Below are 72,089 nucleotides of genomic sequence, written 5' to 3' on the forward strand. Positions count from 1 at the left end.
AGCAGACTGTACACACTTCCTCCGATGAATATGCATTGGACTCGGTGCACTCTCCGTCGTCCGATCGAACGTCCGCCTGTGCGTGCTCGGTTGCGCTCCGCGTTACGACACCGTCATAGCCGCCGCGTCAGCGGTTCCAATTTCGCCGTCAAGCTCGGATTCACCTTCATCATCATCGAGGATAATCACCGTCGTCATCAAAGCACTATTTTAGCGTTGGTCGATGCCTTTCGTCTTGTAAGTGTAGAGCTGCTTGCAAACGCTCGCCATTGCCCGTTCCCTCCTCCATCTAGCTCCATCTAACGTCTTCTACTGCCGCGTCAATGCTTTCCAACCACGGAGTCACCCTCATCTTCATCATCTATGATGATCATCGTCAACAATGTGCTTTTTCAGCGATGCTTTTGGTCTTTGAAAAAAACGTCTTGGGTGTGAGCTCCTCGCGACCGGCCGCCATTTTTCCTTTGTCTTCCATTCTCATCTCCTGCTCGACGCTCTAGCTCCGCCTCTACTGACGCCCACCCGATCTTGTCAAAAGAGAGTCATCGCTGCCCTCTAGGGGCCAAAAATAGTCCTTAGGCACAACAGACAGACTTGAAACTTTGACCAGACATGCGGGAGGGTTTCCTCTACCCGTTTCAAAAAAAAAAAAAAAAATCATTGGATGACGTCTTTTGACGTCATTGGCAGTGAAGCGTAGGTTTTTACTTGACGTCTTTAAACGTCAGTGGCAGTGAAAGAGTTAAGGTGAAAATGTCAAAATCTTCAAAATGAGCATAAGCACAATGAAATTAATGCTGGAATCATCTTCAGGATGCTAGAATACACTAAATACAGCAAAAATTTTGAGTCTACAACGTTTAGTTTAGGTGTGAGAGCCAAAATGAACTTTTTATTGCTTTAAACGCGTTTTCAGCCTGATTGTGCACTTTAGGTGAAAATGTCAAAATCTTAAAAATGAGCATAAGCACAATGAAATTAATGCTGGAATCATCTTCAGGATGCTAGAATACACTAAATACAGCAAAAATTTTGAGTCTACAAGGTTTAGTTTAGGTGTGAGAGCCAAAATGAACTTTTTATTGCTTTAAACGCGTTTTCAGCCCCTGATTGTACACTTAAGGTGAAAATGTCAAAATCTTCAAAATGAGCATAAGCACAATGAAATTAATGCTGGAATCATCTTCAGGATGCTAGAATACACTAAATACAGCAAAAATGTTGAGTCTACAACGTTTTGTTTAGGTGTGAGAGCCAAAATGAACTTTTTATGGCTTTAAATGCGTTTTCAGCCTGATTGTGCACTTTAGGTGAAAATGTCAAAATCTTCAAAATGAGCATAAGCACAATGAAATTAATGCTGGAATCATCTTCAGGATGCTAGAATACACTAAATACAGCAAAAATTTTGAGTCTACAAGGTTTAGTTTAGTTGTGAGAGCCAAAATGAACTTTTTATTGCTTTAAACGCGTTTTCAGCCCCTGATTGTACACTTAAGGTGAAAATGTCAAAATCTTCAAAATGAGCATAAGCACAATGAAATTAATGCTGGAATCATCTTCAGGATGCTAGAATACACTAAATACAGCAAAAATGTTGAGTCTACAACGTTTTGTTTAGGTGTGAGAGCCAAAATGAACTTTTTATGGCTTTAAATGCGTTTTCAGCCTGATTGTGCACTTTAGGTGAAAATGTCAAAATCTTAAAAATGAGCATAAGCACAATGAAATTAATGCTGGAATCATCTTCAGGATGCTAGAATACACTAAATACAGCAAAAATTTTGAGTCTACAACGTTTAGTTTAGGTGTGAGAGCCAAAATGAACTTTTTATTGCTTTAAACGCGTTTTCAGCCCCTGATTGTACACTTAAGGTGAAAATGTCAAAATCTTCAAAATGAGCATAAGCACAATGAAATTAATGCTGGAATCATCTTCAGGATGCTAGAATACACTAAATACAGCAAAAATTTTGAGTCTACAACCTTTAGTTTAGGTGTGAGAGCCAAAATGAACTTTTTATTGCTTTAAACGCGTTTTCAGCCTGATTGTGCACTTTAGGTGAAAATGTCAAAATCTTAAAAATGAGCATAAGCACAATGAAATTAATGCTGGAATCATCTTCAGGATGCTAGAATACACTAAATACAGCAAAAATTTTGAGTCTACAACGTTTAGTTTAGGTGTGAGAGCCAAAATGAACTTTTTATTGCTTTAAACGCGTTTTCAGCCCCTGATTGTACACTTAAGGTGAAAATGTCAAAATCTTCAAAATGAGCATGAGCACAATGAAATTAATGCTGGAATCATCTTCAGGATGCTAGAATACACTAAATACAGCAAAAATGTTGAGTCTACAACGTTTTGTTTAGGTGTGAGAGCCAAAATGAACTTTTTATGGCTTTAAATGCGTTTTCAGCCTGATTGTGCACTTTAGGTGAAAATGTCAAAATCTTCAAAATGAGCATAAGCACAATGAAATTAATGCTGGAATCATCTTCAGGATGCTAGAATACACTAAATACAGCAAAAATTTTGAGTCTACAATGTTTAGTTTAGGTGTGAGAGCCAAAATGAACTTTTTATTGCTTTAAACGCGTTTTCAGCCCCTGATTGTACACTTAAGGTGAAAATGTCAAAATCTTAAAAATGAGCATAAGCACAATGAAATTAATGCTGGAATCATCTTCAGGATGCTAGAATACACTAAATACAGCAAAAATGTTGAGTCTACAACGTTTTGTTTAGGTGTGAGAGCCAAAATGAACTTTTTATGGCTTTAAATGCGTTTTCAGCCTGATTGTGCACTTTAGGTGAAAATGTCAAAATCTTCAAAATGAGCATAAGCACAATGAAATTAATGCTGGAATCATCTTCAGGATGCTAGAATACACTAAATACAGCAAACATTTTGAGTCTACAACGTTTAGTTTAGGTGTGAGAGCCAAAATGAACTTTTTATTGCTTTAAACGCGTTTTCAGCCTGATTGTGCACTTTAGGTGAAAATGTCAAAATCTTAAAAAAGAGCATAAGCACAATGAAATTAATGCTGGAATCATCTTCAGGATGCTAGAATACACTAAATACAGCAAAAATTTTGAGTCTACAACGTTTAGTTTAGTTGTGAGAGCCAAAATGAACTTTTTATTGCTTTAAACGCGTTTTCAGCCCCTGATTGTACACTTAAGGTGAAAATGTCAAAATCTTCAAAATGAGCATAAGCACAATGAAATTAATGCTGGAATCATCTTCAGGATGCTAGAATACACTAAATACAGCAAAAATTTTGAGTCTACAACGTTTAGTTTAGGTGTGAGAGCCAAAATGAACTTTTTATTGCTTTAAACGCGTTTTCAGCCCCTGATTGTACACTTAAGGTGAAAATGTCAAAATCTTCAAAATGAGCATAAGCACAATGAAATTAATGCTGGAATCATCTTCAGGATGCTAGAATACACTAAATACAGCAAAAATTTTGAGTCTACAACGTTTAGTTTAGGTGTGAGAGCCAAAATGAACTTTTTATTGCTTTAAACGCATTTTCAGCCCCTGATTGTACACTTAAGTTGAAAATGTCAAAATCTTCAAAATGAGCATAAGCACAATGAAATTAATGCTGGAATCATCTTCAGGATGCTAGAATACACTAAATACAGCAAAAATGTTGAGTCTACAACGTTTTGTTTAGGTGTGAGAGCCAAAATGAACTTTTTATGGCATTAAATGCGTTTTCAGCCTGATTGTGCACTTTAGGTGAAAATGTCAAAATCTTCAAAATGAGCATAAGCACAATGAAATTAATGCTGGAATCATCTTCAGGATGCTAGAATACACTAAATACAGCAAAAATTTTGAGTCTACAACGTTTAGTTTAGGTGTGAGAGCCAAAATGAACTTTTTATTGCTTTAAACGCGTTTTCAGCCTGATTGTGCACTTTAGGTGAAAATGTCAAAATCTTAAAAATGAGCATAAGCACAATGAAATTAATGCTGGAATCATCTTCAGGATGCTAGAATACACTAAATACAGCAAAAATTTTGAGTCTACAACGTTTAGTTTAGGTGTGAGAGCCAAAATGAACTTTTTATTGCTTTAAACGCGTTTTCAGCCTGATTGTGCACTTTAGGTGAAAATGTCAAAATCTTAAAAATGAGCATAAGCACAATGAAATTAATGCTGGAATCATCTTCAGGATGCTAGAATACACTAAATACAGCAAAAATTTTGAGTCTACAAGGTTTAGTTTAGGTGTGAGAGCCAAAATGAACTTTTTATTGCTTTAAACGCGTTTTCAGCCCCTGATTGTACACTTAAGGTGAAAATGTCAAAATCTTCAAAATGAGCATAAGCACAATGAAATTAATGCTGGAATCATCTTCAGGATGCTAGAATACACTAAATACAGCAAAAATGTTGAGTCTACAACGTTTTGTTTAGGTGTGAGAGCCAAAATGAACTTTTTATGGCTTTAAATGCGTTTTCAGCCTGATTGTGCACTTTAGGTGAAAATGTCAAAATCTTCAAAATGAGCATAAGCACAATGAAATTAATGCTGGAATCATCTTCAGGATGCTAGAATACACTAAATACAGCAAAAATTTTGAGTCTACAAGGTTTAGTTTAGTTGTGAGAGCCAAAATGAACTTTTTATTGCTTTAAACGCGTTTTCAGCCCCTGATTGTACACTTAAGGTAAAAATGTCAAAATCTTCAAAATGAGCATAAGCACAATGAAATTAATGCTGGAATCATCTTCAGGATGCTAGAATACACTAAATACAGCAAAAATGTTGAGTCTACAACGTTTTGTTTAGGTGTGAGAGCCAAAATGAACTTTTTATGGCTTTAAATGCGTTTTCAGCCTGATTGTGCACTTTAGGTGAAAATGTCAAAATCTTAAAAATGAGCATAAGCACAATGAAATTAATGCTGGAATCATCTTCAGGATGCTAGAATACACTAAATACAGCAAAAATTTTGAGTCTACAACGTTTAGTTTAGGTGTGAGAGCCAAAATGAACTTTTTTATTGCTTTAAACGCGTTTTCAGCCCCTGATTGTACACTTAAGGTGAAAATGTCAAAATCTTCAAAATGAGCATAAGCACAATGAAATTAATGCTGGAATCATCTTCAGGATGCTAGAATACACTAAATACAGCAAAAATTTTGAGTCTACAAGGTTTAGTTTAGGTGTGAGAGCCAAAATGAACTTTTTATTGCTTTAAACGCGTTTTCAGCCCCTGATTGTACACTTAAGGTGAAAATGTCAAAATCTTCAAAATGAGCATAAGCACAATGAAATTAATGCTGGAATCATCTTCAGGATGCTAGAATACACTAAATACAGCAAAAATGTTGAGTCTACAACGTTTTGTTTAGGTGTGAGAGCCAAAATGAACTTTTTATGGCTTTAAATGCGTTTTCAGCCTGATTGTGCACTTTAGGTGAAAATGTCAAAATCTTCAAAATGAGCATAAGCACAATGAAATTAATGCTGGAATCATCTTCAGGATGCTAGAATACACTAAATACAGCAAAAATTTTGAGTCTACAAGGTTTAGTTTAGTTGTGAGAGCCAAAATGAACTTTTTATTGCTTTAAACGCGTTTTCAGCCCCTGATTGTACACTTAAGGTAAAAATGTCAAAATCTTCAAAATGAGCATAAGCACAATGAAATTAATGCTGGAATCATCTTCAGGATGCTAGAATACACTAAATACAGCAAAAATGTTGAGTCTACAACGTTTTGTTTAGGTGTGAGAGCCAAAATGAACTTTTTATGGCTTTAAATGCGTTTTCAGCCTGATTGTGCACTTTAGGTGAAAATGTCAAAATCTTAAAAATGAGCATAAGCACAATGAAATTAATGCTGGAATCATCTTCAGGATGCTAGAATACACTAAATACAGCAAAAATTTTGAGTCTACAACGTTTAGTTTAGGTGTGAGAGCCAAAATGAACTTTTTTATTGCTTTAAACGCGTTTTCAGCCCCTGATTGTACACTTAAGGTGAAAATGTCAAAATCTTCAAAATGAGCATAAGCACAATGAAATTAATGCTGGAATCATCTTCAGGATGCTAGAATACACTAAATACAGCAAAAATTTTGAGTCTACAACGTTTAGTTTAGGTGTGAGAGCCAAAATGAACTTTTTATTGCTTTAAACGCGTTTTCAGCCTGATTGTGCACTTTAGGTGAAAATGTCAAAATCTTAAAAATGAGCATAAGCACAATGAAATTAATGCTGGAATCATCTTCAGGATGCTAGAATACACTAAATACAGCAAAAATTTTGAGTCTACAACGTTTAGTTTAGGTGTGAGAGCCAAAATGAACTTTTTATTGCTTTAAACGCGTTTTCAGCCCCTGATTGTACACTTAAGGTGAAAATGTCAAAATCTTAAAAATGAGCATAAGCACAATGAAATTAATGCTGGAATCATCTTCAGGATGCTAGAATACACTAAATACAGCAAAAATTTTGAGTCTACAACGTTTTGTTTAGGTGTGAGAGCCAAAATGAACTTTTTATGGCTTTAAATGCGTTTTCAGCCTGATTGTGCACTTTAGGTGAAAATGTCAAAATCTTCAAAATGAGCATAAGCACAATGAAATTAATGCTGGAATCATCTTCAGGATGCTAGAATACACTAAATACAGCAAAAATTTTGAGTCTACAACGTTTAGTTTAGGTGTGAGAGCCAAAATGAACTTTTTATTGCTTTAAACGCGTTTTCAGCCTGATTGTGCACTTTAGGTGAAAATGTCAAAATCTTAAAAATGAGCATAAGCACAATGAAATTAATGCTGGAATCATCTTCAGGATGCTAGAATACACTAAATACAGCAAAAATTTTGAGTCTACAACGTTTAGTTTAGGTGTGAGAGCCAAAATGAACTTTTTATTGCTTTAAACGCGTTTTCAGCCCCTGATTGTACACTTAAGGTGAAAATGTCAAAATCTTCAAAATGAGCATAAGCACAATGAAATTAATGCTGGAATCATCTTCAGGATGCTAGAATACACTAAATACAGCAACAATTTTGAGTCTACAACGTTTAGTTTAGGTGTGAGAGCCAAAATGAACTTTTTATTGCTTTAAACGCGTTTTCAGCCCCTGATTGTACACTTAAGGTGAAAATGTCAAAATCTTCAAAATGAGCATAAGCACAATGAAATTAATGCTGGAATCATCTTCAGGATGTTAGAATACACTAAATACAGCAAAAATTTTGAGTCTACAACGTTTAGTTTAGGTGTGAGAGCCAAAATGAACTTTTTATTGCTTTAAACGCGTTTTCAGCCCCTGATTGTACACTTAAGGTGAAAATGTCAAAATCTTCAAAATGAGCATAAGCACAATGAAATTAATGCTGGAATCATCTTCAGGATGCTAGAATACACTAAATACAGCAAAAATTTTGAGTCTACAACGTTTAGTTTAGGTGTGAGAGCCAAAATGAACTTTTTATTGCTTTAAACGCGTTTTCAGCCTGATTGTGCACTTTAGGTGAAAATGTCAAAATCTTAAAAATGAGCATAAGCACAATGAAATTAATGCTGGAATCATCTTCAGGATGCTAGAATACACTAAATACAGCAAAAATTTTGAGTCTACAACGTTTAGTTTAGGTGTGAGAGCCAAAATGAACTTTTTATTGCTTTAAACGCGTTTTCAGCCTGATTGTGCACTTTAGGTGAAAATGTCAAAATCTTAAAAATGAGCATAAGCACAATGAAATTAATGCTGGAATCATCTTCAGGATGCTAGAATACACTAAATACAGCAAAAATTTTGAGTCTACAACGTTTAGTTTAGGTGTGAGAGCCAAAATGAACTTTTTATTGCTTTAAACGCGTTTTCAGCCCCTGATTGTACACTTAAGGTGAAAATGTCAAAATCTTAAAAATGAGCATAAGCACAATGAAATTAATGCTGGAATCATCTTCAGGATGCTAGAATACACTAAATACAGCAAAAATTTTGAGTCTACAACGTTTTGTTTAGGTGTGAGAGCCAAAATGAACTTTTTATGGCTTTAAATGCGTTTTCAGCCTGATTGTGCACTTTAGGTGAAAATGTCAAAATCTTCAAAATGAGCATAAGCACAATGAAATTAATGCTGGAATCATCTTCAGGATGCTAGAATACACTAAATACAGCAAAAATTTTGAGTCTACAACGTTTAGTTTAGGTGTGAGAGCCAAAATGAACTTTTTATTGCTTTAAACGCGTTTTCAGCCCCTGATTGTACACTTAAGGTGAAAATGTCAAAATCTTAAAAATGAGCATAAGCACAATGAAATTAATGCTGGAATCATCTTCAGGATGCTAGAATACACTAAATACAGCAAAAATTTTGAGTCTACAACGTTTTGTTTAGGTGTGAGAGCCAAAATGAACTTTTTATGGCTTTAAATGCGTTTTCAGCCTGATTGTGCACTTTAGGTGAAAATGTCAAAATCTTCAAAATGAGCATAAGCACAATGAAATTAATGCTGGAATCATCTTCAGGATGCTAGAATACACTAAATACAGCAACAATTTTGAGTCTACAACGTTTAGTTTAGGTGTGAGAGCCAAAATGAACTTTTTATTGCTTTAAACGCGTTTTCAGCCTGATTGTGCACTTTAGGTGAAAATGTCAAAATCTTAAAAATGAGCATAAGCACAATGAAATTAATGCTGGAATCATCTTCAGGATGCTAGAATACACTAAATACAGCAAAAATTTTGAGTCTACAACGTTTAGTTTAGGTGTGAGAGCCAAAATGAACTTTTTATTGCTTTAAACGCGTTTTCAGCCCCTGATTGTCCACTTAAGGTGAAAATGTCAAAATCTTCAAAATGAGCATAAGCACAATGAAATTAATGCTGGAATCATCTTCAGGATGCTAGAATACACTAAATACAGCAACAATTTTGAGTCTACAACGTTTAGTTTAGGTGTGAGAGCCAAAATGAACTTTTTATTGCTTTAAACGCGTTTTCAGCCTGATTGTGCACTTTAGGTGAAAATGTCAAAATCTTAAAAATGAGCATAAGCACAATGAAATTAATGCTGGAATCATCTTCAGGATGCTAGAATACACTAAATACAGCAAAAATTTTGAGTCTACAACGTTTAGTTTAGGTGTGAGAGCCAAAATGAACTTTTTATTGCTTTAAACGCGTTTTCAGCCCCTGATTGTACACTTAACTCTTTCACTGCCAGACGTTTTCAGAAACGGGTTGTCCCCACTGCCAGCCGATTTAAGCATTTTGAGTGATCTTTCAAGGTCCACAGAAAATGTTGTGTTTGGACTATGGAAACACACATACTACCAAATGAAAGATTGGACTCTCAGCTTTCATCAGAAAAAAAAAGTTTGTTTCTACCTTATTCCGTTCTTCAGTAATCAACAATAGAAAATGGTTACTTTCACCGAAATTCTCTCTTTTGAAACAAAAAACGGAGAAAAAGAGCTTTTTGTGAAACGATGTTATTTCATGCACTCTAGTGAATTCTACACTTCTTTTTGTCCATGAATGATGCCACAAACACCTAAATAGTGCTTTACTTCTGTAAAACGCTTTCACCAACAATGAAAAAGTGTTTTTTGATTGCAAAATGCGTTTATTTCCATTCAACAGTGTAACAATTTGACAAAACAATTTCGCAAACTATTTACTAATGTGTGCAACTGTGGTACTATTTACAATTATGTGGATGTTTCAAATACAGTTTTTCTTTTTGTAACGCTCTCCTGCGTACAAGGAGACGCCAGGACTCGCACACAGTTTACTTTCACTTTCACATTGGTCCGTTTTGCGTGCAAACGTTACACTTTCTTGACGGCCTTTTTTTCTGGGGAATAAAAAGCAAGTAGCAGACTGTACACACTTCCTCCGATGAATATGCATTGGACTCGGTGCACTCTCCGTCGTCCGATCGAACGTCCGCCTGTGCGTGCTCGGTTGCGCTCCGCGTTACGACACCGTCATAGCCGCCGCGTCAGCGGTTCCAATTTCGCCGTCAAGCTCGGATTCACCTTCATCATCATCGAGGATAATCACCGTCGTCATCAAAGCACTATTTTAGCGTTGGTCGATGCCTTTCGTCTTGTAAGTGTAGAGCTGCTTGCAAACGCTCGCCATTGCCCGTTCCCTCCTCCATCTAGCTCCATCTAACGTCTTCTACTGCCGCGTCAATGCTTTCCAACCACGGAGTCACCCTCATCTTCATCATCTATGATGATCATCGTCAACAATGTGCTTTTTCAGCGATGCTTTTGGTCTTTGAAAAAAACGTCTTGGGTGTGAGCTCCTCGCGACCGGCCGCCATTTTTCCTTTGTCTTCCATTCTCATCTCCTGCTCGACGCTCTAGCTCCGCCTCTACTGACGCCCACCCGATCTTGTCAAAAGAGAGTCATCGCTGCCCTCTAGGGGCCAAAAATAGTCCTTAGGCACAACAGACAGACTTGAAACTTTGACCAGACATGCGGGAGGGTTTCCTCTACCCGTTTCAAAAAAAAAAAAAAAAATCATTGGATGACGTCTTTTGACGTCATTGGCAGTGAAGCGTAGGTTTTTACTTGACGTCTTTAAACGTCAGTGGCAGTGAAAGAGTTAAGGTGAAAATGTCAAAATCTTCAAAATGAGCATAAGCACAATGAAATTAATGCTGGAATCATCTTCAGGATGCTAGAATACACTAAATACAGCAAAAATTTTGAGTCTACAACGTTTAGTTTAGGTGTGAGAGCCAAAATGAACTTTTTATTGCTTTAAACGCGTTTTCAGCCTGATTGTGCACTTTAGGTGAAAATGTCAAAATCTTAAAAATGAGCATAAGCACAATGAAATTAATGCTGGAATCATCTTCAGGATGCTAGAATACACTAAATACAGCAAAAATTTTGAGTCTACAAGGTTTAGTTTAGGTGTGAGAGCCAAAATGAACTTTTTATTGCTTTAAACGCGTTTTCAGCCCCTGATTGTACACTTAAGGTGAAAATGTCAAAATCTTCAAAATGAGCATAAGCACAATGAAATTAATGCTGGAATCATCTTCAGGATGCTAGAATACACTAAATACAGCAAAAATGTTGAGTCTACAACGTTTTGTTTAGGTGTGAGAGCCAAAATGAACTTTTTATGGCTTTAAATGCGTTTTCAGCCTGATTGTGCACTTTAGGTGAAAATGTCAAAATCTTCAAAATGAGCATAAGCACAATGAAATTAATGCTGGAATCATCTTCAGGATGCTAGAATACACTAAATACAGCAAAAATTTTGAGTCTACAAGGTTTAGTTTAGTTGTGAGAGCCAAAATGAACTTTTTATTGCTTTAAACGCGTTTTCAGCCCCTGATTGTACACTTAAGGTGAAAATGTCAAAATCTTCAAAATGAGCATAAGCACAATGAAATTAATGCTGGAATCATCTTCAGGATGCTAGAATACACTAAATACAGCAAAAATGTTGAGTCTACAACGTTTTGTTTAGGTGTGAGAGCCAAAATGAACTTTTTATGGCTTTAAATGCGTTTTCAGCCTGATTGTGCACTTTAGGTGAAAATGTCAAAATCTTAAAAATGAGCATAAGCACAATGAAATTAATGCTGGAATCATCTTCAGGATGCTAGAATACACTAAATACAGCAAAAATTTTGAGTCTACAACGTTTAGTTTAGGTGTGAGAGCCAAAATGAACTTTTTATTGCTTTAAACGCGTTTTCAGCCCCTGATTGTACACTTAAGGTGAAAATGTCAAAATCTTCAAAATGAGCATAAGCACAATGAAATTAATGCTGGAATCATCTTCAGGATGCTAGAATACACTAAATACAGCAAAAATTTTGAGTCTACAACCTTTAGTTTAGGTGTGAGAGCCAAAATGAACTTTTTATTGCTTTAAACGCGTTTTCAGCCTGATTGTGCACTTTAGGTGAAAATGTCAAAATCTTAAAAATGAGCATAAGCACAATGAAATTAATGCTGGAATCATCTTCAGGATGCTAGAATACACTAAATACAGCAAAAATTTTGAGTCTACAACGTTTAGTTTAGGTGTGAGAGCCAAAATGAACTTTTTATTGCTTTAAACGCGTTTTCAGCCCCTGATTGTACACTTAAGGTGAAAATGTCAAAATCTTCAAAATGAGCATGAGCACAATGAAATTAATGCTGGAATCATCTTCAGGATGCTAGAATACACTAAATACAGCAAAAATGTTGAGTCTACAACGTTTTGTTTAGGTGTGAGAGCCAAAATGAACTTTTTATGGCTTTAAATGCGTTTTCAGCCTGATTGTGCACTTTAGGTGAAAATGTCAAAATCTTCAAAATGAGCATAAGCACAATGAAATTAATGCTGGAATCATCTTCAGGATGCTAGAATACACTAAATACAGCAAAAATTTTGAGTCTACAATGTTTAGTTTAGGTGTGAGAGCCAAAATGAACTTTTTATTGCTTTAAACGCGTTTTCAGCCCCTGATTGTACACTTAAGGTGAAAATGTCAAAATCTTAAAAATGAGCATAAGCACAATGAAATTAATGCTGGAATCATCTTCAGGATGCTAGAATACACTAAATACAGCAAAAATGTTGAGTCTACAACGTTTTGTTTAGGTGTGAGAGCCAAAATGAACTTTTTATGGCTTTAAATGCGTTTTCAGCCTGATTGTGCACTTTAGGTGAAAATGTCAAAATCTTCAAAATGAGCATAAGCACAATGAAATTAATGCTGGAATCATCTTCAGGATGCTAGAATACACTAAATACAGCAAACATTTTGAGTCTACAACGTTTAGTTTAGGTGTGAGAGCCAAAATGAACTTTTTATTGCTTTAAACGCGTTTTCAGCCTGATTGTGCACTTTAGGTGAAAATGTCAAAATCTTAAAAAAGAGCATAAGCACAATGAAATTAATGCTGGAATCATCTTCAGGATGCTAGAATACACTAAATACAGCAAAAATTTTGAGTCTACAACGTTTAGTTTAGTTGTGAGAGCCAAAATGAACTTTTTATTGCTTTAAACGCGTTTTCAGCCCCTGATTGTACACTTAAGGTGAAAATGTCAAAATCTTCAAAATGAGCATAAGCACAATGAAATTAATGCTGGAATCATCTTCAGGATGCTAGAATACACTAAATACAGCAAAAATTTTGAGTCTACAACGTTTAGTTTAGGTGTGAGAGCCAAAATGAACTTTTTATTGCTTTAAACGCGTTTTCAGCCCCTGATTGTACACTTAAGGTGAAAATGTCAAAATCTTCAAAATGAGCATAAGCACAATGAAATTAATGCTGGAATCATCTTCAGGATGCTAGAATACACTAAATACAGCAAAAATTTTGAGTCTACAACGTTTAGTTTAGGTGTGAGAGCCAAAATGAACTTTTTATTGCTTTAAACGCATTTTCAGCCCCTGATTGTACACTTAAGTTGAAAATGTCAAAATCTTCAAAATGAGCATAAGCACAATGAAATTAATGCTGGAATCATCTTCAGGATGCTAGAATACACTAAATACAGCAAAAATGTTGAGTCTACAACGTTTTGTTTAGGTGTGAGAGCCAAAATGAACTTTTTATGGCATTAAATGCGTTTTCAGCCTGATTGTGCACTTTAGGTGAAAATGTCAAAATCTTCAAAATGAGCATAAGCACAATGAAATTAATGCTGGAATCATCTTCAGGATGCTAGAATACACTAAATACAGCAAAAATTTTGAGTCTACAACGTTTAGTTTAGGTGTGAGAGCCAAAATGAACTTTTTATTGCTTTAAACGCGTTTTCAGCCTGATTGTGCACTTTAGGTGAAAATGTCAAAATCTTAAAAATGAGCATAAGCACAATGAAATTAATGCTGGAATCATCTTCAGGATGCTAGAATACACTAAATACAGCAAAAATTTTGAGTCTACAACGTTTAGTTTAGGTGTGAGAGCCAAAATGAACTTTTTATTGCTTTAAACGCGTTTTCAGCCTGATTGTGCACTTTAGGTGAAAATGTCAAAATCTTAAAAATGAGCATAAGCACAATGAAATTAATGCTGGAATCATCTTCAGGATGCTAGAATACACTAAATACAGCAAAAATTTTGAGTCTACAAGGTTTAGTTTAGGTGTGAGAGCCAAAATGAACTTTTTATTGCTTTAAACGCGTTTTCAGCCCCTGATTGTACACTTAAGGTGAAAATGTCAAAATCTTCAAAATGAGCATAAGCACAATGAAATTAATGCTGGAATCATCTTCAGGATGCTAGAATACACTAAATACAGCAAAAATGTTGAGTCTACAACGTTTTGTTTAGGTGTGAGAGCCAAAATGAACTTTTTATGGCTTTAAATGCGTTTTCAGCCTGATTGTGCACTTTAGGTGAAAATGTCAAAATCTTCAAAATGAGCATAAGCACAATGAAATTAATGCTGGAATCATCTTCAGGATGCTAGAATACACTAAATACAGCAAAAATTTTGAGTCTACAAGGTTTAGTTTAGTTGTGAGAGCCAAAATGAACTTTTTATTGCTTTAAACGCGTTTTCAGCCCCTGATTGTACACTTAAGGTAAAAATGTCAAAATCTTCAAAATGAGCATAAGCACAATGAAATTAATGCTGGAATCATCTTCAGGATGCTAGAATACACTAAATACAGCAAAAATGTTGAGTCTACAACGTTTTGTTTAGGTGTGAGAGCCAAAATGAACTTTTTATGGCTTTAAATGCGTTTTCAGCCTGATTGTGCACTTTAGGTGAAAATGTCAAAATCTTAAAAATGAGCATAAGCACAATGAAATTAATGCTGGAATCATCTTCAGGATGCTAGAATACACTAAATACAGCAAAAATTTTGAGTCTACAACGTTTAGTTTAGGTGTGAGAGCCAAAATGAACTTTTTTATTGCTTTAAACGCGTTTTCAGCCCCTGATTGTACACTTAAGGTGAAAATGTCAAAATCTTCAAAATGAGCATAAGCACAATGAAATTAATGCTGGAATCATCTTCAGGATGCTAGAATACACTAAATACAGCAAAAATTTTGAGTCTACAACGTTTAGTTTAGGTGTGAGAGCCAAAATGAACTTTTTATTGCTTTAAACGCGTTTTCAGCCTGATTGTGCACTTTAGGTGAAAATGTCAAAATCTTCAAAATGAGCATAAGCACAATGAAATTAATGCTGGAATCATCTTCAGGATGCTAGAATACACTAAATACAGCAAAAATTTTGAGTCTACAACGTTTAGTTTAGGTGTGAGAGCCAAAATGAACTTTTTATTGCTTTAAACGCGTTTTCAGCCTGATTGTGCACTTTAGGTGAAAATGTCAAAATCTTAAAAATGAGCATAAGCACAATGAAATTAATGCTGGAATCATCTTCAGGATGCTAGAATACACTAAATACAGCAAAAATTTTGAGTCTACAACGTTTAGTTTAGGTGTGAGAGCCAAAATGAACTTTTTATTGCTTTAAACGCGTTTTCAGCCCCTGATTGTACACTTAAGGTGAAAATGTCAAAATCTTCAAAATGAGCATAAGCACAATGAAATTAATGCTGGAATCATCTTCAGGATGCTAGAATACACTAAATACAGCAACAATTTTGAGTCTACAACGTTTAGTTTAGGTGTGAGAGCCAAAATGAACTTTTTATTGCTTTAAACGCGTTTTCAGCCCCTGATTGTACACTTAAGGTGAAAATGTCAAAATCTTCAAAATGAGCATAAGCACAATGAAATTAATGCTGGAATCATCTTCAGGATGTTAGAATACACTAAATACAGCAAAAATTTTGAGTCTACAACGTTTAGTTTAGGTGTGAGAGCCAAAATGAACTTTTTATTGCTTTAAACGCGTTTTCAGCCCCTGATTGTACACTTAAGGTGAAAATGTCAAAATCTTCAAAATGAGCATAAGCACAATGAAATTAATGCTGGAATCATCTTCAGGATGCTAGAATACACTAAATACAGCAAAAATTTTGAGTCTACAACGTTTTATTTAGGTGTGAGAGCCAAAATGAACTTTTTATGGCATTAAATGCGTTTTCAGCCTGATTGTGCACTTTAGGTGAAAATGTCAAAATCTTCAAAATGAGCATAAGCACAATGAAATTAATGCTGGAATCATCTTCAGGATGCTAGAATACACTAAATACAGCAAAAATTTTGAGTCTACAACGTTTAGTTTAGGTGTGAGAGCCAAAATGAACTTTTTATTGCTTTAAACGCGTTTTCAGCCTGATTGTGCACTTTAGGTGAAAATGTCAAAATCTTAAAAATGAGCATAAGCACAATGAAATTAATGCTGGAATCATCTTCAGGATGCTAGAATACACTAAATACAGCAAAAATTTTGAGTCTACAACGTTTAGTTTAGGTGTGAGAGCCAAAATGAACTTTTTATTGCTTTAAACGCGTTTTCAGCCTGATTGTGCACTTTAGGTGAAAATGTCAAAATCTTAAAAATGAGCATAAGCACAATGAAATTAATGCTGGAATCATCTTCAGGATGCTAGAATACACTAAATACAGCAAAAATTTTGAGTCTACAAGGTTTAGTTTAGGTGTGAGAGCCAAAATGAACTTTTTATTGCTTTAAACGCGTTTTCAGCCCCTGATTGTACACTTAAGGTGAAAATGTCAAAATCTTCAAAATGAGCATAAGCACAATGAAATTAATGCTGGAATCATCTTCAGGATGCTAGAATACACTAAATACAGCAAAAATGTTGAGTCTACAACGTTTTGTTTAGGTGTGAGAGCCAAAATGAACTTTTTATGGCTTTAAATGCGTTTTCAGCCTGATTGTGCACTTTAGGTGAAAATGTCAAAATCTTCAAAATGAGCATAAGCACAATGAAATTAATGCTGGAATCATCTTCAGGATGCTAGAATACACTAAATACAGCAAAAATTTTGAGTCTACAAGGTTTAGTTTAGTTGTGAGAGCCAAAATGAACTTTTTATTGCTTTAAACGCGTTTTCAGCCCCTGATTGTACACTTAAGGTAAAAATGTCAAAATCTTCAAAATGAGCATAAGCACAATGAAATTAATGCTGGAATCATCTTCAGGATGCTAGAATACACTAAATACAGCAAAAATGTTGAGTCTACAACGTTTTGTTTAGGTGTGAGAGCCAAAATGAACTTTTTATGGCTTTAAATGCGTTTTCAGCCTGATTGTGCACTTTAGGTGAAAATGTCAAAATCTTCAAAATGAGCATAAGCACAATGAAATTAATGCTGGAATCATCTTCAGGATGCTAGAATACACTAAATACAGCAAAAATTTTGAGTCTACAACGTTTAGTTTAGGTGTGAGAGCCAAAATGAACTTTTTATTGCTTTAAACGCGTTTTCAGCCTGATTGTGCACTTTAGGTGAAAATGTCAAAATCTTAAAAATGAGCATAAGCACAATGAAATTAATGCTGGAATCATCTTCAGGATGCTAGAATACACTAAATACAGCAAAAATTTTGAGTCTACAACGTTTAGTTTAGGTGTGAGAGCCAAAATGAACTTTTTATTGCTTTAAACGCGTTTTCAGCCCCTGATTGTACACTTAAGGTGAAAATGTCAAAATCTTAAAAATGAGCATAAGCACAATGAAATTAATGCTGGAATCATCTTCAGGATGCTAGAATACACTAAATACAGCAAAAATTTTGAGTCTACAACGTTTTGTTTAGGTGTGAGAGCCAAAATGAACTTTTTATGGCTTTAAATGCGTTTTCAGCCTGATTGTGCACTTTAGGTGAAAATGTCAAAATCTTCAAAATGAGCATAAGCACAATGAAATTAATGCTGGAATCATCTTCAGGATGCTAGAATACACTAAATACAGCAAAAATTTTGAGTCTACAACGTTTAGTTTAGGTGTGAGAGCCAAAATGAACTTTTTATTGCTTTAAACGCGTTTTCAGCCTGATTGTGCACTTTAGGTGAAAATGTCAAAATCTTAAAAATGAGCATAAGCACAATGAAATTAATGCTGGAATCATCTTCAGGATGCTAGAATACACTAAATACAGCAAAAATTTTGAGTCTACAACGTTTAGTTTAGGTGTGAGAGCCAAAATGAACTTTTTATTGCTTTAAACGCGTTTTCAGCCCCTGATTGTACACTTAAGGTGAAAATGTCAAAATCTTCAAAATGAGCATAAGCACAATGAAATTAATGCTGGAATCATCTTCAGGATGCTAGAATACACTAAATACAGCAACAATTTTGAGTCTACAACGTTTAGTTTAGGTGTGAGAGCCAAAATGAACTTTTTATTGCTTTAAACGCGTTTTCAGCCCCTGATTGTACACTTAAGGTGAAAATGTCAAAATCTTCAAAATGAGCATAAGCACAATGAAATTAATGCTGGAATCATCTTCAGGATGTTAGAATACACTAAATACAGCAAAAATTTTGAGTCTACAACGTTTAGTTTAGGTGTGAGAGCCAAAATGAACTTTTTATTGCTTTAAACGCGTTTTCAGCCCCTGATTGTACACTTAAGGTGAAAATGTCAAAATCTTCAAAATGAGCATAAGCACAATGAAATTAATGCTGGAATCATCTTCAGGATGCTAGAATACACTAAATACAGCAAAAATTTTGAGTCTACAACCTTTAGTTTAGGTGTGAGAGCCAAAATGAACTTTTTATTGCTTTAAACGCGTTTTCAGCCTGATTGTGCACTTTAGGTGAAAATGTCAAAATCTTAAAAATGAGCATAAGCACAATGAAATTAATGCTGGAATCATCTTCAGGATGCTAGAATACACTAAATACAGCAAAAATTTTGAGTCTACAACCTTTAGTTTAGGTGTGAGAGCCAAAATGAACTTTTTATTGCTTTAAACGCGTTTTCAGCCTGATTGTGCACTTTAGGTGAAAATGTCAAAATCTTAAAAATGAGCATAAGCACAATGAAATTAATGCTGGAATCATCTTCAGGATGCTAGAATACACTAAATACAGCAAAAATTTTGAGTCTACAACGTTTAGTTTAGGTGTGAGAGCCAAAATGAACTTTTTATTGCTTTAAACGCGTTTTCAGCCCCTGATTGTACACTTAAGGTGAAAATGTCAAAATCTTCAAAATGAGCATAAGCACAATGAAATTAATGCTGGAATCATCTTCAGGATGCTAGAATACACTAAATACAGCAAAAATGTTGAGTCTACAACGTTTTGTTTAGGTGTGAGAGCCAAAATGAACTTTTTATGGCTTTAAATGCGTTTTCAGCCTGATTGTGCACTTTAGGTGAAAATGTCAAAATCTTAAAAATGAGCATAAGCACAATGAAATTAATGCTGGAATCATCTTCAGGATGCTAGAATACACTAAATACAGCAAAAATTTTGAGTCTACAACGTTTAGTTTAGGTGTGAGAGCCAAAATGAACTTTTTATTGCTTTAAACGCGTTTTCAGCCCCTGATTGTACACTTAAGGTGAAAATGTCAAAATCTTCAAAATGAGCATAAGCACAATGAAATTAATGCTGGAATCATCTTCAGGATGCTAGAATACACTAAATACAGCAAAAATGTTGAGTCTACAACGTTTTGTTTAGGTGTGAGAGCCAAAATGAACTTTTTATGGCTTTAAATGCGTTTTCAGCCTGATTGTGCACTTTAGGTGAAAATGTCAAAATCTTCAAAATGAGCATAAGCACAATGAAATTAATGCTGGAATCATCTTCAGGATGCTAGAATACACTAAATACAGCAAAAATTTTGAGTCTACAATGTTTAGTTTAGGTGTGAGAGCCAAAATGAACTTTTTATTGCTTTAAACGCGTTTTCAGCCCCTGATTGTACACTTAAGGTGAAAATGTCAAAATCTTAAAAATGAGCATAAGCACAATGAAATTAATGCTGGAATCATCTTCAGGATGCTAGAATACACTAAATACAGCAAAAATGTTGAGTCTACAACGTTTTGTTTAGGTGTGAGAGCCAAAATGAACTTTTTATGGCTTTAAATGCGTTTTCAGCCTGATTGTGCACTTTAGGTGAAAATGTCAAAATCTTCAAAATGAGCATAAGCACAATGAAATTAATGCTGGAATCATCTTCAGGATGCTAGAATACACTAAATACAGCAAAAATTTTGAGTCTACAACGTTTAGTTTAGGTGTGAGAGCCAAAATGAACTTTTTATTGCTTTAAACGCGTTTTCAGCCTGATTGTGCACTTTAGGTGAAAATGTCAAAATCTTAAAAATGAGCATAAGCACAATGAAATTAATGCTGGAATCATCTTCAGGATGCTAGAATACACTAAATACAGCAAAAATTTTGAGTCTACAACGTTTAGTTTAGGTGTGAGAGCCAAAATGAACTTTTTATTGCTTTAAACGCGTTTTCAGCCCCTGATTGTACACTTAAGGTGAAAATGTCAAAATCTTCAAAATGAGCATAAGCACAATGAAATTAATGCTGGAATCATCTTCAGGATGCTAGAATACACTAAATACAGCAACAATTTTGAGTCTACAACGTTTAGTTTAGGTGTGAGAGCCAAAATGAACTTTTTATTGCTTTAAACGCGTTTTCAGCCCCTGATTGTACACTTAAGGTGAAAATGTCAAAATCTTCAAAATGAGCATAAGCACAATGAAATTAATGCTGGAATCATCTTCAGGATGTTAGAATACACTAAATACAGCAAAAATTTTGAGTCTACAACGTTTAGTTTAGGTGTGAGAGCCAAAATGAACTTTTTATTGCTTTAAACGCGTTTTCAGCCCCTGATTGTACACTTAAGGTGAAAATGTCAAAATCTTCAAAATGAGCATAAGCACAATGAAATTAATGCTGGAATCATCTTCAGGATGCTAGAATACACTAAATACAGCAAAAATTTTGAGTCTACAACGTTTTGTTTAGGTGTGAGAGCCAAAATGAACTTTTTATGGCATTAAATGCGTTTTCAGCCTGATTGTGCACTTTAGGTGAAAATGTCAAAATCTTCAAAATGAGCATAAGCACAATGAAATTAATGCTGGAATCATCTTCAGGATGCTAGAATACACTAAATACAGCAAAAATTTTGAGTCTACAACGTTTAGTTTAGGTGTGAGAGCCAAAATGAACTTTTTATTGCTTTAAACGCGTTTTCAGCCTGATTGTGCACTTTAGGTGAAAATGTCAAAATCTTAAAAATGAGCATAAGCACAATGAAATTAATGCTGGAATCATCTTCAGGATGCTAGAATACACTAAATACAGCAAAAATTTTGAGTCTACAAGGTTTAGTTTAGGTGTGAGAGCCAAAATGAACTTTTTATTGCTTTAAACGCGTTTTCAGCCCCTGATTGTACACTTAAGGTAAAAATGTCAAAATCTTCAAAATGAGCATAAGCACAATGAAATTAATGCTGGAATCATCTTCAGGATGCTAGAATACACTAAATACAGCAAAAATGTTGAGTCTACAACGTTTTGTTTAGGTGTGAGAGCCAAAATGAACTTTTTATGGCTTTAAATGCGTTTTCAGCCTGATTGTGCACTTTAGGTGAAAATGTCAAAATCTTAAAAATGAGCATAAGCACAATGAAATTAATGCTGGAATAATCTTCAGGATGCTAGAATACACTAAATACAGCAAAAATTTTGAGTCTACAACGTTTAGTTTAGGTGTGAGAGCCAAAATGAACTTTTTTATTGCTTTAAACGCGTTTTCAGCCCCTGATTGTACACTTAAGGTGAAAATGTCAAAATCTTCAAAATGAGCATAAGCACAATGAAATTAATGCTGGAATCATCTTCAGGATGCTAGAATACACTAAATACAGCAAAAATTTTGAGTCTACAACGTTTAGTTTAGGTGTGAGAGCCAAAATGAACTTTTTATTGCTTTAAACGCGTTTTCAGCCTGATTGTGCACTTTAGGTGAAAATGTCAAAATCTTAAAAATGAGCATAAGCACAATGAAATTAATGCTGGAATCATCTTCAGGATGCTAGAATACACTAAATACAGCAAAAATTTTGAGTCTACAACGTTTAGTTTAGGTGTGAGAGCCAAAATGAACTTTTTATTGCTTTAAACGCGTTTTCAGCCCCTGATTGTACACTTAAGGTGAAAATGTCAAAATCTTAAAAATGAGCATAAGCACAATGAAATTAATGCTGGAATCATCTTCAGGATGCTAGAATACACTAAATACAGCAAAAATTTTGAGTCTACAACGTTTTGTTTAGGTGTGAGAGCCAAAATGAACTTTTTATGGCTTTAAATGCGTTTTCAGCCTGATTGTGCACTTTAGGTGAAAATGTCAAAATCTTCAAAATGAGCATAAGCACAATGAAATTAATGCTGGAATCATCTTCAGGATGCTAGAATACACTAAATACAGCAAAAATTTTGAGTCTACAACGTTTAGTTTAGGTGTGAGAGCCAAAATGAACTTTTTATTGCTTTAAACGCGTTTTCAGCCTGATTGTGCACTTTAGGTGAAAATGTCAAAATCTTAAAAATGAGCATAAGCACAATGAAATTAATGCTGGAATCATCTTCAGGATGCTAGAATACACTAAATACAGCAAAAATTTTGAGTCTACAACGTTTAGTTTAGGTGTGAGAGCCAAAATGAACTTTTTATTGCTTTAAACGCGTTTTCAGCCCCTGATTGTACACTTAAGGTGAAAATGTCAAAATCTTCAAAATGAGCATAAGCACAATGAAATTAATGCTGGAATCATCTTCAGGATGCTAGAATACACTAAATACAGCAACAATTTTGAGTCTACAACGTTTAGTTTAGGTGTGAGAGCCAAAATGAACTTTTTATTGCTTTAAACGCGTTTTCAGCCCCTGATTGTACACTTAAGGTGAAAATGTCAAAATCTTCAAAATGAGCATAAGCACAATGAAATTAATGCTGGAATCATCTTCAGGATGTTAGAATACACTAAATACAGCAAAAATTTTGAGTCTACAACGTTTAGTTTAGGTGTGAGAGCCAAAATGAACTTTTTATTGCTTTAAACGCGTTTTCAGCCCCTGATTGTACACTTAAGGTGAAAATGTCAAAATCTTCAAAATGAGCATAAGCACAATGAAATTAATGCTGGAATCATCTTCAGGATGCTAGAATACACTAAATACAGCAAAAATTTTGAGTCTACAACCTTTAGTTTAGGTGTGAGAGCCAAAATGAACTTTTTATTGCTTTAAACGCGTTTTCAGCCTGATTGTGCACTTTAGGTGAAAATGTCAAAATCTTAAAAATGAGCATAAGCACAATGAAATTAATGCTGGAATCATCTTCAGGATGCTAGAATACACTAAATACAGCAAAAATTTTGAGTCTACAACCTTTAGTTTAGGTGTGAGAGCCAAAATGAACTTTTTATTGCTTTAAACGCGTTTTCAGCCTGATTGTGCACTTTAGGTGAAAATGTCAAAATCTTAAAAATGAGCATAAGCACAATGAAATTAATGCTGGAATCATCTTCAGGATGCTAGAATACACTAAATACAGCAAAAATTTTGAGTCTACAACGTTTAGTTTAGGTGTGAGAGCCAAAATGAACTTTTTATTGCTTTAAACGCGTTTTCAGCCCCTGATTGTACACTTAAGGTGAAAATGTCAAAATCTTCAAAATGAGCATAAGCACAATGAAATTAATGCTGGAATCATCTTCAGGATGCTAGAATACACTAAATACAGCAAAAATGTTGAGTCTACAACGTTTTGTTTAGGTGTGAGAGCCAAAATGAACTTTTTATGGCTTTAAATGCGTTTTCAGCCTGATTGTGCACTTTAGGTGAAAATGTCAAAATCTTAAAAATGAGCATAAGCACAATGAAATTAATGCTGGAATCATCTTCAGGATGCTAGAATACACTAAATACAGCAAAAATTTTGAGTCTACAACGTTTAGTTTAGGTGTGAGAGCCAAAATGAACTTTTTATTGCTTTAAACGCGTTTTCAGCCCCTGATTGTACACTTAAGGTGAAAATGTCAAAATCTTCAAAATGAGCATAAGCACAATGAAATTAATGCTGGAATCATCTTCAGGATGCTAGAATACACTAAATACAGCAAAAATGTTGAGTCTACAACGTTTTGTTTAGGTGTGAGAGCCAAAATGAACTTTTTATGGCTTTAAATGCGTTTTCAGCCTGATTGTGCACTTTAGGTGAAAATGTCAAAATCTTCAAAATGAGCATAAGCACAATGAAATTAATGCTGGAATCATCTTCAGGATGCTAGAATACACTAAATACAGCAAAAATTTTGAGTCTACAATGTTTAGTTTAGGTGTGAGAGCCAAAATGAACTTTTTATTGCTTTAAACGCGTTTTCAGCCCCTGATTGTACACTTAAGGTGAAAATGTCAAAATCTTAAAAATGAGCATAAGCACAATGAAATTAATGCTGGAATCATCTTCAGGATGCTAGAATACACTAAATACAGCAAAAATGTTGAGTCTACAACGTTTTGTTTAGGTGTGAGAGCCAAAATGAACTTTTTATGGCTTTAAATGCGTTTTCAGCCTGATTGTGCACTTTAGGTGAAAATGTCAAAATCTTCAAAATGAGCATAAGCACAATGAAATTAATGCTGGAATCATCTTCAGGATGCTAGAATACACTAAATACAGCAAAAATTTTGAGTCTACAACGTTTAGTTTAGGTGTGAGAGCCAAAATGAACTTTTTATTGCTTTAAACGCGTTTTCAGCCTGATTGTGCACTTTAGGTGAAAATGTCAAAATCTTAAAAATGAGCATAAGCACAATGAAATTAATGCTGGAATCATCTTCAGGATGCTAGAATACACTAAATACAGCAAAAATTTTGAGTCTACAACGTTTAGTTTAGGTGTGAGAGCCAAAATGAACTTTTTATTGCTTTAAACGCGTTTTCAGCCCCTGATTGTACACTTAAGGTGAAAATGTCAAAATCTTCAAAATGAGCATAAGCACAATGAAATTAATGCTGGAATCATCTTCAGGATGCTAGAATACACTAAATACAGCAACAATTTTGAGTCTACAACGTTTAGTTTAGGTGTGAGAGCCAAAATGAACTTTTTATTGCTTTAAACGCGTTTTCAGCCCCTGATTGTACACTTAAGGTGAAAATGTCAAAATCTTCAAAATGAGCATAAGCACAATGAAATTAATGCTGGAATCATCTTCAGGATGTTAGAATACACTAAATACAGCAAAAATTTTGAGTCTACAACGTTTAGTTTAGGTGTGAGAGCCAAAATGAACTTTTTATTGCTTTAAACGCGTTTTCAGCCCCTGATTGTACACTTAAGGTGAAAATGTCAAAATCTTCAAAATGAGCATAAGCACAATGAAATTAATGCTGGAATCATCTTCAGGATGCTAGAATACACTAAATACAGCAAAAATTTTGAGTCTACAACGTTTTGTTTAGGTGTGAGAGCCAAAATGAACTTTTTATGGCATTAAATGCGTTTTCAGCCTGATTGTGCACTTTAGGTGAAAATGTCAAAATCTTCAAAATGAGCATAAGCACAATGAAATTAATGCTGGAATCATCTTCAGGATGCTAGAATACACTAAATACAGCAAAAATTTTGAGTCTACAACGTTTAGTTTAGGTGTGAGAGCCAAAATGAACTTTTTATTGCTTTAAACGCGTTTTCAGCCTGATTGTGCACTTTAGGTGAAAATGTCAAAATCTTAAAAATGAGCATAAGCACAATGAAATTAATGCTGGAATCATCTTCAGGATGCTAGAATACACTAAATACAGCAAAAATTTTGAGTCTACAACGTTTAGTTTAGGTGTGAGAGCCAAAATGAACTTTTTATTGCTTTAAACGCGTTTTCAGCCTGATTGTGCACTTTAGGTGAAAATGTCAAAATCTTAAAAATGAGCATAAGCACAATGAAATTAATGCTGGAATCATCTTCAGGATGCTAGAATACACTAAATACAGCAAAAATTTTGAGTCTACAAGGTTTAGTTTAGGTGTGAGAGCCAAAATGAACTTTTTATTGCTTTAAACGCGTTTTCAGCCCCTGATTGTACACTTAAGGTGAAAATGTCAAAATCTTCAAAATGAGCATAAGCACAATGAAATTAATGCTGGAATCATCTTCAGGATGCTAGAATACACTAAATACAGCAAAAATGTTGAGTCTACAACGTTTTGTTTAGGTGTGAGAGCCAAAATGAACTTTTTATGGCTTTAAATGCGTTTTCAGCCTGATTGTGCACTTTAGGTGAAAATGTCAAAATCTTCAAAATGAGCATAAGCACAATGAAATTAATGCTGGAATCATCTTCAGGATGCTAGAATACACTAAATACAGCAAAAATTTTGAGTCTACAAGGTTTAGTTTAGTTGTGAGAGCCAAAATGAACTTTTTATTGCTTTAAACGCGTTTTCAGCCCCTGATTGTACACTTAAGGTAAAAATGTCAAAATCTTCAAAATGAGCATAAGCACAATGAAATTAATGCTGGAATCATCTTCAGGATGCTAGAATACACTAAATACAGCAAAAATGTTGAGTCTACAACGTTTTGTTTAGGTGTGAGAGCCAAAATGAACTTTTTATGGCTTTAAATGCGTTTTCAGCCTGATTGTGCACTTTAGGTGAAAATGTCAAAATCTTAAAAATGAGCATAAGCACAATGAAATTAATGCTGGAATCATCTTCAGGATGCTAGAATACACTAAATACAGCAAAAATTTTGAGTCTACAACGTTTAGTTTAGGTGTGAGAGCCAAAATGAACTTTTTTATTGCTTTAAACGCGTTTTCAGCCCCTGATTGTACACTTAAGGTGAAAATGTCAAAATCTTCAAAATGAGCATAAGCACAATGAAATTAATGCTGGAATCATCTTCAGGATGCTAGAATACACTAAATACAGCAAAAATTTTGAGTCTACAACGTTTAGTTTAGGTGTGAGAGCCAAAATGAACTTTTTATTGCTTTAAACGCGTTTTCAGCCTGATTGTGCACTTTAGGTGAAAATGTCAAAATCTTAAAAATGAGCATAAGCACAATGAAATTAATGCTGGAATCATCTTCAGGATGCTAGAATACACTAAATACAGCAAAAATTTTGAGTCTACAACGTTTAGTTTAGGTGTGAGAGCCAAAATGAACTTTTTATTGCTTTAAACGCGTTTTCAGCCCCTGATTGTACACTTAAGGTGAAAATGTCAAAATCTTAAAAATGAGCATAAGCACAATGAAATTAATGCTGGAATCATCTTCAGGATGCTAGAATACACTAAATACAGCAAAAATTTTGAGTCTACAACGTTTTGTTTAGGTGTGAGAGCCAAAATGAACTTTTTATGGCTTTAAATGCGTTTTCAGCCTGATTGTGCACTTTAGGTGAAAATGTCAAAATCTTCAAAATGAGCATAAGCACAATGAAATTAATGCTGGAATCATCTTCAGGATGCTAGAATACACTAAATACAGCAAAAATTTTGAGTCTACAACGTTTAGTTTAGGTGTGAGAGCCAAAATGAACTTTTTATTGCTTTAAACGCGTTTTCAGCCTGATTGTGCACTTTAGGTGAAAATGTCAAAATCTTAAAAATGAGCATAAGCACAATGAAATTAATGCTGGAATCATCTTCAGGATGCTAGAATACACTAAATACAGCAAAAATTTTGAGTCTACAACGTTTAGTTTAGGTGTGAGAGCCAAAATGAACTTTTTATTGCTTTAAACGCGTTTTCAGCCCCTGATTGTACACTTAAGGTGAAAATGTCAAAATCTTCAAAATGAGCATAAGCACAATGAAATTAATGCTGGAATCATCTTCAGGATGCTAGAATACACTAAATACAGCAACAATTTTGAGTCTACAACGTTTAGTTTAGGTGTGAGAGCCAAAATGAACTTTTTATTGCTTTAAACGCGTTTTCAGCCCCTGATTGTACACTTAAGGTGAAAATGTCAAAATCTTCAAAATGAGCATAAGCACAATGAAATTAATGCTGGAATCATCTTCAGGATGTTAGAATACACTAAATACAGCAAAAATTTTGAGTCTACAACGTTTAGTTTAGGTGTGAGAGCCAAAATGAACTTTTTATTGCTTTAAACGCGTTTTCAGCCCCTGATTGTACACTTAAGGTGAAAATGTCAAAATCTTCAAAATGAGCATAAGCACAATGAAATTAATGCTGGAATCATCTTCAGGATGCTAGAATACACTAAATACAGCAAAAATTTTGAGTCTACAACCTTTAGTTTAGGTGTGAGAGCCAAAATGAACTTTTTATTGCTTTAAACGCGTTTTCAGCCTGATTGTGCACTTTAGGTGAAAATGTCAAAATCTTAAAAATGAGCATAAGCACAATGAAATTAATGCTGGAATCATCTTCAGGATGCTAGAATACACTAAATACAGCAAAAATTTTGAGTCTACAACCTTTAGTTTAGGTGTGAGAGCCAAAATGAACTTTTTATTGCTTTAAACGCGTTTTCAGCCTGATTGTGCACTTTAGGTGAAAATGTCAAAATCTTAAAAATGAGCATAAGCACAATGAAATTAATGCTGGAATCATCTTCAGGATGCTAGAATACACTAAATACAGCAAAAATTTTGAGTCTACAACGTTTAGTTTAGGTGTGAGAGCCAAAATGAACTTTTTATTGCTTTAAACGCGTTTTCAGCCCCTGATTGTACACTTAAGGTGAAAATGTCAAAATCTTCAAAATGAGCATAAGCACAATGAAATTAATGCTGGAATCATCTTCAGGATGCTAGAATACACTAAATACAGCAAAAATGTTGAGTCTACAACGTTTTGTTTAGGTGTGAGAGCCAAAATGAACTTTTTATGGCTTTAAATGCGTTTTCAGCCTGATTGTGCACTTTAGGTGAAAATGTCAAAATCTTAAAAATGAGCATAAGCACAATGAAATTAATGCTGGAATCATCTTCAGGATGCTAGAATACACTAAATACAGCAAAAATTTTGAGTCTACAACGTTTAGTTTAGGTGTGAGAGCCAAAATGAACTTTTTATTGCTTTAAACGCGTTTTCAGCCCCTGATTGTACACTTAAGGTGAAAATGTCAAAATCTTCAAAATGAGCATAAGCACAATGAAATTAATGCTGGAATCATCTTCAGGATGCTAGAATACACTAAATACAGCAAAAATGTTGAGTCTACAACGTTTTGTTTAGGTGTGAGAGCCAAAATGAACTTTTTATGGCTTTAAATGCGTTTTCAGCCTGATTGTGCACTTTAGGTGAAAATGTCAAAATCTTCAAAATGAGCATAAGCACAATGAAATTAATGCTGGAATCATCTTCAGGATGCTAGAATACACTAAATACAGCAAAAATTTTGAGTCTACAATGTTTAGTTTAGGTGTGAGAGCCAAAATGAACTTTTTATTGCTTTAAACGCGTTTTCAGCCCCTGATTGTACACTTAAGGTGAAAATGTCAAAATCTTAAAAATGAGCATAAGCACAATGAAATTAATGCTGGAATCATCTTCAGGATGCTAGAATACACTAAATACAGCAAAAATGTTGAGTCTACAACGTTTTGTTTAGGTGTGAGAGCCAAAATGAACTTTTTATGGCTTTAAATGCGTTTTCAGCCTGATTGTGCACTTTAGGTGAAAATGTCAAAATCTTCAAAATGAGCATAAGCACAATGAAATTAATGCTGGAATCATCTTCAGGATGCTAGAATACACTAAATACAGCAAACATTTTGAGTCTACAACGTTTAGTTTAGGTGTGAGAGCCAAAATGAACTTTTTATTGCTTTAAACGCGTTTTCAGCCTGATTGTGCACTTTAGGTGAAAATGTCAAAATCTTAAAAATGAGCATAAGCACAATGAAATTAATGCTGGAATCATCTTCAGGATGCTAGAATACACTAAATACAGCAAAAATTTTGAGTCTACAACGTTTAGTTTAGGTGTGAGAGCCAAAATGAACTTTTTATTGCTTTAAACGCGTTTTCAGCCCCTGATTGTACACTTAAGGTGAAAATGTCAAAATCTTCAAAATGAGCATAAGCACAATGAAATTAATGCTGGAATCATCTTCAGGATGCTAGAATACACTAAATACAGCAAAAATTTTGAGTCTACAACGTTTAGTTTAGGTGTGAGAGCCAAAATGAACTTTTTATTGCTTTAAACGCGTTTTCAGCCCCTGATTGTACACTTAAGGTGAAAATGTCAAAATCTTCAAAATGAGCATAAGCACAATGAAATTAATGCTGGAATCATCTTCAGGATGCTAGAATACACTAAATACAGCAAAAATTTTGAGTCTACAACGTTTAGTTTAGGTGTGAGAGCCAAAATGAACTTTTTATTGCTTTAAATGCATTTTCAGCCCCTGATTGTACACTTAAGTTGAAAATGTCAAAATCTTCAAAATGAGCATAAGCACAATGAAATTAATGCTGGAATCATCTTCAGGATGCTAGAATACACTAAATACAGCAAAAATGTTGAGTCTACAACGTTTAGTTTAGGTGTGAGAGCCAAAATGAACTTTTTATTGCTTTAAACGCGTTTTCAGCCTGATTGTGCACTTTAGGTGAAAATGTCAAAATCTTAAAAATGAGCATAAGCACAATGAAATTAATGCTGGAATCATCTTCAGGATGCTAGAATACACTAAATACAGCAAAAATTTTGAGTCTACAAGGTTTAGTTTAGGTGTGAGAGCCAAAATGAACTTTTTATTGCTTTAAACGCGTTTTCAGCCCCTGATTGTACACTTAAGGTGAAAATGTCAAAATCTTCAAAATGAGCATAAGCACAATGAAATTAATGCTGGAATCATCTTCAGGATGCTAGAATACACTAAATACAGCAAAAATTTTGAGTCTACAACGTTTAGTTTAGGTGTGAGAGCCAAAATGAACTTTTTATTGCTTTAAACGCGTTTTCAGCCTGATTGTGCACTTTAGGTGAAAATGTCAAAATCTTAAAAATGAGCATAAGCACAATGAAATTAATGCTGGAATCATCTTCAGGATGCTAGAATACACTAAATACAGCAAAAATTTTGAGTCTACAACGTTTAGTTTAGGTGTGAGAGCCAAAATGAACTTTTTATTGCTTTAAACGCGTTTTCAGCCCCTGATTGTACACTTAAGGTGTAAATGTCAAAATCTTAAAAATGAGCATAAGCACAATGAAATTAATGCTGGAATCATCTTCAGGATGCTAGAATACACTAAATACAGCAAAAATTTTGAGTCTACAACGTTTTGTTTAGGTGTGAGAGCCAAAATGAACTTTTTATGGCTTTAAATGCGTTTTCAGCCTGATTGTGCACTTTAGGTGAAAATGTCAAAATCTTCAAAATGAGCATAAGCACAATGAAATTAATGCTGGAATCATCTTCAGGATGCTAGAATACACTAAATACAGCAAAAATTTTGAGTCTACAACGTTTAGTTTAGGTGTGAGAGCCAAAATGAACTTTTTATTGCTTTAAACGCGTTTTCAGCCTGATTGTGCACTTCAGTGAAAATGTCAAAATCTTAAAAATGAGCATAAGCACAATGAAATTAATGCTGGAATCATCTTCAGGATGCTAGAATACACTAAATACAGCAAAAATTTTGAGTCTACAACGTTTAGTTTAGGTGTGAGAGCCAAAATGAACTTTTTATTGCTTTAAACGCGTTTTCAGCCCCTGATTGTACACTTAAGGTGAAAATGTCAAAATCTTCAAAATGAGCATAAGCACAATGAAATTAATGCTGGAATCATCTTCAGGATGCTAGAATACACTAAATACAGCAAAAATGTTGAGTCTACAACGTTTTGTTTAGGTGTGAGAGCCAAAATGAACTTTTTATGGCTTTAAACGCGTTTTCAGCCCCTGATTGTACACTTAAGGTGAAAATGTCAAAATCTTCAAAATGAGCATAAGCACAATGAAATTAATGCTGGAATCATCTTCAGGATGCTAGAATACACTAAATACAGCAAAAATTTTGAGTCTACAACGTTTAGTTTAGGTGTGAGAGCCAAAATGAACTTTTTATTGCTTTAAACGCGTTTTCAGCCCCTGATTGTACACTTAAGGTGAAAATGTCAAAATCTTCAAAATGAGCATAAGCACAATGAAATTAATGCTGGAATCATCTTCAGGATGCTAGAATACACTAAATACAGCAAAAATGTTGAGTCTACAACGTTTTGTTTAGGTGTGAGAGCCAAAATGAACTTTTTATGGCTTTAAATGCGTTTTCAGCCTGATTGTGCACTTTAGGTGAAAATGTCAAAATCTTCAAAATGAGCATAAGCACAATGAAATTAATGCTGGAATCATCTTCAGGATGCTAGAATACACTAAATACAGCAAAAATTTTGAGTCTACAACGTTTAGTTTAGGTGTGAGAGCCAAAATGAACTTTTTATTGCTTTAAACGCGTTTTCAGCCTGATTGTGCACTTTAGGTGAAAATGTCAAAATCTTAAAAATGAGCATAAGCACAATGAAATTAATGCTGGAATCATCTTCAGGATGCTAGAATACACTAAATACAGCAAAAATTTTGAGTCTACAAGGTTTAGTTTAGGTGTGAGAGCCAAAATGAACTTTTTATTGCTTTAAACGCGTTTTCAGCCCCTGATTGTACACTTAAGGTGAAAATGTCAAAATCTTCAAAATGAGCATAAGCACAATGAAATTAATGCTGGAATCATCTTCAGGATGCTAGAATACACTAAATACAGCAAAAATGTTGAGTCTACAACGTTTTGTTTAGGTGTGAGAGACAAAATGAACTTTTTATGGCTTTAAATGCGTTTTCAGCCTGATTGTGCACTTTAGGTGAAAATGTCAAAATCTTGAAAATGAGCATAAGCACAATGAAATTAATGCTGGAATCATCTTCAGGATGCTAGAATACACTAAATACAGCAAAAATGTTGAGTCTACAACGTTTTGTTTAGGTGTGAGAGCCAAAATGAACTTTTTATGGCTTTAAATGCGTTTTCAGCCTGATTGTGCACTTTAGGTGAAAATGTCAAAATCTTCAAAATGAGCATAAGCACAATGAAATTAATGCTGGAATCATCTTCAGGATGCTAGAATACACTAAATACAGCAAAAATTTTGAGTCTACAACGTTTAGTTTAGGTGTGAGAGCCAAAATGAACTTTTTATTGCTTTAAACGCGTTTTCAGCCTGATTGTGCACTTTAGGTGAAAATGTCAAAATCTTAAAAATGAGCATAAGCACAATGAAATTAATGCTGGAATCATCTTCAGGATGCTAGAATACACTAAATACAGCAAAAATTTTGAGTCTACAACGTTTAGTTTAGGTGTGAGAGCCAAAATGAACTTTTTATTGCTTTAAACGCGTTTTCAGCCCCTGATTGTACACTTAAGGTGAAAATGTCAAAATCTTCAAAATGAGCATAAGCACAATGAAATTAATGCTGGAATCATCTTCAGGATGCTAGAATACACTAAATACAGCAAAAATTTTGAGTCTACAACGTTTAGTTTAGGTGTGAGAGCCAAAATGAACTTTTTATTGCTTTAAACGCGTTTTCAGCCTGATTGTGCACTTTAGGTGAAAATGTCAAAATCTTAAAAATGAGCATAAGCACAATGAAATTAATGCTGGAATCATCTTCAGGATGCTAGAATACACTAAATACAGCAAAAATGTTGAGTCTACAACGTTTTGTTTAGGTGTGAGAGCCAAAATGAACTTTTTATGGCTTTAAATGCGTTTTCAGCCTGATTGTGCACTTTAGGTGAAAATGTCAAAATCTTCAAAATGAGCATAAGCACAATGAAATTAATGCTGGAATCATCTTCAGGATGCTAGAATACACTAAATACAGCAAAAATTTTGAGTCTACAACGTTTAGTTTAGGTGTGAGAGCCAAAATGAACTTTTTATTGCTTTAAACGCGTTTTCAGCCCCTGATTGTACACTTAAGGTGAAAATGTCAAAATCTTCAAAATGAGCATAAGCACAATGAAATTAATGCTGGAATCATCTTCAGGATGCTAGAATACACTAAATACAGCAAAAATGTTGAGTCTACAACGTTTAGTTTAGGTGTGAGAGCCAAAATGAACTTTTTATTGCTTTAAACGCGTTTTCAGCCTGATTGTGCACTTTAGGTGAAAATGTCAAAATCTTAAAAATGAGCATAAGCACAATGAAATTAATGCTGGAATCATCTTCAGGATGCTAGAATACACTAAATACAGCAAAAATTTTGAGTCTACAACGTTTAGTTTAGGTGTGAGAGCCAAAATGAACTTTTTATTGCTTTAAACGCGTTTTCAGCCCCTGATTGTACACTTAAGGTGAAAATGTCAAAATCTTCAAAATGAGCATAAGCACAATGAAATTAATGCTGGAATCATCTTCAGGATGCTAGAATACACTAAATACAGCAAAAATTTTGAGTCTACAACGTTTAGTTTAGGTGTGAGAGCCAAAATGAACTTTTTATTGCTTTAAACGCGTTTTCAGCCCCTGATTGTACACTTAAGGTGAAAATGTCAAAATCTTCAAAATGAGCATAAGCACAATGAAATTAATGCTGGAATCATCTTCAGGATGCTAGAATACACTAAATACAGCAAAAATTTTGAGTCTACAACGTTTAGTTTAGGTGTGAGAGCCAAAATGAACTTTTTATTGCTTTAAACGCGTTTTCAGCCTGATTGTGCACTTTAGGTGAAAATGTCAAAATCTTAAAAATGAGCATAAGCACAATGAAATTAATGCTGGAATCATCTTCAGGATGCTAGAATACACTAAATACAGCAAAAATTTTGAGTCTACAAGGTTTAGTTTAGTTGTGAGAGCCAAAATGAACTTTTTATTGCTTTAAACGCGTTTTCAGCCCCTGATTGTACACTTAAGGTGAAAATGTCAAAATCTTCAAAATGAGCATAAGCACAATGAAATTAATGCTGGAATCATCTTCAGGATGCTAGAATACACTAAATACAGCAAAAATGTTGAGTCTACAACGTTTTGTTTAGGTGTGAGAGCCAAAATGAACTTTTTATGGCTTTAAATGCGTTTTCAGCCCCTGATTGTACACTTAAGGTGAAAATGTCAAAATCTTCAAAATGAGCATAAGCACAATGAAATTAATGCTGGAATCATCTTCAGGATGCTAGAATACACTAAATACAGCAAAAATGTTGAGTCTACAACGTTTTGTTTAGGTGTGAGAGCCAAAATGAACTTTTTATGGCTTTAAATGCGTTTTCAGCCTGATTGTGCACTTTAGGTGAAAATGTCAAAATCTTCAAAATGAGCATAAGCACAATGAAATTAATGCTGGAATCATCTTCAGGATGCTAGAATACACTAAATACAGCAAAAATTTTGAGTCTACAAGGTTTAGTTTAGTTGTGAGAGCCAAAATGAACTTTTTATTGCTTTAAACGCGTTTTCAGCCCCTGATTGTACACTTAAGGTGAAAATGTCAAAATCTTCAAAATGAGCATAAGCACAATGAAATTAATGCTGGAATCATCTTCAGGATGCTAGAATACACTAAATACAGCAAAAATGTTGAGTCTACAACGTTTTGTTTAGGTGTGAGAGCCAAAATGAACTTTTTATGGCTTTAAATGCGTTTTCAGCCTGATTGTGCACTTTAGGTGAAAATGTCAAAATCTTAAAAATGAGCATAAGCACAATGAAATTAATGCTGGAATCATCTTCAGGATGCTAGAATACACTAAATACAGCAAAAATTTTGAGTCTACAACGTTTAGTTTAGGTGTGAGAGCCAAAATGAACTTTTTATTGCTTTAAACGCGTTTTCAGCCTGATTGTGCACTTTAGGTGAAAATGTCAAAATCTTAAAAATGAGCATAAGCACAATGAAATTAATGCTGGAATCATCTTCAGGATGCTAGAATACACTAAATACAGCAAAAATTTTGAGTCTACAAGGTTTAGTTTAGTTGTGAGAGCCAAAATGAACTTTTTATTGCTTTAAACGCGTTTTCAGCCCCTGATTGTACACTTAAGGTGAAAATGTCAAAATCTTCAAAATGAGCATAAGCACAATGAAATTAATGCTGGAATCATCTTCAGGATGCTAGAATACACTAAATACAGCAAAAATGTTGAGTCTACAACGTTTTGTTTAGGTGTGAGAGCCAAAATGAACTTTTTATGGCTTTAAATGCGTTTTCAGCCCCTGATTGTACACTTAAGGTGAAAATGTCAAAATCTTCAAAATGAGCATAAGCACAATGAAATTAATGCTGGAATCATCTTCAGGATGCTAGAATACACTAAATACAGCAAAAATGTTGAGTCTACAACGTTTTGTTTAGGTGTGAGAGCCAAAATGAACTTTTTATGGCTTTAAATGCGTTTTCAGCCTGATTGTGCACTTTAGGTGAAAATGTCAAAATCTTCAAAATGAGCATAAGCACAATGAAATTAATGCTGGAATCATCTTCAGGATGCTAGAATACACTAAATACAGCAAAAATTTTGAGTCTACAAGGTTTAGTTTAGTTGTGAGAGCCAAAATGAACTTTTTATTGCTTTAAACGCGTTTTCAGCCCCTGATTGTACACTTAAGGTGAAAATGTCAAAATCTTCAAAATGAGCATAAGCACAATGAAATTAATGCTGGAATCATCTTCAGGATGCTAGAATACACTAAATACAGCAAAAATGTTGAGTCTACAACGTTTTGTTTAGGTGTGAGAGCCAAAATGAACTTTTTATGGCTTTAAATGCGTTTTCAGCCTGATTGTGCACTTTAGGTGAAAATGTCAAAATCTTAAAAATGAGCATAAGCACAATGAAATTAATGCTGGAATCATCTTCAGGATGCTAGAATACACTAAATACAGCAAAAATTTTGAGTCTACAACGTTTAGTTTAGGTGTGAGAGCCAAAATGAACTTTTTATTGCTTTAAACGCGTTTTCAGCCCCTGATTGTACACTTAAGGTGAAAATGTCAAAATCTTCAAAATGAGCATAAGCACAATGAAATTAATGCTGGAATCATCTTCAGGATGCTAGAATACACTAAATACAGCAAAAATTTTGAGTCTACAACGTTTAGTTTAGGTGTGAGAGCCAAAATGAACTTTTTATTGCTTTAAACGCGTTTTCAGCCTGATTGTGCACTTTAGGTGAAAATGTCAAAATCTTAAAAATGAGCATAAGCACAATGAAATTAATGCTGGAATCATCTTCAGGATGCTAGAATACACTAAATACAGCAAAAATTTTGAGTCTACAACGTTTAGTTTAGGTGTGAGAGCCAAAATGAACTTTTTATTGCTTTAAACGCGTTTTCAGCCCCTGATTGTACACTTAAGGTGAAAATGTCAAAATCTTAAAAATGAGCATAAGCACAATGAAATTAATGCTGGAATCATCTTCAGGATGCTAGAATACACTAAATACAGCAAAAATTTTGAGTCTACAAGGTTTAGTTTAGTTGTGAGAGCCAAAATGAACTTTTTATTGCTTTAAACGCGTTTTCAGCCCCTGATTGTACACTTAAGGTGAAAATGTCAAAATCTTCAAAATGAGCATAAGCACAATGAAATTAATGCTGGAATCATCTTCAGGATGCTAGAATACACTAAATACAGCAAAAATGTTGAGTCTACAACGTTTTGTTTAGGTGTGAGAGCCAAAATGAACTTTTTATGGCTTTAAATGCGTTTTCAGCCCCTGATTGTACACTTAAGGTGAAAATGTCAAAATCTTAAAAATGAGCATAAGCACAATGAAATTAATGCTGGAATCATCTTCAGGATGCTAGAATACACTAAATACAGCAAAAATTTTGAGTCTACAACGTTTAGTTTAGGTGTGAGAGCCAAAATGAACTTTTTATTGCTTTAAACGCGTTTTCAGCCCCTGATTGTACACTTAAGGTGAAAATGTCAAAATCTTCAAAATGAGCATAAGCACAATGAAATTAATGCTGGAATCATCTTCAGGATGCTAGAATACACTAAATACAGCAAAAATTTTGAGTCTACAACGTTTAGTTTAGGTGTGAGAGCCAAAATGAACTTTTTATTGCTTTAAACGCGTTTTCAGCCCCTGATTGTACACTTAAGGTGAAAATGTCAAAATCTTCAAAATGAGCATAAGCACAATGAAATTAATGCTGGAATCATCTTCAGGATGCTAGAATACACTAAATACAGCAAAAATGTTGAGTCTACAACGTTTTGTTTAGGTGTGAGAGCCAAAATGAACTTTTTATGGCTTTAAATGCGTTTTCAGCCTGATTGTGCACTTTAGGTGAAAATGTCAAAATCTTCAAAATGAGCATAAGCACAATGAAATTAATGCTGGAATCATCTTCAGGATGCTAGAATACACTAAATACAGCAAAAATTTTGAGTCTACAACGTTTAGTTTAGGTGTGAGAGCCAAAATGAACTTTTTATTGCTTTAAACGCGTTTTCAGCCTGATTGTGCACTTTAGGTGAAAATGTCAAAATCTTAAAAATGAGCATAAGCACAATGAAATTAATGCTGGAATCATCTTCAGGATGCTAGAATACACTAAATACAGCAAAAATTTTGAGTCTACAAGGTTTAGTTTAGGTGTGAGAGCCAAAATGAACTTTTTATTGCTTTAAACGCGTTTTCAGCCCCTGATTGTACACTTAAGGTGAAAATGTCAAAATCTTCAAAATGAGCATAAGCACAATGAAATTAATGCTGGAATCATCTTCAGGATGCTAGAATACACTAAATACAGCAAAAATGTTGAGTCTACAACGTTTTGTTTAGGTGTGAGAGACAAAATGAACTTTTTATGGCTTTAAATGCGTTTTCAGCCTGATTGTGCACTTTAGGTGAAAATGTCAAAATCTTCAAAATGAGCATAAGCACAATGAAATTAATGCTGGAATCATCTTCAGGATGCTAGAATACACTAAATACAGCAAAAATGTTGAGTCTACAACGTTTTGTTTAGGTGTGAGAGCCAAAATGAACTTTTTATGGCTTTAAATGCGTTTTCAGCCTGATTGTGCACTTTAGGTGAAAATGTCAAAATCTTCAAAATGAGCATAAGCACAATGAAATTAATGCTGGAATCATCTTCAGGATGCTAGAATACACTAAATACAGCAAAAATTTTGAGTCTACAACGTTTAGTTTAGGTGTGAGAGCCAAAATGAACTTTTTATTGCTTTAAACGCGTTTTCAGCCTGATTGTGCACTTTAGGTGAAAATGTCAAAATCTTAAAAATGAGCATAAGCACAATGAAATTAATGCTGGAATCATCTTCAGGATGCTAGAATACACTAAATACAGCAAAAATTTTGAGTCTACAACGTTTAGTTTAGGTGTGAGAGCCAAAATGAACTTTTTATTGCTTTAAACGCGTTTTCAGCCCCTGATTGTACACTTAAGGTGAAAATGTCAAAATCTTCAAAATGAGCATAAGCACAATGAAATTAATGCTGGAATCATCTTCAGGATGCTAGAATACACTAAATACAGCAAAAATTTTGAGTCTACAACGTTTAGTTTAGGTGTGAGAGCCAAAATGAACTTTTTATTGCTTTAAACGCGTTTTCAGCCTGATTGTGCACTTTAGGTGAAAATGTCAAAATCTTAAAAATGAGCATAAGCACAATGAAATTAATGCTGGAATCATCTTCAGGATGCTAGAATACACTAAATACAGCAAAAATTTTGAGTCTACAACGTTTAGTTTAGGTGTGAGAGCCAAAATGAACTTTTTATTGCTTTAAACGCGTTTTCAGCCTGATTGTGCACTTTAGGTGAAAATGTCAAAATCTTAAAAATGAGCATAAGCACAATGAAATTAATGCTGGAATCATCTTCAGGATGCTAGAATACACTAAATACAGCAAAAATTTTGAGTATACAACGTTTAGTTTAGGTGTGAGAGCCAAAATGAACTTTTTATTGCTTTAAACGCGTTTTCAGCCCCTGATTGTACACTTAAGGTGAAAATGTCAAAATCTTCAAAATGAGCATAAGCACAATGAAATTAATGCTGGAATCATCTTCAGGATGCTAGAATACACTAAATACAGCAAAAATTTTGAGTCTACAACGTTTAGTTTAGGTGTGAGAGCCAAAATGAACTTTTTATTGCTTTAAACGCGTTTTCAGCCTGATTGTGCACTTTAGGTGAAAATGTCAAAATCTTAAAAATGAGCATAAGCACAATGAAATTAATGCTGGAATCATCTTCAGGATGCTAGAATACACTAAATACAGCAAAAATTTTGAGTCTACAAGGTTTAGTTTAGTTGTGAGAGCCAAAATGAACTTTTTATTGCTTTAAACGCGTTTTCAGCCCCTGATTGTACACTTAAGGTGAAAATGTCAAAATCTTCAAAATGAGCATAAGCACAATGAAATTAATGCTGGAATCATCTTCAGGATGCTAGAATACACTAAATACAGCAAAAATGTTGAGTCTACAACGTTTTGTTTAGGTTGAGAGCCAAAATGAACTTTTTATGGCTTTAAATGCGTTTTCAGCCTGATTGTGCACTTTAGGTGAAAATGTCAAAATCTTAAAAATGAGCATAAGCACAATGAAATTAATGCTGGAATCATCTTCAGGATGCTAGAATACACTAAATACAGCAAAAATTTTGAGTCTACAACGTTTAGTTTAGGTGTGAGAGCCAAAATGAACTTTTTATTGCTTTAAACGCGTTTTCAGCCCCTGATTGTACACTTAAGGTGAAAATGTCAAAATCTTCAAAATGAGCATAAGCACAATGAAATTAATGCTGGAATCATCTTCAGGATGCTAGAATACACTAAATACAGCAAAAATTTTGAGTCTACAACGTTTAGTTTAGGTGTGAGAGCCAAAATGAACTTTTTATTGCTTTAAACGCGTTTTCAGCCTGATTGTGCACTTAAGGTGAAAATGTCAAAATCTTAAAAATGAGCATAAGCACAATGAAATTAATGCTGGAATCATCTTCAGGATGCTAGAATACACTAAATACAGCAAAAATTTTGAGTCTACAACGTTTAGTTTAGGTGTGAGAGCCAAAATGAACTTTTTATTGCTTTAAACGCGTTTTCAGCCCCTGATTGTACACTTAAGGTGAAAATGTCAAAATCTTAAAAATGAGCATAAGCACAATGAAATTAATGCTGGAATCATCTTCAGGATGCTAGAATACACTAAATACAGCAAAAATGTTGAGTCTACAACGTTTTGTTTAGGTGTGAGAGCCAAAATGAACTTTTTATGGCTTTAAATGCGTTTTCAGCCTGATTGTGCACTTTAGGTGAAAATGTCAAAATCTTCAAAATGAGCATAAGCACAATGAAATTAATGCTGGAATCATCTTCAGGATGCTAGAATACACTAAATACAGCAAAAATTTTGAGTCTACAACGTTTAGTTTAGGTGTGAGAGCCAAAATGAACTTTTTATTGCTTTAAACGCGTTTTCAGCCTGATTGTGCACTTTAGGTGAAAATGTCAAAATCTTAAAAATGAGCATAAGCACAATGAAATTAATGCTGGAATCATCTTCAGGATGCTAGAATACACTAAATACAGCAAAAATTTTGAGTCTACAACGTTTAGTTTAGGTGTGAGAGCCAAAATCAACTTTTTATTGCTTTAAACGCGTTTTCAGCCCCTGATTGTACACTTAAGGTGAAAATGTCAAAATCTTCAAAATGAGCATAAGCACAATGAAATTAATGCTGGAATCATCTTCAGGATGCTAGAATACACTAAATACAGCAAAAATTTTGAGTCTACAACGTTTAGTTTAGGTGTGAGAGCCAAAATGAACTTTTTATTGCTTTAAACGCGTTTTCAGCCCCTGATTGTACACTTAAGGTGAAAATGTCAAAATCTTCAAAATGAGCATAAGCACAATGAAATTAATGCTGGAATCATCTTCAGGATGCTAGAATACACTAAATACAGCAAAAATGTTGAGTCTACAACGTTTTGTTTAGGTGTGAGAGCCAAAATGAACTTTTTATGGCTTTAAATGCGTTTTCAGCCTGATTGTGCACTTTAGGTGAAAATGTCAAAATCTTCAAAATGAGCATAAGCACAATGAAATTAATGCTGGAATCATCTTCAGGATGCTAGAATACACTAAATACAGCAAAAATTTTGAGTCTACAACGTTTAGTTTAGGTGTGAGAGCCAAAATGAACTTTTTATTGCTTTAAACGCGTTTTCAGCCTGATTGTGCACTTTAGGTGAAAATGTCAAAATCTTAAAAATGAGCATAAGCACAATGAAATTAATGCTGGAATCATCTTCAGGATGCTAGAATACACTAAATACAGCAAAAATTTCGAGTCTACAACGTTTAGTTTAGGTGTGAGAGCCAAAATGAACTTTTTATTGCTTTAAACGCGTTTTCAGCCCCTGATTGTACACTTAAGGTGAAAATGTCAAAATCTTCAAAATGAGCATAAGCACAATGAAATTAATGCTGGAATCATCTTCAGGATGCTAGAATACACTAAATACAGCAAAAATTTTGAGTCTACAACGTTTAGTTTAGGTGTGAGAGCCAAAATGAACTTTTTATTGCTTTAAACGCGTTTTCAGCCTGATTGTGCACTTTAGGTGAAAATGTCAAAATCTTAAAAATGAGCATAAGCACAATGAAATTAATGCTGGAATCATCTTCAGGATGCTAGAATACACTAAATACAGCAAAAATGTTGAGTCTACAACGTTTTGTTTAGGTGTGAGAGCCAAAATGAACTTTTTATGGCTTTAAATGCGTTTTCAGCCTGATTGTGCACTTTAGGTGAAAATGTCAAAATCTTCAAAATGAGCATAAGCACAATGAAATTAATGCTGGAATCATCTTCAGGATGCTAGAATACACTAAATACAGCAAAAATTTTGAGTCTACAACGTTTAGTTTAGGTGTGAGAGCCAAAATGAACTTTTTATTGCTTTAAACGCGTTTTCAGCCTGATTGTGCACTTTAGGTGAAAATGTCAAAATCTTAAAAATGAGCATAAGCACAATGAAATTAATGCTGGAATCATCTTCAGGATGCTATAATACACTAAATACAGCAAAAATTTTGAGTCTACAACGTTTAGTTTAGGTGTGAGAGCCAAAATGAACTTTTTATTGCTTTAAACGCGTTTTCAGCCCCTGATTGTACACTTAAGGTGAAAATGTCAAAATCTTCAAAATGAGCATAAGCACAATGAAATTAATGCTGGAATCATCTTCAGGATGCTAGAATACACTAAATACAGCAAAAATTTTGAGTCTACAACGTTTAGTTTAGGTGTGAGAGCCAAAATGAACTTTTTATTGCTTTAAACGCGTTTTCAGCCCCTGATTGTGCACTTTAGGTGAAAATGTCAAAATCTTAAAAATGAGCATAAGCACAATGAAATTAATGCTGGAATCATCTTCAGGATGCTAGAATACACTAAATACAGCAAACATTTTGAGTCTACAACGTTTAGTTTAGGTGTGAGAGCCAAAATGAACTTTTTATTGCTTTAAACGCGTTTTCAGCCTGATTGTGCACTTTAGGTGAAAATGTCAAAATCTTAAAAATGAGCATAAGCACAATGAAATTAATGCTGGAATCATCTTCAGGATGCTAGAATACACTAAATACAGCAAAAATTTTGAGTCTACAACGTTTAGTTTAGGTGTGAGAGCCAAAATGAACTTTTTATTGCTTTAAACGCGTTTTCAGCCCCTGATTGTACACTTAAGGTGAAAATGTCAAAATCTTCAAAATGAGCATAAGCACAATGAAATTAATGCTGGAATCATCTTCAGGATGCTAGAATACACTAAATACAGCAAAAATTTTGAGTCTACAAGGTTTAGTTTAGGTGTGAGAGCCAAAATGAACTTTTTATTGCTTTAAACGCGTTTTCAGCCTGATTGTGCACTTTAGGTGAAAATGTCAAAATCTTAAAAATGAGCATAAGCACAATGAAATTAATGCTGGAATCATCTTCAGGATGCTAGAATACACTAAATACAGCAAAAATTTTGAGTCTACAACGTTTAGTTTAGGTGTGAGAGCCAAAATGAACTTTTTATTGCTTTAAACGCGTTTTCAGCCCCTGATTGTACACTTAAGGTGAAAATGTCAAAATCTTCAAAATGAGCATAAGCACAATGAAATTAATGCTGGAATCATCTTCAGGATGCTAGAATACACTAAATACAGCAAAAATTTTGAGTCTACAACGTTTAGTTTAGGTGTGAGAGCCAAAATGAACTTTTTATTGCTTTAAACGCGTTTTCAGCCTGATTGTGCACTTTAGGTGAAAATGTCAAAATCTTCAAAATGAGCATAAGCACAATGAAATTAATGCTGGAATCATCTTCAGGATGCTAGAATACACTAAATACAGCAAAAATGTTGAGTCTACAACGTTTTGTTTAGGTGTGAGAGCCAAAATGAACTTTTTATGGCTTTAAATGCGTTTTCAGCCTGATTGTGCACTTTAGGTGAAAATGTCAAAATCTTCAAAATGAGCATAAGCACAATGAAATTATTGCTGGAATCATCTTCAGGATGCTAGAATACACTAAATACAGCAAAAATTTTGAGTCTACAAGGTTTAGTTTAGGTGTGAGAGCCAAAATGAACTTTTTATTGCTTTAAACGCGTTTTCAGCCCCTGATTGTACACTTAAGGTGAAAATGTCAAAATCTTCAAAATGAGCATAAGCACAATGAAATTAATGCTGGAATCATCTTCAGGATGCTAGAATACACTAAATACAGCAAAAATGTTGAGTCTACAACGTTTTGTTTAGGTGTGAGAGCCAAAATGAACTTTTTATGGCTTTAAATGCGTTTTCAGCCTGATTGTGCACTTTAGGTGAAAATGTCAAAATCTTCAAAATGAGCATAAGCACAATGAAATTAATGCTGGAATCATCTTCAGGATGCTAGAATACACTAAATACAGCAAAAATTTTGAGTCTACAACGTTTAGTTTAGGTGTGAGAGCCAAAATGAACTTTTTATTGCTTTAAACGTTTTTTCAGCCTGATTGTGCACTTTAGGTGAAAATGTCAAAATCTTAAAAATGAGCATGAGCACAATGAAATTAATGCTGGAATCATCTTCAGGATGCTAGAATACACTAAATACAGCAAAAATTTTGAGTCTACAAGGTTTAGTTTAGTTGTGAGAGCCAAAATGAACTTTTTATTGCTTTAAACGCGTTTTCAGCCCCTGATTGTACACTTAAGGTGAAAATGTCAAAATCTTCAAAATGAGCATAAGCACAATGAAATTAATGCTGGAATCATCTTCAGGATGCTAGAATACACTAAATACAGCAAAAATGTTGAGTCTACAACGTTTTGTTTAGGTGTGAGAGCCAAAATGAAATTTTTATGGCTTTAAATGCGTTTTCAGCCTGATTGTGCACTTTAGGTGAAAATGTCAAAATCTTCAAAATGAGCATAAGCACAATGAAATTAATGCTGGAATCATCTTCAGGATGCTAGAATACACTAAATACAGCAAAAATTTTGAGTCTACAACGTTTAGTTTAGGTGTGAGAGCCAAAATGAACTTTTTATTGCTTTAAACGCGTTTTCAGCCTGATTGTGCACTTTAGGTGAAAATGTCAAAATCTTAAAAATGAGCATAAGCACAATAAAATTAATGCTGGAATCATCTTCAGGATGCTAGAATACACTAAATACAGCAAAAATTTTGAGTCTACAACGTTTAGTTTAGGTGTGAGAGCCAAAATGAACTTTTTATTGCTTTAAACGCGTTTTCAGCCCCTGATTGTACACTTAAGGTGAAAATGTCAAAATCTTCAAAATGAGCATAAGCACAATGAAATTAATGCTGGAATCATCTTCAGGATGCTAGAATACACTAAATACAGCAAAAATTTTGAGTCTACAACGTTTAGTTTAGGTGTGAGAGCCAAAATGAACTTTTTATTGCTTTAAACGCGTTTTCAGCCTGATTGTGCACTTTAGGTGAAAATGTCAAAATCTTAAAAATGAGCATAAGCACAATGAAATTAATGCTGGAATCATCTTCAGGATGCTAGAATACACTAAATACAGCAAAAATTTGGAGTCTACAACGTTTAGTTTAGGTGTGAGAGCCAAAATGAACTTTTTATTGCTTTAAACGCGTTTTCAGCCCCTGATTGTACACTTAAGGTGAAAATGTCAAAATCTTAAAAATGAGCATAAGCACAATGAAATTAATGCTGGAATCATCTTCAGGATGCTAGAATACACTAAATACAGCAAAAATGTTGAGTCTACAACGTTTTGTTTAGGTGTGAGAGCCAAAATGAACTTTTTATGGCTTTAAATGCGTTTTCAGCCTGATTGTGCACTTTAGGTGAAAATGTCAAAATCTTCAAAATGAGCATAAGCACAATGAAATTAATGCTGGAATCATCTTCAGGATGCTAGAATACACTAAATACAGCAAAAATTTTGAGTCTACAACGTTTAGTTTAGGTGTGAGAGCCAAAATGAACTTTTTATTGCTTTAAACGCGTTTTCAGCCTGATTGTGCACTTTAGGTGAAAATGTCAAAATCTTAAAAATGAGCATAAGCACAATGAAATTAATGCTGGAATCATCTTCAGGATGCTAGAATACACTAAATACAGCAAAAATTTTGAGTCTACAACGTTTAGTTTAGGTGTGAGAGCCAAAATGAACTTTTTATTGCTTTAAACGCGTTTTCAGCCCCTGATTGTACACTTAAGGTGAAAATGTCAAAATCTTCAAAATGAGCATAAGCACAATGAAATTAATGCTGGAATCATCTTCAGGATGCTAGAATACACTAAATACAGCAAAAATTTTGAGTCTACAACGTTTAGTTTAGGTGTGAGAGCCAAAATGAACTTTTTATTGCTTTAAACGCGTTTTCAGCCTGATTGTGCACTTTAGGTGAAAATGTCAAAATCTTAAAAATGAGCATAAGCACAATGAAATTAATGCTGGAATCATCTTCAGGATGCTAGAATACACTAAATACAGCAAAAATTTTGAGTCTACAAGGTTTAGTTTAGTTGTGAGAGCCAAAATGAACTTTTTATTGCTTTAAACGCGTTTTCAGCCCCTGATTGTACACTTAAGGTGAAAATGTCAAAATCTTCAAAATGAGCATAAGCACAATGAAATTAATGCTGGAATCATCTTCAGGATGCTAGAATACACTAAATACAGCAAAAATGTTGAGTCTACAACGTTTTGTTTAGGTGTGAGAGCCAAAATGAACTTTTTATGGCTTTAAATGCGTTTTCAGCCTGATTGTGCACTTTAGGTGAAAATGTCAAAATCTTAAAAATGAGCATAAGCACAATGAAATTAATGCTGGAATCATCTTCAGGATGCTAGAATACACTAAATACAGCAAAAATTTTGAGTCTACAACGTTTAGTTTAGGTGTGAGAGCCAAAATGAACTTTTTATTGCTTTAAACGCGTTTTCAGCCCCTGATTGTACACTTAAGGTGAAAATGTCAAAATCTTCAAAATGAGCATAAGCACAATGAAATTAATGCTGGAATCATCTTCAGGATGCTAGAATACACTAAATACAGCAAAAATTTTGAGTCTACAACGTTTAGTTTAGGTGTGAGAGCCAAAATGAACTTTTTATTGCTTTAAACGCGTTTTCAGCCTGATTGTGCACTTAAGGTGAAAATGTCAAAATCTTAAAAATGAGCATAAGCACAATGAAATTAATGCTGGAATCATCTTCAGGATGCTAGAATACACTAAATACAGCAAAAATTTTGAGTCTACAACGTTTAGTTTAGGTGTGAGAGCCAAAATGAACTTTTTATTGCTTTAAACGCGTTTTCAGCCCCTGATTGTACACTTAAGGTGAAAATGTCAAAATCTTAAAAATGAGCATAAGCACAATGAAATTAATGCTGGAATCATCTTCAGGATGCTAGAATACACTAAATACAGCAAAAATGTTGAGTCTACAACGTTTTGTTTAGGTGTGAGAGCCAAAATGAACTTTTTATGGCTTTAAATGCGTTTTCAGCCTGATTGTGCACTTTAGGTGAAAATGTCAAAATCTTCAAAATGAGCATAAGCACAATGAAATTAATGCTGGAATCATCTTCAGGATGCTAGAATACACTAAATACAGCAAAAATTTTGAGTCTACAACGTTTAGTTTAGGTGTGAGAGCCAAAATGAACTTTTTATTGCTTTAAACGCGTTTTCAGCCTGATTGTGCACTTTAGGTGAAAATGTCAAAATCTTAAAAATGAGCATAAGCACAATGAAATTAATGCTGGAATCATCTTCAGGATGCTAGAATACACTAAATACAGCAAAAATGTTGAGTCTACAACGTTTAGTTTAGGTGTGAGAGCCAAAATGAACTTTTTATTGCTTTAAACGCGTTTTCAGCCCCTGATTGTACACTTAAGGTGAAAATGTCAAAATCTTCAAAATGAGCATAAGCACAATTAAATTAATGCTGGAATCATCTTCAGGATGCTAGAATACACTAAATACAGCAAAAATTTTGAGTCTACAACGTTTAGTTTAGGTGTGAGAGCCAAAATGAACTTTTTATTGCTTTAAACGCGTTTTCAGCCCCTGATTGTGCACTTTAGGTGAAAATGTCAAAATCTTAAAAATGAGCATAAGCACAATGAAATTAATGCTGGAATCATCTTCAGGATGCTAGAATACACTAAATACAGCAAACATTTTGAGTCTACAACGTTTAGTTTAGGTGTGAGAGCCAAAATGAACTTTTTATTGCTTTAAACGCGTTTTCAGCCTGATTGTGCACTTTAGGTGAAAATGTCAAAATCTTAAAAATGAGCATAAGCACAATGAAATTAATGCTGGAATCATCTTCAGGATGCTAGAATACACTAAATACAGCAAAAATTTTGAGTCTACAACGTTTAGTTTAGGTGTGAGAGCCAAAATGAACTTTTTATTGCTTTAAACGCGTTTTCAGCCCCTGATTGTACACTTAAGGTGAAAATGTCAAAATCTTCAAAATGAGCATAAGCACAATGAAATTAATGCTGGAATCATCTTCAGGATGCTAGAATACACTAAATACAGCAAAAATTTTGAGTCTACAACGTTTAGTTTAGGTGTGAGAGCCAAAATGAACTTTTTATTGCTTTAAACGCGTTTTCAGCCTGATTGTGCACTTTAGGTGAAAATGTCAAAATCTTAAAAATGAGCATAAGCACAATGAAATTAATGCTGGAATCATCTTCAGGATGCTAGAATACACTAAATACAGCAAAAATTTTGAGTCTACAACGTTTAGTTTAGGTGTGAGAGCCAAAATGAACTTTTTATTGCTTTAAACGCGTTTTCAGCCCCTGATTGTACACTTAAGGTGAAAATGTCAAAATCTTCAAAATGAGCATAAGCACAATGAAATTAATGCTGGAATCATCTTCAGGATGCTAGAATACACTAAATACAGCAAAAATTTTGAGTCTACAACGTTTAGTTTAGGTGTGAGAGCCAAAATGAACTTTTTATTGCTTTAAACGCGTTTTCAGCCTGATTGTGCACTTTAGGTGAAAATGTCAAAATCTTCAAAATGAGCATAAGCACAATGAAATTAATGCTGGAATCATCTTCAGGATGCTAGAATACACTAAATACAGCAAAAATGTTGAGTCTACAACGTTTTGTTTAGGTGTGAGAGCCAAAATGAACTTTTTATGGCTTTAAATGCGTTTTCAGCCTGATTGTGCACTTTAGGTGAAAATGTCAAAATCTTCAAAATGAGCATAAGCACAATGAAATTATTGCTGGAATCATCTTCAGGATGCTAGAATACACTAAATACAGCAAAAATTTTGAGTCTACAAGGTTTAGTTTAGGTGTGAGAGCCAAAATGAACTTTTTATTGCTTTAAACGCGTTTTCAGCCCCTGATTGTACACTTAAGGTGAAAATGTCAAAATCTTCAAAATGAGCATAAGCACAATGAAATTAATGCTGGAATCATCTTCAGGATGCTAGAATACACTAAATACAGCAAAAATGTTGAGTCTACAACGTTTTGTTTAGGTGTGAGAGCCAAAATGAACTTTTTATGGCTTTAAATGCGTTTTCAGCCTGATTGTGCACTTTAGGTGAAAATGTCAAAATCTTCAAAATGAGCATAAGCACAATGAAATTAATGCTGGAATCATCTTCAGGATGCTAGAATACACTAAATACAGCAAAAATTTTGAGTCTACAACGTTTAGTTTAGGTGTGAGAGCCAAAATGAACTTTTTATTGCTTTAAACGCGTTTTCAGCCTGATTGTGCACTTTAGGTGAAAATGTCAAAATCTTAAAAATGAGCATAAGCACAATGAAATTAATGCTGGAATCATCTTCAGGATGCTAGAATACACTAAATACAGCAAAAATTTTGAGTCTACAAGGTTTAGTTTAGTTGTGAGAGCCAAAATGAACTTTTTATTGCTTTAAACGCGTTTTCAGCCCCTGATTGTACACTTAAGGTGAAAATGTCAAAATCTTCAAAATGAGCATAAGCACAATGAAATTAATGCTGGAATCATCTTCAGGATGCTAGAATACACTAAATACAGCAAAAATGTTGAGTCTACAACGTTTTGTTTAGGTGTGAGAGCCAAAATGAAATTTTTATGGCTTTAAATGCGTTTTCAGCCTGATTGTGCACTTTAGGTGAAAATGTCAAAATCTTCAAAATGAGCATAAGCACAATGAAATTAATGCTGGAATCATCTTCAGGATGCTAGAATACACTAAATACAGCAAAAATTTTGAGTCTACAACGTTTAGTTTAGGTGTGAGAGCCAAAATGAACTTTTTATTGCTTTAAACGCGTTTTCAGCCTGATTGTGCACTTTAGGTGAAAATGTCAAAATCTTAAAAATGAGCATAAGCACAATGAAATTAATGCTGGAATCATCTTCAGGATGCTAGAATACACTAAATACAGCAAAAATTTTGAGTCTACAACGTTTAGTTTAGGTGTGAGAGCCAAAATCAACTTTTTATTGCTTTAAACGCGTTTTCAGCCCCTGATTGTACACTTAAGGTGAAAATGTCAAAATCTTCAAAATGAGCATAAGCACAATGAAATTAATGCTGGAATCATCTTCAGGATGCTAGAATACACTAAATACAGCAAAAATTTTGAGTCTACAACGTTTAGTTTAGGTGTGAGAGCCAAAATGAACTTTTTATTGCTTTAAACGCGTTTTCAGCCCCTGATTGTACACTTAAGGTGAAAATGTCAAAATCTTCAAAATGAGCATAAGCACAATGAAATTAATGCTGGAATCATCTTCAGCATGCTAGAATACACTAAATACAGCAAAAATGTTGAGTCTACAACGTTTTGTTTAGGTGTGAGAGCCAAAATGAACTTTTTATGGCTTTAAATGCGTTTTCAGCCTGATTGTGCACTTTAGGTGAAAATGTCAAAATCTTCAAAATGAGCATAAGCACAATGAAATTAATGCTGGAATCATCTTCAGGATGCTAGAATACACTAAATACAGCAAAAATGTTGAGTCTACAACGTTTTGTTTAGGTGTGAGAGCCAAAATGAACTTTTTATGGCTTTAAATGCGTTTTCAGCCTGATTGTGCACTTTAGGTGAAAATGTCAAAATCTTAAAAATGAGCATAAGCACAATGAAATTAATGCTGGAATCATCTTCAGGATGCTAGAATACACTAAATACAGCAAAAATTTTGAGTCTACAACGTTTAGTTTAGGTGTGAGAGCCAAAATGAACTTTTTATTGCTTTAAACGCGTTTTCAGCCCCTGATTGTACACTTAAGGTGAAAATGTCAAAATCTTCAAAATGAGCATAAGCACAATGAAATTAATGCTGGAATCATCTTCAGGATGCTAGAATACACTAAATACAGCAAAAATTTTGAGTCTACAACGTTTAGTTTAGGTGTGAGAGCCAAAATGAACTTTTTATTGCTTTAAACGCGTTTTCAGCCTGATTGTGCACTTAAGGTGAAAATGTCAAAATCTTAAAAATGAGCATAAGCACAATGAAATTAATGCTGGAATCATCTTCAGGATGCTAGAATACACTAAATACAGCAAAAATTTTGAGTCTACAACGTTTAGTTTAGGTGTGAGAGCCAAAATGAACTTTTTATTGCTTTAAACGCGTTTTCAGCCCCTGATTGTACACTTAAGGTGAAAATGTCAAAATCTTAAAAATGAGCATAAGCACAATGAAATTAATGCTGGAATCATCTTCAGGATGCTAGAATACACTAAATACAGCAAAAATGTTGAGTCTACAACGTTTTGTTTAGGTGTGAGAGCCAAAATGAACTTTTTATGGCTTTAAATGCGTTTTCAGCCTGATTGTGCACTTTAGGTGAAAATGTCAAAATCTTCAAAATGAGCATAAGCACAATGAAATTAATGCTGGAATCATCTTCAGGATGCTAGAATACACTAAATACAGCAAAAATGTTGAGTCTACAACGTTTAGTTTAGGTGTGAGAGCCAAAATGAACTTTTTATTGCTTTAAACGCGTTTTCAGCCCCTGATTGTACACTTAAGGTGAAAATGTCAAAATCTTCAAAATGAGCATAAGCACAATTAAATTAATGCTGGAATCATCTTCAGGATGCTAGAATACACTAAATACAGCAAAAATTTTGAGTCTACAACGTTTAGTTTAGGTGTGAGAGCCAAAATGAACTTTTTATTGCTTTAAACGCGTTTTCAGCCCCTGATTGTGCACTTTAGGTGAAAATGTCAAAATCTTAAAAATGAGCATAAGCACAATGAAATTAATGCTGGAATCATCTTCAGGATGCTAGAATACACTAAATACAGCAAACATTTTGAGTCTACAACGTTTAGTTTAGGTGTGAGAGCCAAAATGAACTTTTTATTGCTTTAAACGCGTTTTCAGCCTGATTGTGCACTTTAGGTGAAAATGTCAAAATCTTAAAAATGAGCATAAGCACAATGAAATTAATGCTGGAATCATCTTCAGGATGCTAGAATACACTAAATACAGCAAAAATTTTGAGTCTACAACGTTTAGTTTAGGTGTGAGAGCCAAAATGAACTTTTTATTGCTTTAAACGCGTTTTCAGCCCCTGATTGTACACTTAAGGTGAAAATGTCAAAATCTTCAAAATGAGCATAAGCACAATGAAATTAATGCTGGAATCATCTTCAGGATGCTAGAATACACTAAATACAGCAAAAATTTTGAGTCTACAACGTTTAGTTTAGGTGTGAGAGCCAAAATGAACTTTTTATTGCTTTAAACGCGTTTTCAGCCTGATTGTGCACTTTAGGTGAAAATGTCAAAATCTTAAAAATGAGCATAAGCACAATGAAATTAATGCTGGAATCATCTTCAGGATGCTAGAATACACTAAATACAGCAAAAATTTTGAGTCTACAACGTTTAGTTTAGGTGTGAGAGCCAAAATGAACTTTTTATTGCTTTAAACGCGTTTTCAGCCCCTGATTGTACACTTAAGGTGAAAATGTCAAAATCTTCAAAATGAGCATAAGCACAATGAAATTAATGCTGGAATCATCTTCAGGATGCTAGAATACACTAAATACAGCAAAAATTTTGAGTCTACAACGTTTAGTTTAGGTGTGAGAGCCAAAATGAACTTTTTATTGCTTTAAACGCGTTTTCAGCCTGATTGTGCACTTTAGGTGAAAATGTCAAAATCTTCAAAATGAGCATAAGCACAATGAAATTAATGCTGGAATCATCTTCAGGATGCTAGAATACACTAAATACAGCAAAAATGTTGAGTCTACAACGTTTTGTTTAGGTGTGAGAGCCAAAATGAACTTTTTATGGCTTTAAATGCGTTTTCAGCCTGATTGTGCACTTTAGGTGAAAATGTCAAAATCTTCAAAATGAGCATAAGCACAATGAAATTATTGCTGGAATCATCTTCAGGATGCTAGAATACACTAAATACAGCAAAAATTTTGAGTCTACAAGGTTTAGTTTAGGTGTGAGAGCCAAAATGAACTTTTTATTGCTTTAAACGCGTTTTCAGCCCCTGATTGTACACTTAAGGTGAAAATGTCAAAATCTTCAAAATGAGCATAAGCACAATGAAATTAATGCTGGAATCATCTTCAGGATGCTAGAATACACTAAATACAGCAAAAATGTTGAGTCTACAACGTTTTGTTTAGGTGTGAGAGCCAAAATGAACTTTTTATGGCTTTAAATGCGTTTTCAGCCTGATTGTGCACTTTAGGTGAAAATGTCAAAATCTTCAAAATGAGCATAAGCACAATGAAATTAATGCTGGAATCATCTTCAGGATGCTAGAATACACTAAATACAGCAAAAATTTTGAGTCTACAACGTTTAGTTTAGGTGTGAGAGCCAAAATGAACTTTTTATTGCTTTAAACGCGTTTTCAGCCTGATTGTGCACTTTAGGTGAAAATGTCAAAATCTTAAAAATGAGCATAAGCACAATGAAATTAATGCTGGAATCATCTTCAGGATGCTAGAATACACTAAATACAGCAAAAATTTTGAGTCTACAAGGTTTAGTTTAGTTGTGAGAGCCAAAATGAACTTTTTATTGCTTTAAACGCGTTTTCAGCCCCTGATTGTACACTTAAGGTGAAAATGTCAAAATCTTCAAAATGAGCATAAGCACAATGAAATTAATGCTGGAATCATCTTCAGGATGCTAGAATACACTAAATACAGCAAAAATGTTGAGTCTACAACGTTTTGTTTAGGTGTGAGAGCCAAAATGAAATTTTTATGGCTTTAAATGCGTTTTCAGCCTGATTGTGCACTTTAGGTGAAAATGTCAAAATCTTCAAAATGAGCATAAGCACAATGAAATTAATGCTGGAATCATCTTCAGGATGCTAGAATACACTAAATACAGCAAAAATTTTGAGTCTACAACGTTTAGTTTAGGTGTGAGAGCCAAAATGAACTTTTTATTGCTTTAAACGCGTTTTCAGCCTGATTGTGCACTTTAGGTGAAAATGTCAAAATCTTAAAAATGAGCATAAGCACAATGAAATTAATGCTGGAATCATCTTCAGGATGCTAGAATACACTAAATACAGCAAAAATTTTGAGTCTACAACGTTTAGTTTAGGTGTGAGAGCCAAAATCAACTTTTTATTGCTTTAAACGCGTTTTCAGCCCCTGATTGTACACTTAAGGTGAAAATGTCAAAATCTTCAAAATGAGCATAAGCACAATGAAATTAATGCTGGAATCATCTTCAGGATGCTAGAATACACTAAATACAGCAAAAATTTTGAGTCTACAACGTTTAGTTTAGGTGTGAGAGCCAAAATGAACTTTTTATTGCTTTAAACGCGTTTTCAGCCCCTGATTGTACACTTAAGGTGAAAATGTCAAAATCTTCAAAATGAGCATAAGCACAATGAAATTAATGCTGGAATCATCTTCAGCATGCTAGAATACACTAAATACAGCAAAAATGTTGAGTCTACAACGTTTTGTTTAGGTGTGAGAGCCAAAATGAACTTTTTATGGCTTTAAATGCGTTTTCAGCCTGATTGTGCACTTTAGGTGAAAATGTCAAAATCTTCAAAATGAGCATAAGCACAATGAAATTAATGCTGGAATCATCTTCAGGATGCTAGAATACACTAAATACAGCAAAAATGTTGAGTCTACAACGTTTTGTTTAGGTGTGAGAGCCAAAATGAACTTTTTATGGCTTTAAATGCGTTTTCAGCCTGATTGTGCACTTTAGGTGAAAATGTCAAAATCTTAAAAATGAGCATAAGCACAATGAAATTAATGCTGGAATCATCTTCAGGATGCTAGAATACACTAAATACAGCAAAAATTTTGAGTCTACAACGTTTAGTTTAGGTGTGAGAGCCAAAATGAACTTTTTATTGCTTTAAACGCGTTTTCAGCCCCTGATTGTACACTTAAGGTGAAAATGTCAAAATCTTCAAAATGAGCATAAGCACAATGAAATTAATGCTGGAATCATCTTCAGGATGCTAGAATACACTAAATACAGCAAAAATTTTGAGTCTACAACGTTTAGTTTAGGTGTGAGAGCCAAAATGAACTTTTTATTGCTTTAAACGCGTTTTCAGCCTGATTGTGCACTTAAGGTGAAAATGTCAAAATCTTAAAAATGAGCATAAGCACAATGAAATTAATGCTGGAATCATCTTCAGGATGCTAGAATACACTAAATACAGCAAAAATTTTGAGTCTACAACGTTTAGTTTAGGTGTGAGAGCCAAAATGAACTTTTTATTGCTTTAAACGCGTTTTCAGCCCCTGATTGTACACTTAAGGTGAAAATGTCAAAATCTTAAAAATGAGCATAAGCACAATGAAGTTAATGCTGGAATCATCTTCAGGATGCTAGAATACACTAAATACAGCAAAAATGTTGAGTCTACAACGTTTTGTTTAGGTGTGAGAGCCAAAATGAACTTTTTATGGCTTTAAATGCGTTTTCAGCCTGATTGTGCACTTTAGGTGAAAATGTCAAAATCTTCAAAATGAGCATAAGCACAATGAAATTAATGCTGGAATCATCTTCAGGATGCTAGAATACACTAAATACAGCAAAAATTTTGAGTCTACAACGTTTAGTTTAGGTGTGAGAGCCAAAATGAACTTTTTATTGCTTTAAACGCGTTTTCAGCCTGATTGTGCACTTTAGGTGAAAATGTCAAAATCTTAAAAATGAGCATAAGCACAATGAAATTAATGCTGGAATCATCTTCAGGATGCTAGAATACACTAAATACAGCAAAAATGTTGAGTCTACAACGTTTAGTTTAGGTGTGAGAGCCAAAATGAACTTTTTATTGCTTTAAACGCGTTTTCAGCCCCTGATTGTACACTTAAGGTGAAAATGTCAAAATCTTCAAAATGAGCATAAGCACAATTAAATTAATGCTGGAATCATCTTCAGGATGCTAGAATACACTAAATACAGCAAAAATTTTGAGTCTACAACGTTTAGTTTAGGTGTGAGAGCCAAAATGAACTTTTTATTGCTTTAAACGCGTTTTCAGCCCCTGATTGTGCACTTTAGGTGAAAATGTCAAAATCTTAAAAATGAGCATAAGCACAATGAAATTAATGCTGGAATCATCTTCAGGATGCTAGAATACACTAAATACAGCAAACATTTTGAGTCTACAACGTTTAGTTTAGGTGTGAGAGCCAAAATGAACTTTTTATTGCTTTAAACGCGTTTTCAGCCTGATTGTGCACTTTAGGTGAAAATGTCAAAATCTTAAAAATGAGCATAAGCACAATGAAATTAATGCTGGAATCATCTTCAGGATGCTAGAATACACTAAATACAGCAAAAATTTTGAGTCTACAACGTTTAGTTTAGGTGTGAGAGCCAAAATGAACTTTTTATTGCTTTAAACGCGTTTTCAGCCCCTGATTGTACACTTAAGGTGAAAATGTCAAAATCTTCAAAATGAGCATAAGCACAATGAAATTAATGCTGGAATCATCTTCAGGATGCTAGAATACACTAAATACAGCAAAAATTTTAAGTCTACAACGTTTAGTTTAGGTGTGAGAGCCAAAATGAACTTTTTATTGCTTTAAACGCGTTTTCAGCCTGATTGTGCACTTTAGGTGAAAATGTCAAAATCTTAAAAATGAGCATAAGCACAATGAAATTAATGCTGGAATCATCTTCAGGATGCTAGAATACACTAAATACAGCAAAAATTTTGAGTCTACAACGTTTAGTTTAGGTGTGAGAGCCAAAATGAACTTTTTATTGCTTTAAACGCGTTTTCAGCCCCTGATTGTACACTTAAGGTGAAAATGTCAAAATCTTCAAAATGAGCATAAGCACAATGAAATTAATGCTGGAATCATCTTCAGGATTCTAGAATACACTAAATACAGCAAAAATTTTGAGTCTACAACGTTTAGTTTAGGTGTGAGAGCCAAAATGAACTTTTTATTGCTTTAAACGCGTTTTCAGCCTGATTGTGCACTTTAGGTGAAAATGTCAAAATCTTCAAAATGAGCATAAGCACAATGAAATTAATGCTGGAATCATCTTCAGGATGCTAGAATACACTAAATACAGCAAAAATGTTGAGTCTACAACGTTTTGTTTAGGTGTGAGAGCCAAAATGAACTTTTTATGGCTTTAAATGCGTTTTCAGCCTGATTGTGCACTTTAGGTGAAAATGTCAAAATCTTCAAAATGAGCATAAGCACAATGAAATTATTGCTGGAATCATCTTCAGGATGCTAGAATACACTAAATACAGCAAAAATTTTGAGTCTACAAGGTTTAGTTTAGGTGTGAGAGCCAAAATGAACTTTTTATTGCTTTAAACGCGTTTTCAGCCCCTGATTGTACACTTAAGGTGAAAATGTCAAAATCTTCAAAATGAGCATAAGCACAATGAAATTAATGCTGGAATCATCTTCAGGATGCTAGAATACACTAAATACAGCAAAAATGTTGAGTCTACAACGTTTTGTTTAGGTGTGAGAGCCAAAATGAACTTTTTATGGCTTTAAATGCGTTTTCAGCCTGATTGTGCACTTTAGGTGAAAATGTCAAAATCTTCAAAATGAGCATAAGCACAATGAAATTAATGCTGGAATCATCTTCAGGATGCTAGAATACACTAAATACAGCAAAAATTTTGAGTCTACAACGTTTAGTTTAGGTGTGAGAGCCAAAATGAACTTTTTATTGCTTTAAACGCGTTTTCAGCCTGATTGTGCACTTTAGGTGAAAATGTCAAAATCTTAAAAATGAGCATAAGCACAATGAAATTAATGCTGGAATCATCTTCAGGATGCTAGAATACACTAAATACAGCAAAAATTTTGAGTCTACAAGGTTTAGTTTAGTTGTGAGAGCCAAAATGAACTTTTTATTGCTTTAAACGCGTTTTCAGCCCCTGATTGTGCACTTTAGGTGAAAATGTCAAAATCTTCAAAATGAGCATAAGCACAATGAAATTAATGCTGGAATCATCTTCAGGATGCTAGAATACACTAAATACAGCAAAAATTTTGAGTCTACAACGTTTAGTTTAGGTGTGAGAGCCAAAATGAACTTTTTATTGCTTTAAACGCGTTTTCAGCCCCTGATTGTACACTTAAGGTGAAAATGTCAAAATCTTCAAAATGAGCATAAGCACAATGAAATTAATGCTGGAATCATCTTCAGGATGCTAGAATACACTAAATACAGCAAAAATTTTGAGTCTACAACGTTTAGTTTAGGTGTGAGAGCCAAAATGAACTTTTTATTGCTTTAAACGCGTTTTCAGCCTGATTGTGCACTTTAGGTGAAAATGTCAAAATCTTAAAAATGAGCATAAGCACAATGAAATTAATGCTGGAATCATCTTCAGGATGCTAGAATACACTAAATACAGCAAAAATTTTGAGTCTACAAGGTTTAGTTTAGTTGTGAGAGCCAAAATGAACTTTTTATTGCTTTAAACGCGTTTTCAGCCCCTGATTGTACACTTAAGGTGAAAATGTCAAAATCTTCAAAATGAGCATAAGCACAATGAAATTAATGCTGGAATCATCTTCAGGATGCTAGAATACACTAAATACAGCAAAAATGTTGAGTCTACAACGTTTTGTTTAGGTGTGAGAGCCAAAATGAACTTTTTATGGCTTTAAATGCGTTTTCAGCCTGATTGTGCACTTTAGGTGAAAATGTCAAAATCTTAAAAATGAGCATAAGCACAATGAAATTAATGCTGGAATCATCTTCAGGATGCTAGAATACACTAAATACAGCAAAAATTTTGAGTCTACAACGTTTAGTTTAGGTGTGAGAGCCAAAATGAACTTTTTATTGCTTTAAACGCGTTTTCAGCCCCTGATTGTACACTTAAGATGAAAATGTCAAAATCTTCAAAATGAGCATAAGCACAATGAAATTAATGCTGGAATCATCTTCAGGATGCTAGAATACACTAAATACAGCAAAAATTTTGAGTCTACAACGTTTAGTTTAGGTGTGAGAGCCAAAATGAACTTTTTATTGCTTTAAACGCGTTTTCAGCCTGATTGTGCACTTAAGGTGAAAATGTCAAAATCTTAAAAATGAGCATAAGCACAATGAAATTAATGCTGGAATCATCTTCAGGATGCTAGAATACACTAAATACAGCAAAAATTTTGAGTCTACAACGTTTAGTTTAGGTGTGAGAGCCAAAATGAACTTTTTATTGCTTTAAACGCGTTTTCAGCCCCTGATTGTACACTTAAGGTGAAAATGTCAAAATCTTAAAAATGAGCATAAGCACAATGAAATTAATGCTGGAATCATCTTCAGGATGCTAGAATACACTAAATACAGCAAAAATGTTGAGTCTACAACGTTTTGTTTAGGTGTGAGAGCCAAAATGAACTTTTTATGGCTTTAAATGCGTTTTCAGCCTGATTGTGCACTTTAGGTGAAAATGTCAAAATCTTCAAAATGAGCATAAGCACAATGAAATTAATGCTGGAATCATCTTCAGGATGCTAGAATACACTAAATACAGCAAAAATTTTGAGTCTACAACGTTTAGTTTAGGTGTGAGAGCCAAAATGAACTTTTTATTGCTTTAAACGCGTTTTCAGCCTGATTGTGCACTTTAGGTGAAAATGTCAAAATCTTAAAAATGAGCATAAGCACAATGAAATTAATGCTGGAATCATCTTCAGGATGCTAGAATACACTAAATACAGCAAAAATTTTGAGTCTACAACGTTTAGTTTAGGTGTGAGAGCCAAAATGAACTTTTTATTGCTTTAAACGCGTTTTCAGCCCCTGATTGTACACTTAAGGTGAAAATGTCAAAATCTTCAAAATGAGCATAAGCACAATTAAATTAATGCTGGAATCATCTTCAGGATGCTAGAATACACTAAATACAGCAAAAATTTTGAGTCTACAACGTTTAGTTTAGGTGTGAGAGCCAAAATGAACTTTTTATTGCTTTAAACGCGTTTTCAGCCCCTGATTGTACACTTAAGGTGAAAATGTCAAAATCTTCAAAATGAGCATAAGCACAATGAAATTAATGCTGGAATCATCTTCAGGATGCTAGAATACACTAAATACAGCAAAAATGTTGAGTCTACAACGTTTTGTTTAGGTGTGAGAGCCAAAATGAACTTTTTATGGCTTTAAATGCGTTTTCAGCCTGATTGTGCACTTTAGGTGAAAATGTCAAAATCTTCAAAATGAGCATAAGCACAATGAAATTAATGCTGGAATCATCTTCAGGATGCTAGAATACACTAAATACAGCAAAAATTTTGAGTCTACAACGTTTAGTTTAGGTGTGAGAGCCAAAATGAACTTTTTATTGCTTTAAACGCGTTTTCAGCCTGATTGTGCACTTTAGGTGAAAATGTCAAAATCTTAAAAATGAGCATAAGCACAATGAAATTAATGCTGGAATCATCTTCAGGATGCTAGAATACACTAAATACAGCAAAAATTTCGAGTCTACAACGTTTAGTTTAGGTGCGAGAGCCAAAATGAACTTTTTATTGCTTTAAACGCGTTTTCAGCCCCTGATTGTACACTTAAGGTGAAAATGTCAAAATCTTCAAAATGAGCATAAGCACAATGAAATTAATGCTGGAATCATCTTCAGTATGCTAGAATACACTAAATACAGCAAAAATTTTGAGTCTACAACGTTTAGTTTAGGTGTGAGAGCCAAAATGAACTTTTTATTGCTTTAAACGCGTTTTCAGCCTGATTGTGCACTTTAGGTGAAAATGTCAAAATCTTAAAAATGAGCATAAGCACAATGAAATTAATGCTGGAATCATCTTCAGGATGCTAGAATACACTAAATACAGCAAAAATTTTGAGTCTACAAGGTTTAGTTTAGGTGTGAGAGCCAAAATGAACTTTTTATTGCTTTAAACGCGTTTTCAGCCCCTGATTGTACACTTAAGGTGAAAATGTCAAAATCTTCAAAATGAGCATAAGCACAATGAAATTAATGCTGGAATCATCTTCAGGATGCTAGAATACACTAAATACAGCAAAAATGTTGAGTCTACAACGTTTTGTTTAGGTGTGAGAGCCAAAATGAACTTTTTATGGCTTTAAATGCGTTTTCAGCCTGATTGTGCACTTTAGGTGAAAATGTCAAAATCTTCAAAATGAGCATAAGCACAATGAAATTAATGCTGGAATCATCTTCAGGATGCTAGAATACACTAAATACAGCAAAAATGTTGAGTCTACAACGTTTTGTTTAGGTGTGAGAGCCAAAATGAACTTTTTATGGCTTTAAATGCGTTTTCAGCCTGATTGTGCACTTTAGGTGAAAATGTCAAAATCTTCAAAATGAGCATAAGCACAATGAAATTAATGCTGGAATCATCTTCAGGATGCTAGAATACACTAAATACAGCAAAAATTTTGAGTCTACAACGTTTAGTTTAGGTGTGAGAGCCAAAATGAACTTTTTATTGCTTTAAACGCGTTTTCAGCCCCTGATTGTACACTTAAGGTGAAAATGTCAAAATCTTCAAAATGAGCATAAGCACAATGAAATTAATGCTGGAATCATCTTCAGGATGCTAGAATACACTAAATACAGCAAAAATGTTGAGTCTACAACGTTTTGTTTAGGTGTGAGAGCCAAAATGAACTTTTTAAGGCTTTAAATGCGTTTTCAGCCTGATTGTGCACTTTAGGTGAAAATGTCAAAATCTTCAAAATGAGCATAAGCACAATGAAATTAATGCTGGAATCATCTTCAGGATGCTAGAATACACTAAATACAGCAAAAATTTTGAGTCTACAACGTTTAGTTTAGGTGTGAGAGCCAAAATGAACTTTTTATTGCTTTAAACGCGTTTTCAGCCTGATTGTGCACTTTAGGTGAAAATGTCAAAATCTTAAAAATGAGCATAAGCACAATGAAATTAATGCTGGAATCATCTTCAGGATGCTAGAATACACTAAATACAGCAAAAATTTTGAGTCTACAACGTTTAGTTTAGGTGTGAGAGCCAAAATGAACTTTTTATTGCTTTAAACGCGTTTTCAGCCCCTGATTGTACACTTAAGGTGAAAATGTCAAAATCTTCAAAATGAGCATAAGCACAATGAAATTAATGCTGGAATCATCTTCAGGATGCTAGAATACACTAAATACAGCAAAAATTTTGAGTCTACAACGTTTAGTTTAGGTGTGAGAGCCAAAATGAACTTTTTATTGCTTTAAACGCGTTTTCAGCCTGATTGTGCACTTTAGGTGAAAATGTCAAAATCTTAAAAATGAGCATAAGCACAATGAAATTAATGCTGGAATCATCTTCAGGATGCTAGAATACACTAAATACAGCAAAAATTTTGAGTCTACAAGGTTTAGTTTAGTTGTGAGAGCCAAAATGAACTTTTTATTGCTTTAAACGCGTTTTCAGCCCCTGATTGTACACTTAAGGTGAAAATGTCAAAATCTTCAAAATGAGCATAAGCACAATGAAATTAATGCTGGAATCATCTTCAGGATGCTAGAATACACTAAATACAGCAAAAATGTTGAGTCTACAACGTTTTGTTTAGGTGTGAGAGCCAAAATGAACTTTTTATGGCTTTAAATGCGTTTTCAGCCTGATTGTGCACTTTAGGTGAAAATGTCAAAATCTTAAAAATGAGCATAAGCACAATGAAATTAATGCTGGAATCATCTTCAGGATGCTAGAATACACTAAATACAGCAAAAATTTTGAGTCTACAACGTTTAGTTTAGGTGTGAGAGCCAAAATGAACTTTTTATTGCTTTAAACGCGTTTTCAGCCCCTGATTGTACACTTAAGATGAAAATGTCAAAATCTTCAAAATGAGCATAAGCACAATGAAATTAATGCTGGAATCATCTTCAGGATGCTAGAATACACTAAATACAGCAAAAATTTTGAGTCTACAACGTTTAGTTTAGGTGTGAGAGCCAAAATGAACTTTTTATTGCTTTAAACGCGTTTTCAGCCTGATTGTGCACTTAAGGTGAAAATGTCAAAATCTTAAAAATGAGCATAAGCACAATGAAATTAATGCTGGAATCATCTTCAGGATGCTAGAATACACTAAATACAGCAAAAATTTTGAGTCTACAACGTTTAGTTTAGGTGTGAGAGCCAAAATGAACTTTTTATTGCTTTAAACGCGTTTTCAGCCCCTGATTGTACACTTAAGGTGAAAATGTCAAAATCTTAAAAATGAGCATAAGCACAATGAAATTAATGCTGGAATCATCTTCAGGATGCTAGAATACACTAAATACAGCAAAAATGTTGAGTCTACAACGTTTTGTTTAGGTGTGAGAGCCAAAATGAACTTTTTATGGCTTTAAATGCGTTTTCAGCCTGATTGTGCACTTTAGGTGAAAATGTCAAAATCTTTTAAATGAGCATAAGCACAATGAAATTAATGCTGGAATCATCTTCAGGATGCTAGAATACACTAAATACAGCAAAAATTTTGAGTCTACAACGTTTAGTTTAGGTGTGAGAGCCAAAATGAACTTTTTATTGCTTTAAACGCGTTTTCAGCCTGATTGTGCACTTTAGGTGAAAATGTCAAAATCTTAAAAATGAGCATAAGCACAATGAAATTAATGCTGGAATCATCTTCAGGATGCTAGAATACACTAAATACAGCAAAAATTTTGAGTCTACAACGTTTAGTTTAGGTGTGAGAGCCAAAATGAACTTTTTATTGCTTTAAACGCGTTTTCAGCCCCTGATTGTACACTTAAGGTGAAAATGTCAAAATCTTCAAAATGAGCATAAGCACAATTAAATTAATGCTGGAATCATCTTCAGGATGCTAGTATACACTAAATACAGCAAAAATTTTGAGTCTACAACGTTTAGTTTAGGTGTGAGAGCCAAAATGAACTTTTTATTGCTTTAAACGCGTTTTCAGCCCCTGATTGTACACTTAAGGTGAAAATGTCAAAATCTTCAAAATGAGCATAAGCACAATGAAATTAATGCTGGAATCATCTTCAGGATGCTAGAATACACTAAATACAGCAAAAATGTTGAGTCTACAACGTTTTGTTTAGGTGTGAGAGCCAAAATGAACTTTTTATGGCTTTAAATGCGTTTTCAGCCTGATTGTGCACTTTAGGTGAAAATGTCAAAATCTTCAAAATGAGCATAAGCACAATGAAATTAATGCTGGAATCATCTTCAGGATGCTAGAATACACTAAATACAGCAAAAATTTTGAGTCTACAACGTTTAGTTTAGGTGTGAGAGCCAAAATGAACTTTTTATTGCTTTAAACGCGTTTTCAGCCTGATTGTGCACTTTAGGTGAAAATGTCAAAATCTTAAAAATGAGCATAAGCACAATGAAATTAATGCTGGAATCATCTTCAGGATGCTAGAATACACTAAATACAGCAAAAATTTCGAGTCTACAACGTTTAGTTTAGGTGCGAGAGCCAAAATGAACTTTTTATTGCTTTAAACGCGTTTTCAGCCCCTGATTGTACACTTAAGGTGAAAATGTCAAAATCTTCAAAATGAGCATAAGCACAATGAAATTAATGCTGGAATCATCTTCAGTATGCTAGAATACACTAAATACAGCAAAAATTTTGAGTCTACAACGTTTAGTTTAGGTGTGAGAGCCAAAATGAACTTTTTATTGCTTTAAACGCGTTTTCAGCCTGATTGTGCACTTTAGGTGAAAATGTCAAAATCTTAAAAATGAGCATAAGCACAATGAAATTAATGCTGGAATCATCTTCAGGATGCTAGAATACACTAAATACAGCAAAAATTTTGAGTCTACAAGGTTTAGTTTAGGTGTGAGAGCCAAAATGAACTTTTTATTGCTTTAAACGCGTTTTCAGCCCCTGATTGTACACTTAAGGTGAAAATGTCAAAATCTTCAAAATGAGCATAAGCACAATGAAATTAATGCTGGAATCATCTTCAGGATGCTAGAATACACTAAATACAGCAAAAATGTTGAGTCTACAACGTTTTGTTTAGGTGTGAGAGCCAAAATGAACTTTTTATGGCTTTAAATGCGTTTTCAGCCTGATTGTGCACTTTAGGTGAAAATGTCAAAATCTTCAAAATGAGCATAAGCACAATGAAATTAATGCTGGAATCATCTTCAGGATGCTAGAATACACTAAATACAGCAAAAATGTTGAGTCTACAACGTTTTGTTTAGGTGTGAGAGCCAAAATGAACTTTTTATGGCTTTAAATGCGTTTTCAGCCTGATTGTGCACTTTAGGTGAAAATGTCAAAATCTTCAAAATGAGCATAAGCACAATGAAATTAATGCTGGAATCATCTTCAGGATGCTAGAATACACTAAATACAGCAAAAATTTTGAGTCTACAACGTTTAGTTTAGGTGTGAGAGCCAAAATGAACTTTTTATTGCTTTAAACGCGTTTTCAGCCTGATTGTGCACTTTAGGTGAAAATGTCAAAATCTTAAAAATGAGCATAAGCACAATGAAATTAATGCTGGAATCATCTTCAGGATGCTAGAATACACTAAATACAGCAAAAATTTTGAGTCTACAACGTTTAGTTTAGGTGTGAGAGCCAAAATGAACTTTTTATTGCTTTAAACGCGTTTTCAGCCCCTGATTGTACACTTAAGGTAAAAATGTCAAAATCTTCAAAATGAGCATAAGCACAATGAAATTAATGCTGGAATCATCTTCAGGATGCTAGAATACACTAAATACAGCAAAAATTTTGAGTCTACAACGTTTAGTTTAGGTGTGAGAGCCAAAATGAACTTTTTATTGCTTTAAACGCGTTTTCAGCCTGATTGTGCACTTTAGGTGAAAATGTCAAAATCTTCAAAATGAGCATAAGCACAATGAAATTAATGCTGGAATCATCTTCAGGATGCTAGAATACACTAAATACAGCAAAAATTTTGAGTCTACAACGTTTAGTTTAGGTGTGAGAGCCAAAATGAACTTTTTATTGCTTTAAACGCGTTTTCAGCCTGATTGTGCACTTTAGGTGAAAATGTCAAAATCTTAAAAATGAGCATAAGCACAATGAAATTAATGCTGGAATCATCTTCAGGATGCTAGAATACACTAAATACAGCAAAAATTTTGAGTCTACAACGTTTAGTTTAGGTGTGAGAGCCAAAATGAACTTTTTATTGCTTTAAACGCGTTTTCAGCCCCTGATTGTACACTTAAGGTGAAAATGTCAAAATCTTCAAAATGAGCATAAGCACAATGAAATTAATGCTGGAATCATCTTCAGGATGCTAGAATACACTAAATACAGCAAAAATTTTGAGTCTACAACGTTTAGTTTAGGTGTGAGAGCCAAAATGAACTTTTTATTGCTTTAAACGCGTTTTCAGCCTGATTGTGCACTTTAGGTGAAAATGTCAAAATCTTAAAAATGAGCATAAGCACAATGAAATTAATGCTGGAATCATCTTCAGGATGCTAGAATACACTAAATACAGCAAAAATTTGGAGTCTACAACGTTTAGTTTAGGTGTGAGAGCCAAAATGAACTTTTTATTGCTTTAAACGCGTTTTCAGCCCCTGATTGTACACTTAAGGTGAAAATGTCAAAATCTTAAAAATGAGCATAAGCACAATGAAATTAATGCTGGAATCATCTTCAGGATGCTAGAATACACTAAATACAGCAAAAATGTTGAGTCTACAACGTTTTGTTTAGGTGTGAGAGCCAAAATGAACTTTTTATGGCTTTAAATGCGTTTTCAGCCTGATTGTGCACTTTAGGTGAAAATGTCAAAATCTTCAAAATGAGCATAAGCACAATGAAATTAATGCTGGAATCATCTTCAGGATGCTAGAATACACTAAATACAGCAAAAATTTTGAGTCTACAACGTTTAGTTTAGGTGTGAGAGCCAAAATGAACTTTTTATTGCTTTAAACGCGTTTTCAGCCTGATTGTGCACTTTAGGTGAAAATGTCAAAATCTTAAAAATGAGCATAAGCACAATGAAATTAATGCTGGAATCATCTTCAGGATGCTAGAATACACTAAATACAGCAAAAATTTTGAGTCTACAACGTTTAGTTTAGGTGTGAGAGCCAAAATGAACTTTTTATTGCTTTAAACGCGTTTTCAGCCCCTGATTGTACACTTAAGGTGAAAATGTCAAAATCTTCAAAATGAGCATAAGCACAATGAAATTAATGCTGGAATCATCTTCAGGATGCTAGAATACACTAAATACAGCAAAAATTTTGAGTCTACAACGTTTAGTTTAGGTGTGAGAGCCAAAATGAACTTTTTATTGCTTTAAACGCGTTTTCAGCCTGATTGTGCACTTTAGGTGAAAATGTCAAAATCTTAAAAATGAGCATAAGCACAATGAAATTAATGCTGGAATCATCTTCAGGATGCTAGAATACACTAAATACAGCAAAAATTTTGAGTCTACAAGGTTTAGTTTAGTTGTGAGAGCCAAAATGAACTTTTTATTGCTTTAAACGCGTTTTCAGCCCCTGATTGTACACTTAAGGTGAAAATGTCAAAATCTTCAAAATGAGCATAAGCACAATGAAATTAATGCTGGAATCATCTTCAGGATGCTAGAATACACTAAATACAGCAAAAATGTTGAGTCTACAACGTTTTGTTTAGGTGTGAGAGCCAAAATGAACTTTTTATGGCTTTAAATGCGTTTTCAGCCTGATTGTGCACTTTAGGTGAAAATGTCAAAATCTTAAAAATGAGCATAAGCACAATGAAATTAATGCTGGAATCATCTTCAGGATGCTAGAATACACTAAATACAGCAAAAATTTTGAGTCTACAACGTTTAGTTTAGGTGTGAGAGCCAAAATGAACTTTTTATTGCTTTAAACGCGTTTTCAGCCCCTGATTGTACACTTAAGATGAAAATGTCAAAATCTTCAAAATGAGCATAAGCACAATGAAATTAATGCTGGAATCATCTTCAGGATGCTAGAATACACTAAATACAGCAAAAATTTTGAGTCTACAACGTTTAGTTTAGGTGTGAGAGCCAAAATGAACTTTTTATTGCTTTAAACGCGTTTTCAGCCTGATTGTGCACTTAAGGTGAAAATGTCAAAATCTTAAAAATGAGCATAAGCACAATGAAATTAATGCTGGAATCATCTTCAGGATGCTAGAATACACTAAATACAGCAAAAATTTTGAGTCTACAACGTTTAGTTTAGGTGTGAGAGCCAAAATGAACTTTTTATTGCTTTAAACGCGTTTTCAGCCCCTGATTGTACACTTAAGGTGAAAATGTCAAAATCTTAAAAATGAGCATAAGCACAATGAAATTAATGCTGGAATCATCTTCAGGATGCTAGAATACACTAAATACAGCAAAAATGTTGAGTCTACAACGTTTTGTTTAGGTGTGAGAGCCAAAATGAACTTTTTATGGCTTTAAATGCGTTTTCAGCCTGATTGTGCACTTTAGGTGAAAATGTCAAAATCTTCAAAATGAGCATAAGCACAATGAAATTAATGCTGGAATCATCTTCAGGATGCTAGAATACACTAAATACAGCAAAAATTTTGAGTCTACAACGTTTAGTTTAGGTGTGAGAGCCAAAATGAACTTTTTATTGCTTTAAACGCGTTTTCAGCCTGATTGTGCACTTTAGGTGAAAATGTCAAAATCTTAAAAATGAGCATAAGCACAATGAAATTAATGCTGGAATCATCTTCAGGATGCTAGAATACACTAAATACAGCAAAAATTTTGAGTCTACAACGTTTAGTTTAGGTGTGAGAGCCAAAATGAACTTTTTATTGCTTTAAACGCGTTTTCAGCCCCTGATTGTACACTTAAGGTGAAAATGTCAAAATCTTCAAAATGAGCATAAGCACAATTAAATTAATGCTGGAATCATCTTCAGGATGCTAGAATACACTAAATACAGCAAAAATGTTGAGTCTACAACGTTTTGTTTAGGTGTGAGAGCCAAAATGAACTTTTTATGGCTTTAAATGCGTTTTCAGCCTGATTGTGCACTTTAGGTGAAAATGTCAAAATCTTCAAAATGAGCATAAGCACAATGAAATTAATGCTGGAATCATCTTCAGGATGCTAGAATACACTAAATACAGCAAAAATTTTGAGTCTACAACGTTTAGTTTAGGTGTGAGAGCCAAAATGAACTTTTTATTGCTTTAAACGCGTTTTCAGCCTGATTGTGCACTTTAGGTGAAAATGTCAAAATCTTAAAAATGAGCATAAGCACAATGAAATTAATGCTGGAATCATCTTCAGGATGCTAGAATACACTAAATACAGCAAAAATTTCGAGTCTACAACGTTTAGTTTAGGTGCGAGAGCCAAAATGAACTTTTTATTGCTTTAAACGCGTTTTCAGCCCCTGATTGTACACTTAAGGTGAAAATGTCAAAATCTTCAAAATGAGCATAAGCACAATGAAATTAATGCTGGAATCATCTTCAGTATGCTAGAATACACTAAATACAGCAAAAATTTTGAGTCTACAACGTTTAGTTTAGGTGTGAGAGCCAAAATGAACTTTTTATTGCTTTAAACGCGTTTTCAGCCTGATTGTGCACTTTAGGTGAAAATGTCAAAATCTTAAAAATGAGCATAAGCACAATGAAATTAATGCTGGAATCATCTTCAGGATGCTAGAATACACTAAATACAGCAAAAATTTTGAGTCTACAAGGTTTAGTTTAGGTGTGAGAGCCAAAATGAACTTTTTATTGCTTTAAACGCGTTTTCAGCCCCTGATTGTACACTTAAGGTGAAAATGTCAAAATCTTCAAAATGAGCATAAGCACAATGAAATTAATGCTGGAATCATCTTCAGGATGCTAGAATACACTAAATACAGCAAAAATGTTGAGTCTACAACGTTTTGTTTAGGTGTGAGAGCCAAAATGAACTTTTTATGGCTTTAAATGCGTTTTCAGCCTGATTGTGCACTTTAGGTGAAAATGTCAAAATCTTCAAAATGAGCATAAGCACAATGAAATTAATGCTGGAATCATCTTCAGGATGCTAGAATACACTAAATACAGCAAAAATGTTGAGTCTACAACGTTTTGTTTAGGTGTGAGAGCCAAAATGAACTTTTTATGGCTTTAAATGCGTTTTCAGCCTGATTGTGCACTTTAGGTGAAAATGTCAAAATCTTCAAAATGAGCATAAGCACAATGAAATTAATGCTGGAATCATCTTCAGGATGCTAGAATACACTAAATACAGCAAAAATTTTGAGTCTACAACGTTTAGTTTAGGTGTGAGAGCCAAAATGAACTTTTTATTGCTTTAAACGCGTTTTCAGCCTGATTGTGCACTTTAGGTGAAAATGTCAAAATCTTAAAAATGAGCATAAGCACAATGAAATTAATGCTGGAATCATCTTCAGGATGCTAGAATACACTAAATACAGCAAAAATTTTGAGTCTACAACGTTTAGTTTAGGTGTGAGAGCCAAAATGAACTTTTTATTGCTTTAAACGCGTTTTCAGCCCCTGATTGTACACTTAAGGTAAAAATGTCAAAATCTTCAAAATGAGCATAAGCACAATGAAATTAATGCTGGAATCATCTTCAGGATGCTAGAATACACTAAATACAGCAAAAATTTTGAGTCTACAACGTTTAGTTTAGGTGTGAGAGCCAAAATGAACTTTTTATTGCTTTAAACGCGTTTTCAGCCTGATTGTGCACTTTAGGTGAAAATGTCAAAATCTTAAAAATGAGCATAAGCACAATGAAATTAATGCTGGAATCATCTTCAGGATGCTAGAATACACTAAATACAGCAAAAATTTTGAGTCTACAACGTTTAGTTTAGGTGTGAGAGCCAAAATGAACTTTTTATTGCTTTAAACGCGTTTTCAGCCCCTGATTGTACACTTAAGGTGAAAATGTCAAAATCTTAAAAATGAGCATAAGCACAATGAAATTAATGCTGGAATCATCTTCAGGATGCTAGAATACACTAAATACAGCAAAAATGTTGAGTCTACAACGTTTTGTTTAGGTGTGAGAGCCAAAATGAACTTTTTATGGCTTTAAATGCGTTTTCAGCCTGATTGTGCACTTTAGGTGAAAATGTCAAAATCTT

Source organism: Vanacampus margaritifer, chromosome 3 (assembly GCF_051991255.1).
Source record: "Vanacampus margaritifer isolate UIUO_Vmar chromosome 3, RoL_Vmar_1.0, whole genome shotgun sequence".
Classification (NCBI taxonomy): Eukaryota; Metazoa; Chordata; class Actinopteri; order Syngnathiformes; family Syngnathidae; genus Vanacampus; species Vanacampus margaritifer.